This window comes from Cervus elaphus, chromosome 23 (assembly GCF_910594005.1).
Source record: "Cervus elaphus chromosome 23, mCerEla1.1, whole genome shotgun sequence".
NCBI classification, from domain to species: Eukaryota; Metazoa; Chordata; class Mammalia; order Artiodactyla; family Cervidae; genus Cervus; species Cervus elaphus.
The window spans coordinates 68,404,942-68,477,030 of NC_057837.1; the positions used below are offsets into that span (position 1 = coordinate 68,404,942).

General features: G+C 43.4%; 1 long non-coding RNA gene across 3 annotated transcripts; it reads left to right on the forward strand.

Annotated features, from left to right (window-relative positions):
- Positions 1-7,436: 7,436 nt before the first annotated feature.
- LOC122681685 lies at positions 7,437-36,429 on the forward strand. 3 transcript variants are annotated; one of them, XR_006337072.1, is made up of 3 exons: positions 7,437-7,600; positions 33,616-33,708; positions 36,395-36,429. It is a non-coding gene; the product is annotated as an uncharacterized LOC122681685 (long non-coding RNA). The 3 variants fall into 3 exon arrangements; XR_006337070.1 differs by lacking the exon at positions 36,395-36,429 and adding an exon at positions 36,195-36,325; XR_006337071.1 differs by lacking the exon at positions 36,395-36,429 and adding an exon at positions 34,085-34,496.
- Positions 36,430-72,089: the final 35,660 nt, after the last annotated feature.

The following is a 72,089-nucleotide window of genomic DNA, read 5'->3' on the forward strand; positions in this document are numbered from 1 at the left end:
TTTTTATTTCTATTTTGACATGGGATGGGGTGGAGCAGAATGTGGTTTACAGAACAGCTCAGTAATATTATTGATAACAATGACACATTTTCTTTTCTTTCTCTGTCATATAGGTCTCTTCTTTCTGTCAGTAAAATAGTTTATATAACCCTCTTTGAAGGCTTCCAATAGTCACACAGATGTGTTCGTTATATACAACATTCACTGCAGAAAAAAATAACTAGGTTAAAGTAGACATTTTCCAGTTATAGGGAGAGGTAGAATTACTGACTTTTTTAGGGTGAAAGCAATAAAGTGTGAGCCCCATTGGCGTAGTCTTGGTGAGCCCTCCAGACCAGAAATTCAGACACGCAACTGGTATTATGTCTACCAAGTGGGTAGAGTGGCAAGGAGGAGTAATATGAATGAAGCCTAGGAAAAAGAAGATGGAACAGGAAAAAAAACAATGGCCAGAATTATTCTCCAGACTGGATAAAGTTACCCCTTAAGTTCAATGAACAACTTTCTAACATTTTTTTTGAATGTTGACACCAGGGAAAAAGTAGAAGAAGAGATCCTTGATAATAAATAGAAGCAATAAGTTCACCTGGAAAGTAAAGGTGATTGACTGTACATTGGTTCAATGTTATCTGATTTATACATCAATTGTTTATGAGTTTGATTTTTGTGAGTTGGTTCCTAGAGTTTGGGCATCAAATCCAGGGCATCAAATCAATCCAGTTATATTTCAGGACATGCAAAATTGAGAGATTGGAGATTGTCACTTCTTTGTCCTGGCCCAATGGACTCCCTCTTTGAGAGAATTTGAATGTTGAGTCAAGTGTGTGTTTGTGTGTGTGTGTGTTAAGTTGCTTCAGTTATGTCTGACTCTTTACCACTCTATGGACTGTAACCCAGCAGGCTCCTCTGCCCATGGGATTCTCTAGGCAAGAATACTGGAGTTGGTTCCCATGTCCTCCTCCAAGGGATCTTCCCGAACCAGGGGTCAAATCCGCATCTCTTAACATCTCCTGCATTGGCAAGGGGTTTCTTTACCACTAGCAGCACCTGGGAAGCCCTGAGTCAAGTATAAAGAAATCATAAATGATCAGGACTGTATCTCCAGAGATACTTTTTGAGATTTTCCATGCATTCCTACTGCTGAGACTCCTTCAAGCACTCCTGCTTTCTGTCCTTCTCAAGGTTGGGAAATGCAGCTTTTCCTTACTTCTCTTAGCTATCCACTATATACTTCCAAAAAAAAAGCACTGTTTAAAAACTTCGCTTTCATTAGCCTGATGTGAATTCTCTTTCTTGCAACCTGGGAACCATAAGTCATTCAGGAACCATGAGGGCTTTTCCACTGGGGTACAAATCAAGGTACATGAAAGCCACAACTTCTTTAACTGGATTTCAGGACCCAGGGGCAGGATAACTAACCTTTTATTAGGGAAGCTGTGAACCCTGCCTCCTCCTTTCCAGGCAGAGACAAACAGTTCTCCACCCAGGCCTGACTGAGCAATGCGATGGTCTGAGCCCACAGGCGTTCGCACAGGAAGAAGCTGCTGGAACTTGCTCAGGAGGCCCTGGCCAGCCCCACATGCTAGCGGGCCCAGGAGGAGGGCTCCTGTCTCACCCTGGGCGGTCGGGTGGAAAGAAAGCATGTCTACCGCCCGGTTCTGGCAGCCAAAGCAGCACCAGCACCAGAGAAGGTTCGGACTCCAGACCCCCCAAAACCAGGAAATTCCACTGGAGCTAAAATTGTAGCTGGCTCCCCAGCCGCGCTCTCAGCTCGCACGCGCTGCAGCCTCGGCACAGCCAGTATCTGCACCACACCACGTTACCCACGTGGGGTGAATTATGGAAGCTAGGAACTGCTGGGGCCAAGGTCTGCTGTCCCTCTCCCACCCTCTGAAACCCTGGGGCAAGAGGGCCCTTCACCCTCCATAGGCTTGAATACTTGGAACATGCTGGCTGTTCATTTTAACGACGGCATCAGAGACAGAAAACAAACATGCATGGGCCAGGCACTTGACTAGAGAGTTAATGAAAATTATCTATCCATTCTTTCTGACAACATTTTGTTCGGAGTAATATTATCTCCATTTTACCAAAATTGCCTGGGTTACAAATGTTGCCTCGGTTTGCATGATGTCTATGGGCCAGGTTTGGAATATGAGCTCAGCTCTTTTAGGTCTGAAGCCCAGAGAACTGATTCTTTCTAACTGATGAACTTCAGAGTGTCTGCACTGATGCTCAAGTGCCTTTTTAAAATTAGAAAACCAGACCCGGCTGCAAGACTTCTCTCTATTGGAAGAGCCAAGAAATGCTGTCCTTTAGGCCAGGAGATTTTCCTCTGCCCATCCTGGCAAGGTCATTGTCATGATCAGCTCAAAACGGATATGACTTGGAGGAAAGAGCCGGGACTAGGAATCCAAAGGCACTGTTGGCCTGACATGGGTTCTGACCCTTGCCTCCTTTGTGTCTTCAACCCATTCATTTCTAAGACAGGGTGTAACAGTGTCTAGCTGCACTTGCCGTGTGCTGTGTGCATGAGGCAGTGATCGATCAAAAGGCACGGGAGGAAGCCATCTGCCCCGGTGGAGATAAGTTTTTATTACTAACATTGTTTATAGACTTGAAAAGGAAGGTGCTTTGATTAGTTTTATGATTTCTTTTAAGTTGTTGCTCAGTCGTGTCTGACTCTTTGCCATCCCATACAACTCCATGGACTGTAGCCCGCCAGGCTCCTCTGTCCATGGAATTCTCCAGGCAAGAATATTGGAGTGGGTAGCCACTTCCTTCTCCAGGGGATCTTTCCAACCCAGGGGCTGAACCCAACTCTGCTGCATTGCAAGCAGATTCTTTACCTTCTGAGCTACCAGGGAAGCCTTATAGACAATGTAACCCTTACAACCTTTAGAGAGAATGGGGTGGTGAGATGGGAGGCCCTCCCAAGTCTAATTCTGTAGGGGAATTCTAATGCTCCTAGATCAAGGAATCTACAAGGAAAATTCAAAGACTTACAGACCATGAAATCAAATTCATCACTGATAAATCTAGAAATTAAAGCTCCTGAAAGAGAAATGACTTGCCCAAGATCACGTAGTAAATTAGCAGCAGAGTAAAGGTTAATCTTCTCTTCAGCTTTACAAATGTGAAGGTAATATTTTTTTTTCCTTTTTCTTCTTTACAGATGTAAAGTAATATTATCCCAGTATCTTATGGCCAGAAAAGGACCCCCTAAGATTTCCAAGGGACCCAGTCCCTTCCTCTTCTGATTCTGACCCTTGGGCTGAGTTTCCTTGGACGGAGGGAGAGCAGGACTTAAAGCCCAAATACTTGGGTTCAAGTCTTTGCGTGCTGATGACCTCACTGTGGAGGGATGAGACATGAATAGCTTAATCCGTGCTATCAGGTAGAAATAACTGCCCCAGACACCAGCATGAGCAGTGTCCCGAAGGGCACCTGATGAGCTGTCAAATCAGCAGAACGAGAATGTAATGCTTCAGGGAGACAGAGGAGAGCAACTCTTTGTCTCTTCCATGAACCCCTCCCAGCTCACCTGATGTCCCTCTGGCTTTAAAGCCCTTCATCAGTTACTTAAACAGATGTGTTGCTTGGTAATGATTTGTTTAGGAAACACGATATTCCAGGAAAAACATAAGAGATTTGGAGACAATAGACCTGTTTACAGCTCTTCTCTGTGCTGAGTTTCATGTCTGACTCTCTGCGGCCCCGTGCACTGTAGCCCGCCAGGTTCTTCCATCCATGGGATTCTCCAGGCAAGAATACTGGAGTGGGTTGCCAGGCCCTCCTCCAGGGGATCTTCCCAACCCAGGTCTCCTGCATTGCAGACGGATTCTTTACCAGCCGAGCTACCAGGGAAGCCCACAGCTCATCTCTGCCATTTGCTAACTGAGTGATTTTGAACAGGTTCCTTTATCTTTGAAACTGTGCTTTCTCTTCCACAAAAAGGAAACAATACCCCATACTTCTCATGACTGGTGGAGGGTTAAATGGGAAGCTAGATAGAAAGCGTCTACCACTCTGCTTGGCTCCTGGTGAATGCAAAGTAGTTCCTTTTTCATCAATTGGACAGCTAACTCCTTGAGGCTAAGTTCAGGCCTTATGATTTAACATCACTCATGACTTTTTCATAGTGCTACCCAAAATCGTTGTTGATTTGAGCTGTCTCAAGAGTGGTCAATAGAGAGAGGGGAGAGTCCATGAACAACAGACGAAAGTTGGATTTCCACTGTTTTCTTTGGATAGCCATCATAATCTGATTTGAGTTTCTTAACAGTGCATCACGGCTCTGGGTCACTGTATGATTCCATCAGTGGCTTGATGAAGAGTCAGGCCGACAACCAAAGAAGAAAAATTACTTCCCCCAAATCCTAGAACCCAGATGGTTTTACTGGTGATCGCTGTAAAATTTCCATATGGCAATCTCTACAGCATATTCATTTCCCCAGGACATAAAAACTGATTAAAAAACTACAAATTCAATAAAGTAAATGAAGCCTTCATGCCAAAACCTGACTAAAAGAAAAGTACTACTTATTATTACAGCCAATGAGAGTGCTACACCAAAATTTGTCCCAAGTACTGAATGGTCTACGAAAAAGTAGTATTATTATTTACAGGCATACTTCAGAAACATCGCAGGTTTGGTTCCAGACCACTGTAATAAAACAAATATTTCAATAATGCCAGTCACGTGAATTTTTTTGATTTCCCAGTGCATATAAAGGTTATGGTCACACTATACTGCAGTCTATTACATGTGCAGTTGCATTATGTCTAAAAACAACAATCTACATACCTTAATTAAAAAAAAAAAAACTTTATTGCTAAAGATTGCTAGCCATCATCTGAAACTTCATTGAGTTGTATTCTCTTGCTGCCAAGGGTCTTACCTCGATGTTGATGACAGTTGACTGACCAAGGTTGCAGTATGACTGTGACAATTTCCTAAAATAAGACAGCAATGAAGTTTACAGTGTCAGTTCAGTTCAGTCGCTCAGTCGTGTCCAACTCTATGACGTCAACTCTTACTTTTGCAAACGATATCACTGTAGCATGAAATGGTGTTTGAGAGAATTTTACCCACAGTAGAGCTTCTTGCAAAATTGGAGTCAATCCTCTCAAACCCTGCTGCTGCTTTATCAACTAAGTTTATGTAATACTCCAAATACCTTGTTGTCATTTCAGCCATCTTCATAGCATCTTTCCCAGGAGTAGATTCCAGGAGTTGAGTCCAAACAAGAGACAAAAACCATGTAATGAGTTGACCAGGAAAAGTTTAATTCAAAGAATTATTAACCATTGCTCTTCAGTTGCTCAGCCGCGTCTGACTCTTTGCGACCCCATGGACTGCAGCACGCCAGGCTTTCCCATCCTTCACCATCTCCCGGAGCCTGCTCAAACTCATGTCCATTGATTTGGTGATGCCATCCAACCATCTCGTCCTCTGTCATCCCCTTCTCCCCCTGCCTTGAATCTTTCCCAGCTTCAGGGTCTTTTCCAATGAGTCAGCTCTTCACATCAGGTGGCCAGAGTATTGAAGCTTCAGCCTCAGCATCAGTCCCTCCAATGAATATTTGGGATTGATTTCCTTTAGGAAGGACTGGTTTGATCTTCTTGTAGCCCAAGGGACTCTTAAGAGTCTTCTCCAATACCACAGTTCAAAAGCATCAGTTCTTCAGTGCTCAGCTTTATTTATGGTTCAACTCTTATGTCCAAACATGACTACTGGAAAAACCACAGCTTTGACTAGATGGACCTTTGTTGGCAAAGTAATATCTCTTTGTTATTAACTATATCTCCCCAAGTAATATCTCCATGTTATTAACTGCAGCATGGAGTAAAGAGGATTCCAAGAACAATAGAAATAGCAGAGTAGGAAGCAGCACAAGCCCTAGGGCTGAGGCAGAAAACCCAAGGAAGGAAGGAATCTAGGAGACAGCTCAGAGCAGAGATCCAGATTGGGTTCACAATGGTGCTGCTTCAGCCCACCGGGTGGTGGAGAAGCTCCCCAAAATGTGCACATCTTGGGTGCTGGGGTAAACAGCCCGTGGTAAAATGCCATGCCCCTGGTGATGAGTGTCACTAGGTGTCCCCTGGCCTTCCACTACAGAAACAAAGACTCAATAACAGAACCAAGATGGAACCGTCCCTTTCTAGTCCAGTGTCTCTCCAGCGCCCTCTACTGACACCTCTCACCAGCAAGCTGGCTGACAAAGGGATGGGATTCTGATGTCACAAGCAGGGCAATGAAGGACAAAAGTTGATAACTAGCACATACACCAAAATACATGAAATAGAAGAAAACAAATTAAGATCACCAATAACCCCAACAACCAAAATAAATCTTCTCTTGATATTTCAATAAATATTCCTCCAAAACTTTCATTTATTTGGAAGGGAAAGTGTGTTTTCATATTTCTTTTTTAAGTCACCAAGATTGTATTTTATATATAACTTACCATATTACTTTTTTCACTTAACACCATAAGTAATGCTTAACATCATTAAAAATCCCTTTAACATCATTTTATTGGGTACATAATATTCCACAATGGAATACTTAATTTAAGTAGCCTTCTAAATCAATGAGAAAAACACAACACATTAATAGATAAAAAGGCAAAGACATAAAAAAAAAAAGACTAATCACTGAATGTGAACTACGACCATTAAACAAAGATGAAGAAATGTTAAACTTCATGAATAATCGGGGCTTCCCTAACAGCTCAGTTGGTAAAGAATCCGCCTGCAATGCAGGAGATCTGGTTTGATCCCTGGGTTGGGAAGATACCCTGGAGAAGGGAAAGGCTACCCACACCAGTATTCTGGCCAGGAGAAATCCAAGTACTGTATAGTCCATGGGTCGCAAAGAGTTAGACACAACTGAGTGACTTTCACTTCACTTCATGAATAATCAAAGAAAATGATTCCTATAATGACAAATACAGCAAAGTTGGGCATACATTTGTAGTCATGCTAAATTTTCTTGCTAGAATCATCTGAGCTATTACTCAAATCAGTTTCAGACAATGAAAAATTCTTCAAATTCAAAACTTGTTTTTCTTTAAGTGACAATGGCTGTAAGTCATGATTTTTCAAATGTGTGTCTGTTGTCTGACAATGCCATTGCCAAGTTCAAAACAGGCACCCGGCCTGATGGGAACCATAACACAACCTTCATCTCTCCTGGGGCTGTCTCCAGCAAAATGATTTGGATTTGTTTTGAAATGGCCTTCCCCAGAGAAGGACTTCCAAAAAGCATCTTAGAGACTCAACCTTTGGCTTTGCTTGGCACAATGCCCGCAGTGGTCAGACCCTGGGAAACATTGAGGATCCCAGCAGGGGAGGGGAGACTCGGGGAGGGGGCCCGGCTCCAGGCCCATGATTAGATTCCTAATTTGTTTCTGCTCTGGCCTCAGTGCTGATCAAGACCAGTCCTGCTGCCTCTTCTGAGGACAATGAAGGAGTTATGAGATTCATTTATGGAGCTACACTCCCCTTTCAAAGCTCATCTACAGTGTGGAATAATGGAAAGAAGCCTGGATTCAGAGAACACCGGCTCCTTCACTCAATTGCTGTATGATCATGGGTAAGTTTCACAAGTCTGTGAGTGTTGAGCTTCCCGCCTAGTAAACTGGGTCTACACTTGCTCTGTCTATGATCCTGGATTGTTGGGAGAAACAGAAGTTATTTATTTAAAGTATTCTTTTTTCTTCTTTTTAAAGATGGTTTTATTACTTATTTATTTGGCCATGCTGTGCAGTATGTGGTATCTTAGTTCCCCAACCAGGGATCAAATGCTTGCCTGCCGCAATGAAAGTGCAGAGTCTTAACCACTGGACCACCAGGGAAGTCCCAAAATACAAGTAATTTAGAGGCAGTGTGAAAGATGATTTAGACATTGAGAAAAACCAGACATTTAGGATTCAAACCTTGTTTCTACAGCTGTGCATCCTTGAGGAAGTTTACTCAACCTCTCTGTGCTCAGCTTCACCATTTGTAAAAAGAAAGTTATTTCTAACAGAATTATTATGAAAATTAAATTCTATAAGACATGCAAGCACATAACAAGGCCTGGAACTAGTCTTGTTAGGACTAGTACTCCCTGTTAAGAAAGTCCTGCTATTCAAACTTTCTTTCCTATATTCTCTTCTTAATCCCATCCTGATCCTCCTCTCTTTCCAGTTTTACCAAGCATTATCTTGTATTTTATATTTTTAGTACATTTGATACCATATGACACAATAAATGGCATTCCCTAGCATAAGGTTCCCCAAGTAATGCTAGAAGTAGAGAGCTTGGCTGCCAATGCAGGAGATGTAAGAGACACGGGTTTGATCCCTGGGTCAGGAAGACCCCCCTGGAGGACGGCATGCAACCCACTCCAGTATTGAATGTGCAACCTTGCTTTAGTCTTAGTAAGTTGCTAAAGCAATCTCTACCAGATATTAACTTCAAATCCCTCCTGAGACCAGGAGAAGAAGGTACTGCATGTAACAGAGCATGAGACTGTATGTGGACAGAGGAGCTAAAGAGCTACTGCAATGAAGTGAAAAAGATGGAAAAAATAATAATAAGTGATGAGAGTAACCAAAACTTTCATACACTACAATTACTGAAAGTAACAACTGATAAAACCACTTTGCAAAACTTTTTGGCTATATCCACTAAACTTAACATCTTCAGGTGCTGTGACCCAACAATTCCATTCCCAGATATATGCCCAACATCTATATGTATATGGGTGCACCCAAAATCATGTACAAGACTGTATAGCAGCATTATTCATCATCACCCTAAATAGGAAGCGACTTAAATGAGTAATACATTGTGTATGAGCATCCCAGGTAGCTCAGCAGTAAAAAATCTGCCTGCAGTGCAGGAGACCCAGGTTCGATCCCTGGGTCGGGAAGATCCCCTGAAGGAGGGCATGGCAAACCACTCCAGTATTCTTGCCTGGAGAATCCCATGGAGAGAGGAGCCTGGTAGGCTACAGTGCATAGGGTCTCAAAGAGTCAGACACGACTGAAGTGGCTCAACATGCATGCACGCTATGGACCCATCCATTCATTCAGTTTTTGTTGGGCTTCCCAGGTGGCACAATGGTACAGAATCTACCTGCTAATGCAGGAGATGCAAGAGAAGGGGGTTCGATCCCTGGGTCGGGAAAATCCCCTGGATTAGGAAATGGCAACCTGCTCCAGTATTCTTGCCTGGGAAATTTCATGGACAGAGGAGCCTGGCAGGCTACAGTCCATGGAGTCACAAAGAATCAGAAACAGCTGAGCACACACAAGACAAGAGATGCATCAACACTCTATAAGTGTTAAAGACACCAAAAGCTATAGTCCATGGAGGAGAGGGATACTAAACAATCAACCCCTCAAACTGAACACTTTCACTGTGGAAAAACAATTAATCAAAACAAAACAAGGTGGTAAGATACATCATAAGTGGACATTAGTGAGGGATTTTTTAGAGGGGCTACTTTCAACAGTATAATCATCAAGTTTCCCTGTCTTGGGCTCTTAGGATTAAGTTCTCCTGCACAATTAGTGGTGTTAAAACTCAAGATGCTAGTGTATCCCAAAGCGACAGTCTGCTTTTCACCAATAGGAAGATAGGATTTTGACAACAGTCCCCGAAAGAGGACATCAAGTATAACAATGGGGTGTGATCACCACGTCATAGCCCACATGGACTATACAGTCCATGGAATTCTCTAGGCCAGAATACTGGAGTGGGTAGCATTTCCCTTTACCAGGGGATCTTCCCAAGCCAGGGATCGAACCCAGGTCTCCTGCATTGCAGGTGGATTCTTTACCAGCTGAGCCACAAGGAAAGCTCCACAGTGCCCTACTAGTATCAGTTCAGTTCAGTTCAGTCACTCAGTCGTGTCCAACTCTTTGCGACCCCATGAATCTCAGCACACCAGGCCTCTCTGTCCATCACCGACTCCCGGAGTTTACTCAAACCCATGTCCATCGAGTCGGTGATCCCATCCAACCATCTCATCCTCTGGTATAGAACTCTAATAATCCAGGGTCCATAGTGAAGCGCTGGACTCTGAGAAGTGTCTTTTGCACACTTCTCAATGGCTATTCTCTCTGCCACTGCTTGGGCTGTATTCCAGGAGCCTCAGCTGTGTGCCTCTGAAGCAGACGATGGTCTAAGGATTTTCTGGTAGCATATTTAACATACCCTTCGTTTCAAAATTTTTTTTTCCCTGAAATGTTTTTCTCTCCAACTCCCTGGCAATTCTGAGCATAATTGGTGTTGCTTTATTACCAGGGCTCTTTCAACACACTTTACTTTTGAAAGACTTCTTGAAATTTATTTTTAATATCTGAATCATTTTAGATTTTACACTTAGTCCAAACATCCCACTAACTCTCATACAAGTGAGAGAGCTCATTGGAAGAAAAGGTGCACATTTTTTGTAAGACAGACCAACATTAAAATTGAAGGGTTTAGTTTTTAATGATATCACTGGAGCCTCTAAAAATAAATGTGCTATATGAATGTAAAATTCTAATCACAATTTTTCGTGGCAGAATATGCAGCAAAGACAACGTGAAAATATCTCAGCTTTTCAGGGGTTATTGCCAGATTTGATTTGGTTTCAATAGCATTGGTTCTACCAGTCTGTCCCCACACCCTCAAAGCCTACATGTTTCAAGGTCCCAACTTAGATATTAGCTCTTGTATGAAGACCCTTAGGTGGGAATGCTTTCTGCTAATCAAACTTCTGTACCTGTTATTTATACCTGTCTCACATATGACTCTAAGATGGCGTGTTTATAGCTCCAACTGGTCTGTTAATGTCTCAGAAAAAAAAAAAAAAAAGGGAGGAGGACCATATCTGAGTTAGCCTTTTATCTTCCCCAACACAGCATCCTTACTACCACCATCAACATCATCACCATCATTTTTATCACCATGGCTACCATCATCATCCCAGGTAACACCCAATAAGCAATTACCTTCTGTCAAGCAGGGGGCTCACTGTTTTGAAAGCCTGGTCAGGGAAGAAGATCCTACATGCCTCAACTAAGATTTCACACGCCACAACTACAAGAAAGAAAAAAAAAGGCACTGCAATGAAGATGGAAGATCCCATGCAATGCAACTAAAGCTGGCGCAGCCAAATAAACAAATAAAAATAAATATTAAACAAAAATAAAAAGATCTTATTTCATTCTCCCCAAAGTCCCACGAGAAAGGTTTATTATCCCTCACTCTTTCCAGATAAGGACATGAGCCCATGGATAAACTAAGTGGCTTCTAATTCCTTACTACTAGAATTAAAACCCCAGGGCATCTGACTCTACACAGGGTCATATCTCCACTGCCACCCTGCCTCTCATCTCACACTTATCTTGGGTAGATGTTCAAAAACATGTGTTGAAGAATTTGACTCCAGGGCACGGCAGTGGCTGTGAATTGGTTTGGACAGAAAAAAATTGGAAAGTGAATTCCAAGCTCACAAGTGTTTTGGGGTAAGTTTAAGAGGAAGCCTGAGGGTCTACATTCCAAGACCACCAGTGACCCCCTTCACAGTGGTGTATCCCAGGGATCTGTGGTAGATTCCGTAAGCACTCCAGTTTTCCCAGGATCGTGATAGCCTCTGACCAAGCAGTCACATAACCACCGTCTCCTGTAGTGTCCATCCAACTGCTCCTCAGATTCCCCAAGAGGCACGTGGTGAGGACAGGTGGGCTCTCAGGATGGAATGGATACGTACTTAAGCAGTTGGCAGCGGTGGGCTTTTTCCATTCCCTTTATTAACTCCCGTGGACTTCCATTATAAAAATGAAGATGCATTCCCATGGGATAAAACACTTGGCCTTACCACCAGACAGAAATGACCTGTACAAAGCAAACAAATCCTTTCCAATCAGCTGTTTGAAGGAAAAATGGTAATGGATGCGAGGACCTGAAGGAATGAGGAGGCTTATCTTCGGAAAGAGATGCTGAACTACGGAAAACATTAAGCGGGAGAAAGAAAGCCTTTTATAAAAAGTGAAAGTGGAGGAAGCGGTCCCGGTGTGGGAGTTGAAGCTAAAGTGAACTTGCATCTCTTCATTTCCTTTTTTTACCCACTTACTCCCTGTTCAACAGAAAGTACTGATTTGTGCCGAATGAACTCTCCACGACACTGGGGAGAAAAGGACAAACTAGGGATACTCAGAAGTAATACGCAGAGGACTGGCGCTCGGGTGGACCTGGAGGTGTCGGTAGTTAGGATACAGGCGTCAACTTTTGCAAGGCAGCAGAGCAAAGACTCTGGATTGGGGCTGTGTGGGCAGGAATCATGTGCTACTCCCGACTTGGAGACACTTCCCGTATCACAAGGCCCCTTCCACCCAGCAGCATCTCATTTCCTTCCTCACCATTGTCAGGTATTACCTTGAGCCAGGCTTTTAACCTCCCTCAACTTCAGCATCTCCAACTATAAAGTGGGGAAGTGGTAGCCTCCCACACTTTTTATAAGATTGCTATAAGAATTAAATGAACTAATATCTGTAAATCATTTGGGAATGGAACATGAATACAGTTCTGACATTTATTTGTTAGCAGTTTATTCATCTGCCAAATGGGTGAATTACACATCTAAGGATTACACATATATAATTATGTATATTATTTAAATTGCGTGTGTGCGTGTTTGTTGCTCAGTCTTGTCCAACTCTTTGTGACCCCGTGGACTGTAGCCTGCCAGGCCCCTCTGTCCATGAGACTCTCCAGACAAGAATACTGGAGTGGGTTGCCATTCCCTTCTCCAAAGGATCTTTCTGACCCAGAGATTGAACCCGGGTCTCCTGCACTGCAGGCAGATTCTTTACCATCTGAGCCACTAAAGCCTCATTTAAATCACACATATATTCATGTGTATGTATCTGTATCACATATATACATGGCATACATATACACACAGACATATCTAGATACACAGGTGTGTATATGTATGTGCATATACATATCTAAATATGTATGTGCATATTTCTATTATATACTGATATGTGCATAACATAAATATATGAAATGCTAAACAGAGCCCAACACCCAGAGAGTACTCATGAAGCTTTCAGTTATGCACTAAGCCAATTTTTATCTGCCTAATTTGTATAATTTTGTTATTTGATTATTATTTAATGGAGAATGAGGCAGAGATAATGAATTCTTTATATATTAAAAGGGGAAAAAAATGATTTGCTGAGTCCTTTTCATGTGCCAGGCACTGAGATTCCGCAGTGAAGAGACAAATGTGGTTAATATTCTCAGGTGTGCTTATTTTTTCAGCCAGCCCATCCAGTAGGGGTGCCCAATCAGATACAGAAGATTAGAGGACAGTTTGGTGGGGGAAGTTTACGTGGTCAGTCAGGAGCCCTAGAGGGTAACAGAAGAGGTTCCTTGACAGGAAGTTACTTGGATTTGGAAGTGGGAGCAGAAAGGGGGTATATTATGGATCTGGGGGTTCTCAGGAGTTGATTTGGGGGGGAGTGAGATCATTCACTGAGCAAACAGAGGGAGAAGCAATGGAAGGTGAGGAATGGGACTCTTGATAACTCCACACTTTTTTAGATTCAAAGAGGGGGGAAAAAATTAAATGATGGAGACTGAGAAAAACATCAGAAAAGTGAGAGATCCATGATTCTGCAAGGAATAGAGAGAAATTGGAGAAGGATGGGAGAAAATGCTTTAACAAGGGAACAGCAGACACCTATCAGCAGCTGAGACAGTCATACAGGTTTGGTTGCATGCATGTTGTAAGAGCATTTTTTTTTAACTTATTCATTTTTTATTTTTTTATTTTTCCATTTATTTTTATTAGTTGGAGGCTAATTACAATATTGTAGTGGTTTGAGAGCATTTTTAAAAGCTCCACTTGGAGACACTTCCTGTATCACAAGACTCCTTCCATCCAGCGGCGTCTCATTTCCTCAAAGCTGCTCACATTCTGCTCAGAACAAATCTTGACGGTTCACTAAGGGCTCTCTCCCATCTTGCCTGGGCCTCTCCACCGAGAATCAGGCAGATCATTATCACCCTTTACAGATGAAGAGGAAACCAGTTCAGAGAGGCTAAGTTGTGCGGCAGGTCTTGAGGATTTATTGACATCCTGCAACATACTCGGCGTTCTCTCACCCTGGCCTTGGCCTTCACCTGACCCTGGCCTTGGGAACTGTGTCTTCTGAGATCTGTCTGCAGAAATTATGCTCAGCGGGGTCTTTGAGGGGCATTCTGGGGTGGCATGATCCAAGACATATGGAGAACTGACTTGGTTAAATCCTTTGGAAAGTGAATAAAGAAATGAAGAAATGCAAAAGGGACTCGGGTGCTTACAGTGACAGAGGGTGAAAGGCAGAGACACACATCCCTACGTGTCGTTGTGTCCCACCCTGCCCAGCAACCCCCAACAGACAAAGCAACCAGGCTGAGTCTCCAGGGGGATGGCCCCGGGCAGCTGCCTGCACCTGCTCCCTTGCCTGGGACTCGTATTTCCTCCCTCCGGTGGTGCAGGGCTCCTGCTGCCTCTCTTAAGTTCACATATTACTGCTGCTGACTTAGGACTCAGATCTGGTTCTTAGTCAGCTTGGGTTCGCTTTCTCCTGGAGTTCAGTCAGACCTTCTTATTTCCCAAGTCAGTAGCTTCCCTAAAGCATAGAGACACAGAATGTCGTAACTCCGACGCCAAAACAGCAGGAGCTGCCAGGAAGGGGAGGAAGGGATGGAATGATGCTGATGGGTGAGCCGAACAAGGCACGTATACGAGCTGGAGCCTTGGTGAGGAGAGAACTGTGGTTGTCAGGCACAAAAGCTGCTGCATTGGGTGTCCAGCAGAGACTTTGTGTTTCAAGGCCAGCTCGTATGCAAAGGAAGTGAAACTTGGAGCAACCAGACCAGGCCGGGTAGAAGGAGCTGGGTCCAGCCCCTTCCCAGACAGAGAAGATCAAGAGGTGGCCGGGGCAGGCTCTAACCAGACATTGATGCCCCTGTGAATGAATGGAGCCCATCAGAAAGCCAAGGGATGATGAGACTGGCAGACCCCATGGGAATGATCCCAAGAACCCGGCAGCAGCTTCCTTCCACATTCCACAACCCAGTGAGCAAGATCGCTCAGGTCAGGACGAATGGATCTGACCTTGTAGCTCATATCAGCCGGGACTCAACAGGTTGAAGTGAGGAGCAAGGAGGCAGGGCCCCAGAGAGGGGCAGGGGAGGGAGTCACTCAGGGCCCCAGGCAGATCCCAGCATCCTGCTGCTGGATGCTCTGTAAAGCAATCACCAGGTCCCGCTGCGTCTCCGTGTTCACACGTGTCACACTCTCCCCGTCCTTGTTCACAGAATCTTTAAATGACTATAGCTGACGTTGGCTGACTGTGACTTTAAATGTTTAAATTATGCTAGATAATTGTGTTATTTCCCCCAGAAAGTTTCAAGTTTTAGTTCACTTGCTTCATTCTCTTTAAAAATATTTTAATATATATATATAAATATATACACAGCATATATATATTGAAGTACAATAAATGAATAGAAAGAATAGTATATTAATACATACCTAAGTATATAGCTCGCTACATTTTCATAAGCCGAATACATTCATATAACTAGGACTCAGAAACAGGACATACCAACACCCTGAAAAACCCCATAACACAACTCTAAATACACATGTGCACACACATATTTATACATATAATCCACTCTGCCAATTCCAAGAAATTCCTTTCTGATTTAGATTGAAAGCAAATAAGGAAATTGTCTCCACGGTGTGGGATTTCACCCTCCCCCATGCCTCCCAAACAGATTTATCCTACGAAGGGAATTGTGCCCATCTCCAAACTTGCCCAGCAAAGCTCCTGGAGGTTTGCTTTGACACAAAACGGACCCACAGCCTTCCCGGTAACCGTTCTGCTTTGTGGTCACTGGGAAGTTGGCCCTGAACCTGGCTGAATGGCCTAAGTCCTTCTAATGAATTGTCATCACAGCATCCTTCTCAGCATTGAGGCAGCAGCCAGCACGGAACAAATTCTGCAGCTGACACTTAACTTCTTTTCATGCGGGTTCCCATGGAGTCCTGGGAGCCATTTCCTTTTACAGGACGTGGGCACCTTGGAATTACTAAGGAATCTGCTTTTAGGGTATTTTTGAGCCCAGAGCCTTAGCGGAGGATCGGGAATGGTGGGTGGAGTCCAAGTGTTCCTCTAAAACTGTATGCAAGATTTCCAGTATTTTTCTGGGGCGATTCTCAAAGTTACATAAATATTTCCACATCAGGGCCTTCCCCCTTAAAGGTTAAGAACCTCTTTGTTTGACTACGAGTTATTTGAGGGCAGGGACATTGATCTTCAACTTGCATCCGCACTGAGATGTTTTTCCTACCTTCCCAGGCCTATGTGATGGAAAAAACTGGGAATTTGAATTCAAACCACCACCCTCCCTGCCATGTGACTGACTTTTTCAAACTCTCTGAGCCTTGGTTTTATCAGCAGAGCGGATATGGTTAGTGTTAGTCACTCAGTCATGTCCTACTCTTTGCAACCCCATGGACTGTAACCCGCCAGGCTCCTCCGTCCAGAGAATTCTCCAGGCAAGAATATTGGAGTGGGTAGCCATTCTCTTCTCCAGGGGATCTTCCCAAACTAGGGATCAAACCCAAGTCTTCCACACTGCAGGCAGATTCTTTACCATCTGAGCCACCAGGGAAACCCAGATATGATAACGACCACTGCAAAAAATAGATAGGCACACAAAAAACATATATGTATGTGTGTATGTCTGTCTGTTTGCTTGATTCGTTGAAGGATTTCTGCAAAATCCAGCTATAGCTCTGCCTGTCTCTGCTGCATCCAAGCAAGCCAAGATGAGGAGGAAGCTTGGGCTCAAGCTGACTTGAATAGTTTAGACACACAAAAAGTATAAAGTTGAGGCTTTGTCACCATATGGTAAGTTCACCCAGATGGCCTATGAACTGGGTATCCTTACAGATCTCAGGTGATGAATAAATCTCTCCACCTCCAGGCAAGAAAGTTTTCTCCCACTATGGATGGTCCATAGCCCTTGAATTAAAGGGCCCCTTGTGAGTGGCCCTGCTTAATTCAGGTTGTGGTCTGCAGTCTATCAAGTTCATGGTTTCCTGCCTTTAAACAGTTCAAGGGTTTTGAGAGCATGAATTTTATCTGAATCTACCACTGACCTAGCACAATGCCAGGCGCTCAGCAAGTACTCAACTAATGCCAGAGGAATCTGAAGTTCTTAATGACAAAGTCCGTGGCTAAGTTTAGCCTGAAATTATAAGTAAAATGGTGTATGGAAAAGCCTGTATAGTTCCCTCTGGCCCCCAGAACAGAAAATGAACAGATGGTGTTCATCAGATTATCAAATGATGGGAATGATAATGGTGATCTCTGAAGGAGATCACCTCTTAGTCACCTCCCGATGCTCCGTTTTTTAAATAATTTTTATTGGGGTATATTTGTTTTACAATTGTGTTAGTTTCCGTGTTCTGTTAGTTTCTGTTGTACAGCAAAGTGAATCAGCTATACATATACTTACATCCCCTCTTTTTGGATTTCCTCCCCATTCAGGTCACTACGGACCTGTGTGTAGAGCTCCCTACACTATACAGTAGGTTCTTATTAGCTCTCTATATTCATAGTATCAAAAATGGTGTGTATATGTTAATCCCAATCTCCCAGTTCATCCCACCACCACCCCTTTCCTCTTTGGTATCCATACATTTGTTCTCTATTCTCTGTCTCTATCTCTGTTTTGCAAATAATTTCACCTACACCATTTTTCTAGATTCCACACATAAGTGATATTACATCGTATCTGTTTTTCTCTTTCTGACTTACTTCACTCTGTACGATGGTCTCCAGGCCCACTGACTCCATTACTCTTGATTCCTAAACTCTGCTTTTGCACTTTGAGATGCTCTCTGGATTTCCTTCCAGAGCCATGTAGGTTATTCAGTTTCGATCACACAACGGCTGGGCTGGTTTCCCCAAACCCTGGCAAAGTTTCCACTGCCCACAAGATGGCGTTGAGGGGTGAACCAAACACCCCTGGGTCTGGACGGCCTAAGTGCAGAGTGCCACTGTAGCTAAAATGTCTTGTCCCTCTCTAGCAGGATCTGCTTACTGGTTGGGAGCAAAGGACAAGGGACCTAGTTAGACAAATCTATTACCTGGCATGTGCCATGTTCTACGTTAAGTGCTTTGCATCAGAGCAACGTCTCAGAAATTCCCTAGAGTTCCCTGACAGATGTTGCAGGTGCCTAGTCTTTGTATGCTAAGCTAAACTGGGTTGGTTTAACCCCAAACCCTTAGAAATCATATCTTCTTTACTTGAGCTTCCATTATAGATTGATAAATATGGATGCTCATTCTGCTGAAGAATGGAGGCATGATATTCCTTACAATCCCTTGAATTTCAGCCTTCTCTGGATACACCAGAATAGATTTCACATGTGGAAAATAGAGAGGGTGCCACTGAGAGTATAGATTCTGGAGAGGAAAGAAACAGGGTCTTCTGGAAAGACACATGGACCATGAGGACCCCGATCTACAGCTCCAGGTCCGCTCCCAGAACCCTGGACAAATCACAAGAAGCCTCAATGTTCTGGCTGGGCAATTGCTGTGTTTACCCTGAGTAGCTTACATTTTTTAAATGATCAACTATGCTAAGGATTGCAAATCACTATGTGGAAAAAAAGGCACTATGGCAACTCTGAAAGTCTATACACATGAAGAGAGCACGTATTACCTTTCAGTACATGAGTCTGAGCAAGCTCCAGGAGATAGTGATGGACAGGGAAGCCTGGCACACTGCAGTTCATGGGGCCACAGAGAGTCAGACACGACTGAGTGACTCAACAGCAACAACAGTGGTAGAGGACACCAAATATGGTCACGCATTAAGATTCTAGAGTCAGGTCTCGGCCTGAACCTCAGCTGTAGCTTTTATTAACAGTGAGACCTTAGATAAACCATATCATTCTATGAGCCTCAGTCACTACATCTGTAAAACGGGATGATAGGGCAAACTTCCTGGAAGTACCATGAGAACTGAGATAAAGGTAAAGTATTCAGAATGATGCTTTAGTTGGCACTCCAAATGATGCTACTAATAATATCAGTATTGTGGACAACTTTTATTTCATGCATATTGTGAGCTATGGTGTGCCATATATGGCTTGTATTGACTCCCATAAGCCAATTGTGCACATCCCTTTCTAATTTCGTGTTCCGTGACATATTGGTAGCTTGAAATCGGCCATGAGGAAGTTATTTACACCACAGACTTTGGCAGATTCCACAAATCAGAGTTGCTGGTTTGTTTTTATTTCCAGAAAGTTAGTTTACTATCATCCCACTGGTTCTGAATTTTGAAGGTGTTTTAGTTCAGGTCCTCTAGAAATAGTTCCTGAGATAGACATTCATATGCAAATAAGTTATTAAGGGTGTGCTCCCAAGTAAAATCTGTAAAGGGGTGAGAGAAGCTGGGCATAGGAAAGAAACCAGACTAAGAGGTAGTTTCAGCTGAAAGCTTGTCTCAGCCTGATCCCATAGACAGCTCTGCAGGCTGAAAGGCACCTCAGAGTTCCCATCCTAAGGCTAAGGGGCCAGAATTTTCCGCTCTCATATTAACTGGCCATTGGCTACTAACCACCTTCTGGATAGGGTGTAGCTTTCCAGACTTTTCTGGGTGAGACAGCTCCTGGTCTTGGAGTAATTATCTGGAGAAGTGTCTAGCTGTGAGTCACTGACATCCCCTATTGCTGACAGACGGATGGCCCAGCTCAGTGAAAAAAGGACCTGAACAGGACACCAACAATATCCACCAAAATAAAGAAAACAGTGCATGTTCTAGACATTTGAATTGGGATAGGTTTGGGAAACCTCTCCTACATGTGTAATGCAATGCAGAAAGGTTGTTTATTCAATCAATAAACATTTACTTCTTATGGACTACGTTCCTGGTACCGGGATAGAAGCTGAAGATTGAGGGATGATACACTCAGATGTGGGATCCCTGCACTGAAGGAGTTTACATTCCAGCCCTGGAGACAGACACGAACCTAATCCTGGGCATAAATAAACATACATTTACAACTGTGATGACGGTTACTGTGAAAGGGGATAAGAAAGTAGTACAGTCTACCCTCTGTATCTGTGGGTTACACATCCCCAGACTTAGCCAAGTGGGGATCAAACAATTTTTGAAAGAAAAAAAAAAATTCCAGAGGTTTCCAAAAAGCAAAACTTGGATATGCTCTGTTGCCAGCCACTATTTACATAGCATTTAGATTGTATGTGAAGTCTAAGCTAGAGATGATTTAAAGTGTACTAAAGTTTGTATATGGGTGAAACGCAGATTTTATGCCATTTTGTATCAAGGATTTAAATATCCCTGAATTGTGGAATCCACAGAGTCCTGGAACCAATCCCTTGTGGACACCTAGGATTGACTGTCCACTTGGATGTAGAGAGAGGGGTTTCATAGACAGGAAGATCCCCAAGGACCTCCCCCAAAAAGGGAGATTTGAGCAGAGATCTGAAGAACTTGAAGCTCTCTGCCTAAGTGTGTGCTCAGTTGTGTCCAGCTCTTAGTGACCCCATGGACTGTAGCCCGCCAGGCTCCTCTGTCCATGGGGATTCTCTAGGCAAGAATACTGGAGTGGGTAGCCATTTCCTTCTCCAGGGGATCTTCCTGACCCAGGGATTGAACCCATGTCTCCTGTTTCTCCTGCATTGGCAGGTGGGTTCTTTACCACTGAACCACCTGAAAAGGCCCATTGGAGCTCTCTAGGTGTGCGGATGGGGTGGATCTAGAAGAGGAAATCAGTCCTGAATATTCATTGGAAGGACTGATGCTGAAGCTGAAACTCCAATACTTCTGCCACCTGATGCGCAGAACTGACTCATTGGAAAGAACCCTGATGCTGGGAAAGATGGAAGGTAGGAGAAGGGGACGACAGAGGATGAGATGATTGGATGGCATCACCAACTTGATGGACATGGGTTTTGAGTAAGCTCCAGGAGTTGGTGATGGACAGGGATGCCTGGTGTGCTGCAGTCCATGGGGCCACGAAGAATCGGACACAACTGAACTAAACCGGGAAGGGGAAGGCACTGATATCAGGCAGGGAAGTGAATCTTCCCAGCAGTCTGGCTCCAGGGTGAGCTTGCATATGGAGATTAGTCTCTGAGACCCTAGGAGCGGGATGGCTCCCTGAGGCCAGGGGGAGGGGTAAATGAGGAAGCAAAGAAGAGTTACCTCTGCTCAGAGAGCAGCACCCAGAGGGCAGACCAGCTCTTCTCTCTTCCCACTGAGATTCTAGCAATCTCTATTTTGAAAACAAGACTATTTTAATGCTCTCGATATTTTTTATGATTGGTTACTTTCTGTTTCTTTTTGATGTTTAAAAAAGTGCCTTTTGAAAATTCCTACCCGATTTAGCTGTGCCAAGGAAGTCGGGGTGGGGGGGTGGGGGGTGGTGAATAGTCTCCTTACTAAAACCTCACTAAAAAAAAGGGGGGGGAGGAGTGATATGGATATGCAAGATGTCTATAAATGTGTGTGATCGTGTGAGCACATGTGCATGTCTGCTTGTGTGACCAGGGCTGAGGTGGAGAGTGGAGGTGGGGGAGGGGAGGGGATGACGGGCAAGACCTGGAGGGAGGAGGGGAAGTGGTTCACTGCTGCTGCTTGGCCAGTTATTAAAGAGAAACAACATTCCCAGCAGGAGGCAGAAGGGCCATAAAACCAGTGGCTCCACAATTTATGATGCTAACTGAGATTCCATAGTTGGAAGCGAGACTATCCCCCGAGCATCAAGGTCAACAAGCCAGCAATGCCCAGGCTCCCAAAGAGCTCCCCAGTGCCCCTCTATTAATCAACCCATTGCCGAAAATGCACCAATGAGCTCTTCTCTGGAAACATCATTAATAAGCAGGGACAGGCCAAATTGCTAAGAATTCCAGGATAAGGGCAAGAAGGCAAGGAAAAAAAATATTTATATACACATATGTGCGTGTTTGCATACAGGGCGTAGCCTATTATGCATACTGGGTCATCTATTACCGAGGTCATATACAAGCGTGTCTATTCATTTTCCATATATTTTATATTCTAGGGGAAATTTTCAAGCTTTAGAACCCTGCCAGATGGAATTAGAGCAATTGTTCTTCTGTGGAGACTTTGGGAAATTAATGAGGTCCTCACGCAGAGCCATGAGAAAACAGAAATTTTTTTCTTTAAGTGCCCAGTTTCCAAAAATACAGCAGCCACGATCCCAGAGAGAGCGATCAGTTTAGTGGCTAATCTTGAGGCCCATCAGTGGCCCCGGCGTATCTTCTGGGTTTATTGCAATTCTGAATAGAGCTTTAATCAGCTTAGCCCAGCCTGGTTGCTGGGGCCGCGAGTGGAGGGTTGCGGGGGCTTCAGGCAAAGGGCATTTTCCTACAAATCCTCTGGACACCATCTTCTCCGCTCGGAAAGAAATGGATCATTCTTTCTCCAGCTCCATCCGGGAGCCCAGAGCTTAACTTTCTTTTGTCTTTCAGGAAGAAAGCAGGGAGGAGACCTTTGCAATTCGAATCCCAACGAGCATGCATTCTCTCTGTGTTTCGGGCTTCCATCTTGGGTGGGGGTTTGGACCCCAAGTTGGAAATCCCAGCCCCGAAAATGTGTTTCTGTTTTAATGTTCTATCGTCAAAACTTTCCCTGGATGCTCTGTTCCCGTCAGAGACCACCCGGAAAATGAGAACTCTGTGCCACTTTTGTCACCCTCCAAGCCCCGCGGGACACATCTTTGGCCAGCAGGGTGACCTCCCATTCTGATGCCTTCCCGCACAGATCAGATCGCTAGTGGCAGGGAAAGGAGAGCTCAGCTCTGGGCCCCCGCCTCCATCCGATGAGCCATCTGGGCCCAAGCTAAACCAAAAAGCTGGCTTGCTTCCTCCCTCTGCTCCAGTCTGCCTCCAGTTTGGAACAGGAGGGGCTTTTTGTCAGCAATCAGCCCCAAAGGGTGTTTTCCTATTGCCTAACAGACCTCAGGAGCAGAAATGCTGTCTGTCTGCCCAGTTCCTCTGTCCCCTGCAGCTCTGTCTTCTGTTTGGGGCTCTCTCAGAGGGAACCCAGGGAATTTATAATATGTTGTGTTTGGTCTGAACAACAACAAATGACCCCAGGAAGATTCTAAAGGGCTCTTATTAACAAAGTAGGGCAGGACATAAATGTATTTTTTTACACTGATGTGTATCGAGATGGCTTATAGAGGACTTTTTAAACCGTCCTTTATTGAGCATGTACTATATACCAGCACTATACATTAAGTATTTATATCCATGATACAATATGCTTTGATGAAATGAAAACTTTAAGGGACATTTTCAGAACCAGTGAGTATAAGAGCTGGGGGTTTTAACTTAGGTCTGTTGGATTCATAGGAGGTTCTGTGTCACCATTAGTCTCAGTCTACATGTCATCAAATATCAGAACTTCCAATAAACAAGGTTAAACTCATTAAACTGACATTTTTGCAAGTGGACCACCGAACTTGTCAGTTGGTAAGTAGCAGAAAAGAGAAAAGATTTTTTAAGTCAGGGCTCTTTGTTCTGTATCTCTGAATGATGAAAAAGATGGGATAGGAAAGTTCTCCTTAGCTCCAGTCTCAGCAGAAAGTACTTACCTTCCTCATTAGTAGTAGTGCATGCCTGCTCAGTCGTGCCTGACTCTTTGCGACCCCATGGACTTTGCCCACCATGGGATTTCCCAGGCAAGAATACTGGAGTGGGTTGCCATTTCCTACTTCAACCTTCCTCATTGAGCAAATGCAAAAGGCACTTACTGAACGACCAGGAATGGGATTCAGGCATCCCATCATCCCAAATGTGCCCTGGGCAGGAGTGACCTGCGCTAGGAGGATGGCATTTGGAGGACCAAAGGCAGACTGTAACCAAGAACCACGTTCAGCACTCACGCCAAGGTCAAGTACCCCGCTCGTTGTGGGAGTCTAAGAGGTCCCAGTTCTCTGCACATACGGAAAAGGTGAGGGCAGCTTCCTGGGCTGACATCCCTAGGTGTGGCTCTTGATTCGCAGAGGTCTCGGAGAGGAAGAGATTCAGGCTGTGGGACCAAGGAGGGTGGGGCAGACGGTGGATACTGGGGATGTTTCTTTTTTGATCTTATTAGACTGGGGAAAGACCCACAGTGCTTCTAATGGCTGCTGAGATAAGAGGTCTGTTAGCTGAATGGATGCACTTTGTTTTTAATTAAAAACACAGACACCCAGACCTTAACAAGATGAACTAAAGGTGAGGAACTCACAACCAACTTTCAAGGCAGCTTTAGGAAAACTGAATTTGAGTCTGCCCTTAACAGTTTCATGACCTCGAACGAGCTCTATTATTATGCTGTGCTTTGGTTTCACCATTCATGTGGCCAGCAGTTAATAGTTCTTGTTGATCTAAATTGTTACATATATGGGCTTTTCCAACTCAGCTCTGAGTATGGACTTCAGCTACCATAGGACCGTCATTATTCATATTGAGCCTCAGAAAGAGGGCAAGGAAAATTAATCCTCACTGAGAATTTACTCTGTACCAGGTACCATATCAGATACTTTGCAAGCACTAATCCAGTTTGATCCTCACCCTGCATATCTTCAGCTCTATGTATAAATAAGTTTCAGAGAAACTTTGAATGTTATCTGATCTCAGACAGCGCTGAAGTGAAGCCTATCTGATGCTATGCTCAAGCTCTCTCAGACTCTTGGCATCACACTTGGACATTTTTACACTCACATCAGAAACAAGAGATGACTTCTCTTATACTTCATGGTGTGTGTGTGTGAGTGCTCAGTCATGTCTGACCCTTTGTGACCCCATGAACTGTAGCCACCAGCCTCCTCTGTCCATGGGATTTCCCAGGCAAGAATACTGGAGTGGGCTGCCATTTCCTTCTCCAGGGGCTTTTCCCAACCCAGGGATCAAACCCACGTGCCCTATGTCTCCTGCACTGCAGGCAAATTCTTTACCACTGAGCCGTTCCCTCTGCATTACTTTTATTTGCAAATGGACCCTGCTTGCTCAACTGGGCCAGTTATTTTCAAAGTAATGTCTTCATGTCCAGTTGTTCATCCATCTCCACTCATCCAAGTCTAAAGGTCTATAGGGGACACTTCTTCAATCTCACTTGAATCTAAATGCCCCGAATCCAACTTGTCCTTGGGGGTCTAGCTAAGTCCAGGGAGTAGAGGAGGTATGAGAGATGTTGACTGGGTGCAAAAGATGAACGGGTCTCACCTCATATTCCCAATCCACTTCCACCACGACTTCCAAATTTTTGGTCCACAGGTTGATTTCCCACCACTAGTGCCATGGAAGTCCTCTCTTAGCCAGGGCCTGGGGCTCCGAAGCTGCCCAGATGGTCCTAGGGTCATCAGTGGGGGTAGCTTAGCAGGCTTGACAATTCAGAGGTGTAGCAGATTCAGGAAGGGGAAAGTAACTCAGTGATTGTGTATTAAAAGTCAAGTGAGCCAAGTAGTCATTGATCAACGAAAAAATGGATTACTCAGACTTTGAAGACAAAGTAAGTCACTACAGGAGAAGAGACTAAAAAAACAAAACCTCTAAGCAGAGGTTTACAACCTTTTTTGGCACCAGGGACTGGTTTCGTGGAAGACAATTTTTCCATGGACCAGAGTGTGAGAGGTGGGGGGGTGGGGGGTGGGGTGGGGATTGTTCAAGTGCATTACTTTATTGTGTACTTTATATTATTATTGAATCATCACCACCTTAGAGTGCCAGGTATTAGATCCTGGAGGCTGGGGACTCCTGCGCTGTGGACAAGTGGAGCCCTTCAGCTTCACACTTTTACCTATAATTTTTCTTATTTACTCCTTTTACTGTCCCCACTCAAACCTATTTCCATGTGATGGAGCATCAGAGTTTCAGGTCCTGGGTCTATTGTTGTCGCTGTTCAGTCACTAAGTTATGGTCAACTCTTTGTGACCCCGTGGCCTATAGCCCATCAATCTCCTCTGTCCACGGGGTTTTCCAGGCCAGAATACTGGCGTGAGTTGCCATTTCCTTCTCCAGAGGATCTTCCAGACCCAGAATCTAACCCATGTCTCCTGCATGGGCCAGTGGATTCTTTACCATTCAGCCACTAGGGAAGGCCCCTCTGTGTCTGTCACTTCACTGTTTACAGAGAGACAACATCTAACTCAAGGAAGTCTTGAGTTTTTAGCATTTGAATTCTTTTTTTCCTGCATGACCAAAGGCTCCTGCTCTGCTTGGCTCTATCTGGTTCTGTCTGGCTGTACTCTGTCCTCTGAAATAACTTCCCTGCTTCAGTTTTCCTTCTCCTTTCCGAAGTCAGTCCCTTCCTGCTTCTCCTCTGGTTTTTCTAGTGAAGCCCATGATGCCGATTCCAGCTGTTTATAATCACCTCCCTCAGGCTTCTTGGGGTGAATGACTCAGCACTGTGCCTTATTTTCTTCGTGTGTGTGTGTGTTTGCAAGAAACCAGATATTTGTTTAACATAGTCCCTGCAATATCATAATCACCAGATATTCATGCATGCTTCCCTTGAGCAAGTTGCTCCTACAGGTCTCAAGTCACTGAGTAAAGAAGGTAGATTTTGAAATTAGAAGTAACTGGACTTGAATTCCACCTCTAACTGAACGTCCTGGTTATTTAGCCTCTCCAAACCTCAGTTTTTCATCTGTAAATAGGGCTCATGGCATATATTTCTCAGAGTTGTTACAAAGATAAAATGAAAATATGAATGAAAAAGGCCTATTGCAGTGCTTACCCACTGGCTTTTTTTTTTCTAACTCAAAGTATATTATTTCTTTTTTGTCTCAGATATCCAGTCAGCAATTAAATCGAATGAATTCTTCCTTCCAAATGTCTTGCAAATGATCTCATTTCTACTACTCCTTTTTTAATCAAGGTCATAGAGCTTAGTTCTAAACTATTAAAATACTCTTCTGAGTGATTTTTTTTCAGCTTCTCATCTTCACCTTTCTGTATTAGATTAATTTCTCTAAATTATGCATTCTATTCCTGCTCTAGGATCAGCACCCAACCCTTCAAGGTCACTCTTAGCTGCAGGTCTGAGTTTTATCCCTGTGGATTCAGCTCTCCCCACCCAGTTCTCTGAGTTAGCATCTATCAAAGCATGGTACCCGGGTTGCCTCTGCGCCAAGCATGCCTAAGGCACGCTGTCAGAGACACCCGCCCACCTCAAGAAATTTACCCTGGTATCTAGACTTCCCATAATCTTGGCCCATTTTGCTCTCCTTACTTCCCATTTTATCTAGTCTTGTCTTTGCATTCTAGAGTGTCTTCCATCTTAAAACACTGAAATAGGACTTCCCTGGTGGTCCAGTGGTTAAGAATCCTCCTTGCAATGAGCGAGACATGGATTCAACCCCTGTCGGGGAACTAGAATTCCACATGCCATGGAGCAGCTAAGCACATGCACTGCAACTTCTGGGCCTTCATGCCACAACTAGAGAGTCTGTGCACTACAACAAAAGATCCTGCTTGCTTCCAACGAAGACCCAATGCAGCCAAATCTAAAAAAAAATTAAAATAAAGGATATTATCTTTAAAGGAAAAGAATAGGCACTGAAATGTCACCAGATAAAGAATTTGATCATTTGATCCATGGAGACTAAGGTTTGAATCTCAATTCTAAGGAGTAACGTCTACAAAGTCACTTATCTCCCAGTCATCAATATAAAATGAGGATGATGACACCCATCTGAGATAATACTGGGGGGACTACATAAGGGCACAGGGTCAAACTACCAGTGGCCATGGAAAACAGTCAACAAATACCCATCTTTCTTTCTTTCTACTTTCGTGTTGCCCTTTGTCCATCAGAGAAGGGGTAGCATCCTCACAGTTCTCCACACTGTGTGCCACCTCTTTGCTTCACCAACTCCCTTTTTCTCATGTTCTTCTTTTTTCCTACTAACTGTTTATGTTAAACCAATCCACTCTGTGGGTTTCCCTCATAGCTCAGCTGGTCAAGAAGCTGCCTGCAATGCAGGAGACCCTGGTTGGATTCCTGGGTCTGGAAGATCCCCTGGAGAAGGGATAGGCTACCCACGCCAGTATTCTTGGGCTTCCCTGGTGGCTCAACTGGTAAAGAATCCACCTACAATGCAGGAGACCTGGGTTCAATCCCTGGATTGGGAAGATCCCCTGGAGAAGGGAAAGGCTACCCACTCCAGTATTCTGGCCTGGAGAATTCCATGGACTGGAGCATCCATAGGGGGTCGCAAAGAGTTGGACACAACTAAGCAACTTTCACTTTCAATCCACTCTTTAATGACAATGGGAAAAAGAAAACTCAGAGTAAACATTTTTATATTTTTGGACACCAAGTAGCATATAACCAAAATGTACAATGAAACAACTATAGAAATAGCAAGGAGATATCAATGGAAACACTTTCAGAGGATCAGGAAACATAGCCTCATCTTCCTCAGCCCAATATGCCTTTGCAGGAAATATGCATAGTCTTCAATTAGAAAATACTGGTTTTGTAAAATATCCATGGGCCACCAAATAGCATCCATTAGCCAAGACAGAAATTCTTCATAAGGAACAAACTCAAAAATCAAGCAGCAACAAAAAACTGTGGGCATTATTCAGATCCCAGCTCATGTTCTTCCTCTTTTCAAGGACTTTCTAAAAGCCTTCTCCCAGGGCTGCGTGCAATGTGGACACGACAGCTTTTCTGAAACCCAGTTGGCCTTGCCTCTCATTGGGAGGGTTGCCATGCTCCCTAAATGCACCCCCTCTCTCGTGTCCCATCTTAAAAAATTGCAGGAAGTTTGTTTCATTCATTCATGAATCCACTTGCCCATGTGGTCATTCATTCCTTGACGCATTCATTTAAGATATTCACCTAATGAAGATAAACAACCACCCAATGGCATCCCTGGCAATTAATGCTTACTCCAGAAATCATCCTGGATCCAACACATGGATGGTTTGCAAATTAGCAACTCAGTGGTGTAAGCATCTCATATTGGGCAGGGTGTTCTACAGATTTTAGATTGTTAAGACAAGCAAATTAGGACACATGCTTCATGAAGGAGTGGAGAATGGGGTTAGCATCACATCTCTGATTTTGAAATGTGAAGGACAACTTCACTTCTGTCCTCTTCTCTGGAGCCCTAGGGCTCCAAGTCTTCCATGTAGCCTCTCATCACTCCCTGAATGAGCATGAGAAGACCTGGTGGCCATGGGTTCTTGCCTGATCTTTCCATGATCACATCTCACTCCTCCTTACCTGCCTGCCTTCTCTCCATTGGCTGCCCTTGCCTCCCCAGCCAGGATCAGCCTCACCTGGAAGGACCTCAACATTTGGGATGAGGTCTTTCAGAATCCTGTGTCTGGTCCTCCTAGCTTTTCCCAGGTGGTATATCTGATGCTCACCACCTGCAAATGCAGCCTTGTTTCCCCTTGGTCAGTTCCAAACAAGGCAGACTCAGCCTCACTAGGGAGTGGGCTCTCCAATGAATTTTGCATTCTGACACCCAACTTTTGCTGCTGGGTTCCATGTTATCCATTTGGTACATAATTAGCCATCACCTACTAAGTTGGTATCAAGGATCTTAAATTCAGAGATGAATAAGACACAACATATGCCCTTTAAATAACTATTAGAACTGGTGGTCCAGTGGATAAGAATATGACTGTTAATGCAGAGAACATGGGTTCAATCTCTGGTCCAGGAAGATTCCACATGCCACAGAGTAACTAAGCCCTGAAGCCACAATTACCGAGTCCATGCACTGCAAGGAAGAGTAGTTCCCACTCACTGCAACTAGAGAAAGCCCTGGGCACAGCAACCAAGATTCAGCACAGCTAAAAATAATTAATTAAATTTTACAAAAAGTAACTATTAAATTAGTGGGAAAGATCACAATACAACTAGATTACAATATACACAGTATATACAATTGTGTACAATATACACAACACAACTATAAATAATAAGCACAATACAACTTGATTAGCTGTATTGCTTATATAACTCAGACAATGAGACATACAAGTTCTTGGGCTTCTTTTGCCAGTTAGTAGCTGCATCTTCTCCTAATCCTCACTCATTCTTTCACTTGACAAGTGTTTCTTGAGGACTGAATATATTCTAGGCCCTAGGGAAGTAAAGCTGTGACCAATCTAGACAGCATATTAAAAAGCAGAGACATTAGTTTGCTGACAAATGTCCATCTAGTCAAAGCTATGGTTTTTCCAGTATTCATGTATGGATGTGAGAGTTGGACCATAAAGAAAGCTGAGCACCAAAGAATTGATGCTTTTGAACTGCGGTGTTGGAAAAGACTCTTGAGAGTCCCTTGGACTGCAAGGAGATCAAACCAGTCAGTCTTAAAGGAAATCAGTCCTGAATATTCATTGGAAGGACTGATGCTGAAGCTGAAACTCCAATACTTTGGCCACCTGATGCAAACAACTAACTCAGCGGAAGAGACCCTGATGCTGGGAACGATTGAGGGCAGGAGGAGAAGGGGATGACAGAGGATGAGATGGTTGGATGGCATCACTAATGTGATGGACAAGAGTTTGAGCAAGCTCCTGGAGTTGGTGATGGACAGGGAAGCCTGGTGCTGCAGTCCATGGGGTCACAATTTGCTGGGCACAACTGAGTGACTGAACTGAACTGAGAGATGCACTAATGAAATCACAGACATATTTTTCACGCTTACAGAGTTTATAGTCTAGAGAGAGATGGCGATTAAAAAAGATGCTAGTTGCTCAGTCGTGTCTGACTCTTTGCAACATCATGGACTGTAGCCCACCAGGCTCCTCCATCCAAAGGATTTCCCAGGCAAGAACACTGGATTGCGTTACCATTCTCTTCTCCAGGGGATCTTCCCAACCCAGGAATTGAACCCAGGTCTCCTGCTTTGCAGGTGGATTCTTTGCCATCTGAGCCAGCAGGGAAGCCCCGTATAATTACAACTTGTGATGAATTTCAATATATACTTATTGAGGGCCTGTAGGGTCTCTGGCACTGTTCTAAACACTGTGGACATGGGGACAAAATGACATCCATTTCCAAACTTCCTAAACCATCTACAGAGCAGTTAAGAAACAAGATAAAAAGGGAACACATGTCCTCAGCTCAGTGCTCAGTGAAGACACAGAGGAGTGGAATGGGGTGAGTGGGAGGGAGGCTAAGAGAGAGGGGACATATGTAATCATATAGCTGATTCAGTTTGTTGTACAACAGAAACTAACATAACATTGTTAAAGCAATTATATGCCAATTAAAAATAAACAAATAAAAGGGAACCTGCGTCATAATTTAGGGGTCAGTGCTAAGGAGAAGGGCTTCCCAGGTAGCTCAGTGGTAAGAATCCACCTGCCAATGCAGGAGACACAGGTTCAGTCTCTGGGTCAGGAAGATCCCCTTGAGAAGGAAATGGCAAGCCACTCCAGTATTCTTGCCTGGAAAATCCCAGGGACAGAGGAACCTGGCAGTCTACAGTCCATGGGGTCTTGAAGAGTCAAACATGACTAGGCAACTAAGCATACATGCACAGTAAGGAGTAAAAGTGTAAAACAGAAAAAGGGGGCAATAGAATATTGGGAATATTGGGGAAGATGGAACTAAATTGTTAAATGAGCAGAAAATGCCTCCCTGAAAGTGATTTTTGAAAAAAAAGACTTTGAAGCAGTGAGGGCACAAGGCCTATGGATATTTGAGAGAAGAGCGTTCCTAGAAGAGGAAATGGCAAGTGGGAAAGGCTTGACGTGAGTGTATCTGAGTAAAAAAAATACAGCACAGCAATAAAGAAGCACAGAGGACATCTCCAGTGGTCTAGTGGCTGAGCCTCTGCGCTCCCAATGCAGGGGGCCCGGGTTGGATCCCTGGTCAGGGAACTAGAGCCCATATTACACAAAAAGACCGGGTTCATCCAGATAAGTTTTGAAAAATAAACTAAATAGAATTCGTTCAAAAAATTTTTAAAGCACGGGGACGTCCATTTGATGTCATCAACAAAGGCCTCTATGGGGAGATGGTCTTTAAGCTGAGATGGGAGACCAAGGCAGTGCTTCTCTCTGTTACATGACTGTGTTCCTTTTAGAATTCTGTTTCTGATTCTAACTGCTTCCTGTGCTTAGGACTCCTTCCTGAGAAGCAGACCCCACCAATGGTGCCCGATGTCTCCCAGGTCTCTCCTCCCTGGAGCTCCTAACCAGGGTCCTGCTCCAAACAAGGATGCCACTCCAACATAATCATGCCCACAGATTTCTGATCTCTTTGCTCACATGTCCACTTTTTGCTCACAAGCCCACAGTGCCCCACTGTAGAAATGAGACCACCCTGGGAACCTGAAAGAATTTCCCACATCCATGTGGACAACTAGGACCCCACTCTCCATCAACAGTCAGCTTTCCAGCTGGGCAGGTTCCCTCCATTCTAGTCCAGCACCAATTCCTCTTCCAGACGCCTCAGGCTTCTGAGGTCCCGGCATGCCTGGCAGCCAGTCCTGGCCAAGTTATGACACATTCACACTGCACTGAAAAAGGCAGCAATATAGCTTCTGGAGACTTGATGATTTATGGGGCTTCAGTCTACTTGGAAAGCCTACAGAGAAAAATGACAAAGGAACATGAGTTATGATGAGTTATATTCAGTTCTCTTTTGCCATTTACTAGCTATACGTCTCTAGAAAAGTTGACTTCACTGAGCCTCGGTTTTCTCATTTGTAAACTGGGCATTCTTTCCCTACTTCATAGCTCTTGAAGGACTCAATAAAAATAAATTAACTGAAGTATCTGACACCTAATAACTGTTCCAATGAATGCTTGTTGACTATGAAACTTCAATCCCCTCTTTGGTTTATGCCAGGAGTCAGCAATCTATGGTCTATAGGTCAAGTCTGGCCCATGGCTGGTTTTCATAAATAAAGCTTTATTAGAATAGCGCTACAATGTTAATTTGCATAGTCTATGGAAGGCTTTTGTGCTACAAAGCACATGCCCACAAAGTCTAAAACATTTATTACCTGGTCCTTTATACAACAGATGGATAAATCTCTGGTTTATACCGTCCTGGGACGTCTAGCATTATGGTAAGCACAGGCTCTGGAGTCAGGCTGCCTGGGTTTAAACGCTGATTTTATCACATACTAGCTTTGGAAATCTGAGCAAATTATTTAACTTACCTAGACCTTAATTTCCACATCTGTATTAATAAAATGGGGATACTCATTTATCACATTTGGTTGATGCAAGGATTAAATAAGCCAATCTAATACAGAGAATAGCACACCTGCCATGCAAACAGTGAGAGTTAATCCACATAACAGTTATACTGTCAGTGTTATGTAATACTACGGATGGTATCCCCGGACTATCTCCATCAACTGGAGCTAGGAATAGTTTTCAGAATCAAGGATCCTGCTTAATGTGCTTATTAGGCATATAAACATCCCTCGGGGTGGCTCATATATGGCCCAGAACTCCAGGATCTGATCCCAGTCTTTCTAATTCTCCCCATGGATGCTTGCCATCTTCTCTCTCCTAGAACCTGGTTGAAATCTGGTATGAAGATTCAGGCCTCCAGATGAGGACCTCCTTGCCTTGCTTCAAGTCCAATGAGGGCATACAGTCCCTGCCGGTGAGTGTCCCAGGTGCACTTACTAAGTCACCCTGAGATGAAGGGCCTCCTTACTGGCAAAATGCCCTGGGCTTAGCAGAGACTCTTTGTGACCCCAGGGACTGTATCCCACCAGGCTCCTCTGGCCATGGAATTCTCCAGGCAAGAATACTGGAGTGGGTTGCCATTCCCTTCTCTAGGGAATCTTTCTGACCTGGGGATCAAACCTGGGTCTCCTGCATTGCAAGCAGATTCTTTACCATCTGAGCTACCAGGGAAGCCCTAAATCAACCTAATCTAACCAAAACTATTGTTTGCCCTTTTTGGAAAAGCATTGTATAAAAAGTCTAAGTCATAAATTCAGTCATGTGGATTTACATGCTGCTTCTATTGACAGGATAACAAGCTTGTGTTAGCAGATGAGTCTGCTAACTCTGAGTCCCAGATCTCCTGAGACTTAACACTGCCCACATCAACGGGACAGATGTGTACACTTTTGAGCAGCTATCAAATTCCTGGAGATGACTTCCCATGTGAATTAAAAGCAGTTTGATTAACAGTCAAGCCACCTGTGGGGAGTGTAGCAGAAAGTGCCGCCACCCCACCCTAAATGGGTAAAGACATTGATGCTGCAAATCGGGGGCGCCCGCACACACCCCAGGTGTGGCAATATTAGGAGGCAACAGTCCTGTCCAATGATCCACGTGACTGTTGAGTTGGTTTGTCTGAACCAAGAAAGTGTCTTTAGCAAGTATGGACACCTCCTTGAAAAATAAAGATCTCAGCCACAAAAGCTGAGAACAATCTTGCCCCAGTGTGAGATCACTTTCTAACTTAAATAACCCCAGCCTGGCCTTGGTGAACTCTCCAAACAGTTGATGAAGGCATTTGCTAAGGAAAAAAATTCAATTTCTCTTACTGACACTTTCTTTCTCTGGATTTAATACCACCCCAGATGCAGAATTTAGGATGAGGGCAAGAGAGTTCCAGTGAAGGGCTTCCCTAGTTCTAGAGCAGAGCTCTCCAGAAATCTGTGTTGACTTTCTGATTGACTAAGCTTCCCTTTGGGCAAACAAACCAAAGTCATTTATTCGTTACCTGATGCTATTCTATGAAGTGTTATTCCAAACCCATTCCTCCAATATCTTCTTTGCTAACAAGTCTTAAATACATCTAAATATAATACGCTGGCAGATTTCTTTCTGATGTCATCTAACTAGACTTTTCCATTCTAATTTAGACAGCGATGAGATCAAGGTTTTCATTGCAGCCTGTCTGTCCCTCCGTCAGTCAGACTGGTAGCACATTTACACCGTACCAGCCAACCCACCACAAAGCCTGCCATGCCCTGAGGCAGCATTCAATGTGCCCCAGAACTTGATTGGGAGGCTCAGGGGGAGCTTGATGGAAGAGGGAATTACTCTTGCCAAATTTTGCAGAATTTTTGAAAAGACATCAGATTTCCCACAAACATGGGAGTCCTCAGAGTTGGAAATGAGATGCAGAGTATCTCCTTACACAGATGCACACATGCACCATCCCCATGCTGCCTCCAGGAGCTGGGAAAAGGCAGAACGGGCTGCAGAGCGGGTCCATCTAAGGACCACAGTTCAAGGCTGGCTCTCGACTCCTCTCACTCCCACAGGCTCCACAAACACAGATTGCAGAAAAGTGAGGGTAGAACATACAATCCAGAAGCCAAGTTCTTTCCCATGTCCTTCTTGATATTCAACCACTTGGCACTTGAGAGATGCTTCTCATTAGGGCTGAAGCAGAAGCTGAAGGTAAGATCTAGATGGCTGAGTGATGGAAATAGTCTTCTCCATGGCAGGAAGATGGTCCGAGCCAACTTCCAAGGTTCAGCAGGAGATACCTTGGAGAGATGCTGGGGGAGGCCACCCTTGAAAGCTTTGGAAGGTCTATGAGGCTCAGGTCCAGTGCTGGCCTGTCTGCAAACCATGCTCCTGGCCCTTCTTCCTCTTCTGAGGCTGAGATGAAACTTCCCAGCAGCATGTCTATGAGAGGCTGAAATCCCTCCAGTGGCTGCCACATTGGGGTGACTCCACTCGTGACTGAGCATGCTGCCCTGAGGAATGACATCACTGGGTAAATTTAGCCCCGCAATGAGTCTGTCCCAGGTATAAACATTTCCCAAATGCCTCTGGTGAGCTCAGAGCAGTGCCGCGTGGCTTCCAAGGGAACCACCTGTTATTTCTTTATCTCATTTGATCTTCCCTTCAGCCTCTTTTAGACATGCTGCTAGGAAGAAGTTTCATCTTAGACCCAGAGCTAGGTCCCAGTGATACGGTGGTTAACAAAAACTGGAAAAAATGGCGTGTGTTCAGTCGCTCAGTCTTGTCCAACTCTTTGGACTGTAGCTCGCCAGGCTCCTCTGTCCATGGGATTTTTCAGGCAAGAATACTGCATATAGGTTGCCACTTCCTCCTCCAGGTGATCTTCCTGACCCAGAGATCGAACCCAAGTCTCCTGTGTCTCCTGTATTGCAGGTAGATTCTTCACCACTGAGGCATCTTTACCCATTCTGAGGAAGCCCAGAAAAATGATATAGATGATCTTATTTGCAAAACAGAAATAAAGACTCAGATGTAGAAAACAAATGCATGGATACCAAGGCGGGAGTAAGGTTGGGATGAATTGGGAGATTGGAACTGACATATATACACTATTGATACTATGTGTAAAATAGGAAAGATGCTGAAGCAGAAACTCCAACACTTTGGCCACCTGATGCGAAGAGCTGACTCATTTGAAAAGACCCTGATGCTGGGAAAGAACGAGGGCAGGAGGAGAAGGGGACAACAGAGGATGAGATGATTGGATGGCATCATTGACTCAATGGACATGAGTTTTGAGCAAACTCTGGGAGATGGTGAAGGACAGGGAAGCCTGACGGGCTGCAGTCCATGGGGTCCCAAAGAGTTGGACACAACTGAGCAACTGAACAACAACAACCGTAAAATTGGTAACTAATGAGGCCCTACTGTAAGCACAGGGAATGCTACTCAATGTTCCACGGTGACCTCAATGGGAAGGAAATCCAAAAAAGATGTATGTGAACATAAAACTGATTCCCTTTTCTCTACAGCAAAAACTAACACAACATTGTAAAGCAGCTATACTCCAATAAAAATTAATTAAAAAAAAAACAAGGCACATAACTCAGAATCCAATAAAAGGCCTGCATTTGTCAGATCATCACATCCACAACTGAGCTTTTCTAAAGTGAGTGACTGATGTATTTGACCAGAGAGGGATGCTAGGCAAGATCTAGAAAGCAGAGCATGTTGGTTAAGCTTGGAGACATCGGCATGGGGTCAGAGCTCAGCTCTGCCCGTTTTGCTCTGGGAGAGACTTTGGCCAAACGATTTGGTCTTTCTGGTGCCTCATCTGTGAAACAAGGCTAATAATAGTACCTACGTCATGCAGTCTTTAAAGGATTAAGTGAGATCATATTTGTGAGATACCTGGACGGGTGCAAGGGGAGGATGGAGTGAAGGGACACTCGCTACAGAGCCGTGGGGGGTGAGGGGGCATCATTCTCACCTAGCTGATCGGAGAGTGGAGTCCAGGGAGGTGACCTGACTTCCCCCAAGGTCACATGCTCTGTCTCGGGGGCGGCTACCTGCGCTCCCCACCAAACCCGGCCCTCTGCTCCATCGCCCCACCCGCGCGCTTGGTGGAGAGATACACGTCAGGGAGGCCCAGCCCCGGGCACGGCTCGCCGTCACCTCCACAGAAGCAGCCTCCCTATCATAACACATCTCTGTTTAAGAAACATAAACCACCCTTTGGCAGCTTCTCAAGTAAATGTCAGCATCAATAAAGAGCTCCCGCCCCTCACCCCTACTTTGCAGCCTGGACTGCAAGACCCAGCCTTATGGGGAAACACATGGGAGCTTACCCAACAGGTTTCCCCAACAGCCACGCCAAAACTGGCAGGCCCTGAGGAGCCCAGACTGGGGGGGTGGCCCTCTCCTGGCTGCCCGTGCCCCCTCTGACCCAGCACGGGCAGCCTCTCTCTGCTCATGTCGGAACCTGCTGCCTGGGAGGAGCTGATGCCAGTCATCCCGCTGGTGTAGTTGCGGGCCACCTTGGGCTCCCGTCCGGCCCTGCCCAGGCCCTGCCTCCTTCCTGCTGGCATCTCTCCAGCCATGGCAGAGAGCCCAGCTTGGGAAAGTGCTGGGCTGGCCCAGTGGTGAGTGTCCCAGCCGAGTAACCCAGCCCCAGCTTGACAAATAATATCTGCAGCTTGTCTGGCCCGGCAGTGAGAGTCCGGCCAAAGGGCCAAGTTCCAAGCTAGGTCTTCAAAGGACAGAAAAGACTCTGGAAACTACGTGACAACAGGCCACAGATCTCCACGGAGTTACCCTAAGAAGAAATCACACCCGGTTCCCAAACGGTGAGTGCAAATGGCTCCTCAGAAAACCATTTGCTGTCCCTGCCCTTCCATTTCTAATTAACAAGCTCCTTGCAGGCCTGGACTATCTTGAGGCCAGATCATGTTCACATTCTCTTAAGATGGAAACTAAGGCCCTGCTGAGAAATACTCAAGGGCTCCTGAGGACAGCCAAGGTGGTGGGGAAGCAGGTGCTGGGCCCAGAATTGGCAGAACAAGCTGGGAACTCTGGAGGGCAATCAGATTTAGCACCAGAAGACATAATAATATAAGAGCAATAATAATAGTTGATATTTTATGCTAAACATTTTACACACGGGACTCATCAAAACCTTACAACCACTCAGGAAAGTTAATCTTGATAATTTCCACTTTATAGACAGGGAAGCCTGAATCTGATAGAGAAGTGACTTGCCCCAGTCCATTCAAGTGAAAATGGTAGGAATTTCTCTGGCAGTCCACTGCTTAAGACTTCACCTTCCAGCACAAGGGGGTATGGGTTCAATCACTGGTTGAGGGGCTAAGATCCCACATTTCTCACAGCCAAAAAAACCAAAATTAAAGCTGAAGCAGCATTGCAACAAATTCAATAAAGCCTTTAATAGTGGTCCACACTAAAAAAATCTGAAAATAAAAAAAAATTGATAATGGCAGCCCTCATGCAAACCCAATATGCCAAACTCCAGGGCAGACCCTGAATGGATAGTGGGAGCAGGAATCCTCCTTGTGGACCCTAGGGTCATGGGTCTACAAAGGGGTAGTTCTTATTACACTAGTGAGGAGGACAGGAGTCGGGACATGGTGGATTGTACATTTGAGATGCAACAGTCAGCTAGACTGCAAACTCTGTGAAGGCAGGAAGCAATTGGAAGCAATTATGTCTTGTCCCTGCTGTATTCATAGCATCTAGTCTTCCACCTCATACATAATTTGCTCAGAAAATTTCTGTTGAAGGATGAATATGCAAGGATGCACAGATCAACATGTCAAGGGTTACATGTACAATGCGTGTGACCATGGATGGTGCATGACTAAACAAATCTGAGGCCTTGTATGAAATAGGCTGGTAAGTAATCATTAAAAAGATGGGGGCAACTGTATGATGTAATCATACAGAAAGGTCAGCAGAGTGTATCAATAGGAAGACTGTACAACAGTGTGCTCTTACCGTCACAGTCTTGAAAAGCCATTTGAGATGAAAATTTCAACACAGATATAACACAAATGAACTTATAAATGAAACATAAACTGACTTGCAGACGTAAAGAACAGACTTTTGGTTACCAAAGGGGGGGGAGTTAAGGGAGGGCTGGATTGGGAGTTTGTTATCAGCAGATGCAAACTATTATGTATAGAATGGATAAATAATGAAGTCCTGCTGTATAGCCCAGGAACTATATTCCATCTCCTGAGATAAACCATAATGGAAAAGAACATTAAAAAAATGTATATAGGGAATTCCCTGGTGGTCCAGTGGTTAGTTCTCTGTACTTTCCACATATATATGTATATACATATTCTTATTTGTATACATATATATATATATATATATATATATATATATACACACATACACACACACATATAACTGAATCACTTTCTGATGCAGCAGAAATTAACACAACATTCTAAATCAACTATACTTCATAAATGGTAAATAAATAGCAAAATTTCAACAAGGAAGGACAAGTAGAGAAGGAAATATGGTTATTGGTGTGAGGATATTTTCACTTTTTATCCTGTGCATTTAGCATTGCTTAATTTGTTTTGACAAAGAGCCTGGGACACTTGGCTTATGTAAACGTGCAACCAAAATTATTCTTACATCTTAGGTAAGTGAATAGAAGACTGTGGGCTTCCCCAGTGGCTCAGATAGTAAAGAATCTGCCTGCAACGCAGGAGACATAGGTTCAATCCCTGAGTCAGGAAGATCTCCTGGAAAAGGGAATGCCTACCCATTCCAGTGTTCTTGCCTGGAGAATTCCATGAACAGAGGAGTCTGGCAGGCTGCAGTCCATGGGGTTGCAAAGAGTCGGACATGAATGAGCGACTAACACATTCATACATTCAAACACTTTAAACACCATGAATAAAGTAGGCCCCACAAATGTTCAATCCCTTTCCTCCCTTGCTCCTAAAGAACATTTATCACAGCCCGGTATCACTGTGACCAGAATGAGACAGGCAAAGATTTGCAAAGTTCTGCTTCAGTTGATTTTGTCCCTCAGTGTGTGTGGCCCTGAAAAATCCGACAGCACCCAGCCTTCCAGAGTTTTCTGGCTTGGTCTTAAAAGGACACATGGGCTGAAAGCACAGCCACTGGTTTGCCCCAAAGCAGAAACAGAAACTTGGATGCTTTGGCCAAATGTGAAGTCAAAGGTTTGGGTGGGCTCCTGGGCCATTTGTCTTAGAATTCTCTGAGGTTTTGGCCTGGCCTTGATGTAAAAGAATATTCATTGTTCAAAAAATCCTTACCAAAAATTATAACTTCAATTTGAGAAGCTGAAGGTCAAAGAGACAAGAAAAAAGGGTAATTACTTAACAATGCAGTAGTGATTTCCTGAGTTTCAGGCCAGAGGGCTGAGTTAACAGTCTCTCGGAAGAGCTGAGCTCTCCTACAGCTAGCCTGGCCTCCATTGACTGCATTTGTGTATCTAATTAGCAGGCAATTGCAGGACTTTCTTGCCTCTGCCGTGTAGATCAAACCATCTCCATGCAGTCCCTGAATAGGTACGGTGGTTACAGAAATGGGAACATAGGAAACATACATTGAGGAGGTACCCAATATGTTTCTGGAACTACTCTAGATACTTAATGGAGAAGATTTCTTAAAATTTTCAAAGCATCTTGTGAAGTAGGTTAGATTTCCCCCACTTACAAATGACTCAGAAAGGTTAAACACATGTTCCACAGGATTTAATGGCAAGACCAGAAAGGAAATTTTGGTTTGTCTTTCTCCAAAGCCCATCCCCACCCAACACAACACACCCAACATTACACACACACACACACACACCTCTTCTCACTTTAACTACTTACCCAACCAGAACAGGTGATCATGGGTGATATTTTACATCCAATGTTTTATACCCTCTGAGGAAAAAAAGACAAAAAAAAAAACAAACACATTGTCATCCATCACATTGCATATGAAAGTCTAATAACTTTCATACTGTTTTTGGAGTCCCTTACATGTGTACATGCTAAGTTGCTTTAGTCAAGTCCAACTCTTTGTGACCCTATGGACTATAGCCTGCAGGTTTATCTGTCCATGGGATTCTCCAGGCAAAAATACTGGAGTGGGTTGCCATGCTCTCCTCCAGGGGATCTTCCCAATCCAGGGATTGAATTCACATCTCTTATGTCTCCCACATTGGCAGGCAGGTCCTTCACCACTAGTGCCGCCTGGGAAGCCCTTGGACTCACTTCGGTGTTCATAATCCTGATCTCCTTATACCAATAGTCAGGCACTGTTCAACATTTGGTGTAACGGCATTGGCAGGGAGCAAGTCCTCCAAAACTTGACAGCCTGGTAGGTGACTGTGGCAAACAATAGCAGTCACCATTCTTGCTTCTCCTTTTTTTTAAGTTTACTTGTTTGACTGCATCAGGTCTTCGTTGTGGCATGCAGGCTTCTCTCTAGTTGTGATACATGGGCCCCAGAGTTCACAGGCTCCATAGTTGCAATGCTCAAACTTACTTGCCTAAGGTGTGTGGGATTTTAGTCCCCCAGTCAGGGATCCAGCTCTTATCCCCTGCATTGGAAGATGGGTTCTTCACCACTGCATCACCAGGGAAGCCCCACTTTTCCTTCTTAGGGACTGTGAGGCGGGGCGGGGGACAGGGCTCAGTTGCTCAGTTGTGTCCGACTCTTTCTGACCCCATGAACTGTAGCCCACCAGGCTCCTCTTTCCATGGAATTTTTCAGGCAAGAATACTGGAGTAGGTTGCCATTTCCTGCTCTGGGGGATATTCCTGACCCAGGGAGAGAAACTACCTCTCTTGTGTCTCCTGCATTGGCAGGTGGGTTCTTTAGCACTAAGCCACCAGGGAAGACCCCACACTACACTCGATTTTAGCCAAAAGTTTCTTCTTAGGGACTATCAGAGCTTGAAAGTTCCCAAGACAGCATCAGTTCCAACACCTCAAACTACAAATAAAGAAACTATGCAGAGGAAGAAAGTTCTTTTTTTAACATCAAATGGCAAGTCAGTGGAAGATTTTGGAGTAATGTGTCCTCCATGGCTCACTGACTTTGAAGAGCTAATGTTTGCAAGCCAAACGTATGTGCATTTTAACAGCTTTGTTGAAATAAAAGTTATGTAACATTGAAGTCACTTGTTTTAAGTGTATGGTTCAATCACCTTTTGTACATTTACAAAGTCATACAACTATTGCCATCTGATTTTAGAACATTCTATCACCTCAAAATAGAAACTTTGAGCCTGCTTGCAGTCACTCTTCCTTCTTACCCAGCACCAGATAATCACTACTTTCTGTCTGTATGTGTGCCTTTTCTGGACATTTCATATATGTGAACTTATATTGGGTTGGCCAAAAAATTCATTCAGATTTTTCTGTAAGATCATATGGGAAAACCTGAATGAACTTTTTGGACAACCCAATATAATATGTGGTCTTGTGTGTCAGGCTTCCTTCACTTAGCATGACACTTAGAGGTTCATCCTCATTGTAAATATTCATGCTCCATTCATTTTTATTAGCAAATAGTATTCCATTATGTAAATGGCCATATATGATCATCTATTCACCAATTAATGTATATCTGGGTTATTTTCACTTTGGTCCTACTGTACTTTTACTCACATTTCAACCCCACATGACTGGTGGTGCACGTGACATATATTAAAGACCTTGAACTACATCTAGACTCAGTTGAAGAAATGCCCTTAATAATTAGTGATGTCTGCCCCTGGTCAGAGAGTAGAAAATTGAGGCATACATGCAAATCATGATTACATCATTTCCAAAGAGGTATTTTCTTGTCCTAAATGGGATAGTCACATTTCTCCCAAGAAATGAGTATAAAAGAGGCAAGACATTGCAACTAGGAAGAATCGCCTCATTTTTGGTGAAGAACATACCTTGTAGGGTACATTTTATTATTAAACAACCAGTGGTCTTTCGCATATTTTTCCAGAAAGGCAACGGAGCCACACTGTCACGACTTCGTCAGGCCAACTCCTTACCAGGCTCAGGGTTGGCATCATTTATGTGGCCAAGGATTGGTGAACGCAGCCACAGTTATGGCCCCAAGTGGCTGATGAGTTAGCATTCCTGGTGATTGTATCGACAGCCAAGATTTTTCTTTTTTTTTTTTTTGAGTAAAAGTCAGAAGGATAGTTCTTTATTTTCCTCTTGGGAATAGAGGAGTAGGCTTAACTCTTTCAAAACTCTGGGCTTGCTGTTGTCCTTGCATTGTTGACCATGAGAAAAGATGGGAATTTGAGTTGGCCTGATGGAAGAATGTAGAAATCGTGGTTTATATGAATAATCCCCAAGCAAAGAACCTGGTGTCACTTTAGGAGCATGTAAAGAAAACATTGTTGATGTCAGGGGGAAAAGGAGAGGGAAAAATCCAAGTATTCGAGAAGGGTGAAGAAGAGGATAAGGCAGAAATTTATAAATGAAGAGTAAAATAAACCTGGTGGTTTGTTAAACTGGTGGTTTGTTAGCCAAACCCAGACCACAACAATCTTTCTACTGTTCAAGACTGTTTTTCAAAAGGAAATGAATTTAACACTTAAAAATCAGGAAATTTGGTATAAATTTCTAAGTTTCCTACTTGTTAAGAAAGAAAAGAAAAAAAAAAAGAAAGAAAAGAAAAAGAAAAAAGGAAGGAAGAAAAAAGAAGAGAGAGAGGGGAAGAAAGAATGCAAGGAAGGAAGGAAGAAAGTCGGGTAAACATTTGCTATAGCAGAATAATGGCTGCTCCCTGAGTCTGGGGCATGGATGCTCCAGTTTGCCTTTTGATTATATTCAGCAATTTGATAGGTTTGTGAGGCCCTTTGCATCTGCAACACCTCATATAACTATGTTTACATAGGCTCAATCATCCCAGACATCCTGCTGGGCCCCTGTGTTACCACCTTTCTTTCAGAAAATGAAATTAAATTCATAGAGATTAAGCAACTTGCCCAAGCTCACCATCAGTAAGAGTGAAAGTTATTTCTCATCTCAACAGAGCTACTGCTTTTTCTAGTATATCACACCTTGGCAAGCAGAGAAAAGAACTGATTAAATATAAAGCAAAGAATGGAACAAAACTGAAGGAAAAAACTGGAGTAGAGGAAGAAGAGGGAGGTTTTTTTTTAAGAATGATTTAATGTATTAATTGAACATGAAGTAAGATCACGGACTTACCCAATGAGGGTCTAAACACAAGCCTAGTTGGACACATGTATTCTTTGCCCTCTTTTCTAGAAACAAGTCCAGGCCTCCCAAACAGAAAATACTTTTTTTTTTTTTTTCTTGACTCATAAAGGCAGCTCTGAAAAAGCATTTGGGATCTGGCTAAGGAATAAAATAACTTGTTCAAATTAGCAAACATTTTCCAAATATTTCTTAAAGAAAGAGTTTCCTACATATCATTCCCAAACCTCACGGCATTAGCAAAGTCTCCAGGTGGCTCCAGAAATTCAGCTTAGGCCACGGTTGCTAGCTGGTGGTATAACCCATCTCTGGGACCGATCCCAACACTGTCAGTTGTCAGAGATTATTGGGGCAGCTTAAGACCCTGTTGCCCACTTTGTTAGCCTCTGCCAGAGAACCTGAGATCTCCCCTGAGAATGACCACGTGTACAGAAATAGAGGAGAACAGAGAAAACAAGCATTTCTTTTTGCAACTTTGAGATCTATTTCTGGGGTTGAACAGAAGCCATTAAAACATTCCCATGACTCTGTGCCAAGCCCCCAAATTACTAATGACAGACATGCTGGCTCGAAGGGAGTCATTGCTGGCAAATAGCCCTTTGGTATCTTGTTAACTGTAATAACCCCGAGCCTTTCATTGAAAGATCTCAAAGCACAGGGCAAGACTTAATTGATGCCCCCCCCAACCCCCGGCCTTAACTCTGTCCCTGGGAAAGGTAATTATCACTCTAACCCTCAGACAGTTTACACAGGGGTTAAATGGGCGACAGAGGTTGAATGATTTATCCTCATTTCATACTCTAAGTTGAAAGGAAAAGTATAAACAATGTCATAACTTGGGGTGAACTCAGATACACAAGCTGGAACCAGGGAGAGAGTCAAAGCAGGCAAAATGAGAGCCTGGGGAGGCTGGCATGATTAGAGATACCTCTGACCAGTAGCCACCGGGCAAGCACCATGTTCAGAGGTGCTGACCCGAACTGGGTTTACCTTGAGGATGTTAACCCCAGCTGCCCAGTCTAGGTTAGAAGGAGACATGTCAGAGCCAGAGTCTTGGAAGGGTTGTTGTTCCATTGCTCAATCATGTGCAAGTCTTTGTGACCCCATGGATGGCAGAACTCAGAATTCCCTCTCCTTTACTACCTCCTCAAGTTTACGCAAACTCATGCCCATTGAGTCGGTGATGCGATCTAACCATCCCATCCTCTGTCATCCCCTTCTCCTTTCGCCCTCAATCTTTCACAGCATCAGGATTTCTTCCAATGAGTTGGCTCTTCGCATCAAGTGGCCAAAGTACTGGAGCTTCAGCTTCAGCATCAGTCCTTCCAATGAATATTCAGGGTTGATTTCCTTTAGGACTGACTAGCTTGATCTCCTTGCAGTCCAAGGGACTCTCAAGAGTCTTCTCCAGTACCACAGTTTGAAAGAATCAATTCTTTGGTGCTCAGCTTTCTTTAGCCTGGAAGGGGGACACCCTCAATATTGTGTATGCAGTTTCCAAAATGAAAGTTCATGCTCTGTTGCTTGGAGAAAAATAAGGGTCTTCTCTCCCTGTCAGAGAAGTGGGACAAGAGCTAGAAGTAGATTTGGTCCCCAAATAAATGAGGGCTTCATCCTAGTGGAGGACTTGAATTCCAGGCATGGAATCTGAGGTAGTCACCTGAATCTAGAACCTAAGCCACTATGGAGATGACATCATCACTGACATCACAAACCTCTTCTTTCTTCTGTAAATCCTCATCTCAGTAAGTAGGACCTTGCCTCCCTCATGTGTCACAACCAAGGTGCAAGGGTACATCTTCTCCACCGCTTTTTATATATGATCCCCACCTTCTGATAATACAATATATGTTTCAAATCAGTATTCTTAGCACCATTCCCACATGCTTTGACTTATTTAAGATCCCATCAAATTTCCTCTGGATTATTTTAGCAATCTCCTATTTCTGTTGCTTTTACAACCTTCTCAAAGTTACACAATTCTTTATGATACTATCCATGGAATATTCCTGAAACACAAATATAGTCATGGCACTTATAAATTGCCCTTAAACCCTTCAACTTCCCTTCTACTGGGAAAAGTGCAAAATAAAACTGCCAATCTAGAATTCTATACTTACAAAATTGTATTTTAAAAATAAAGATGAAATAATGTTTCAGATAAATAGATAGCTGAAGCAGTTTATCACCATCAGAACTTCCATACAAGAAATACTGAAAATTTTTCAAATAAAAAGAAAATGTTACCAGATGAAAACTTGAATCTATACAGGAGGAATGAAAAGCATTAGAAATGGTATACATGTGAGCAAACATAAAACACCTCTTTTTCTCATTTTTTGTTTCCTTAAAAGACATATTTTTAAAGTGAAAATACTACTACTTACAACAGATGCATAAATGAATGAAAGCAAAAATGGGAGAGGATAAATGGAATTGTGCGGTTGTACAATTCTTACATTATTTAATAAATGGCATATGATATTATTTAAAGATAGAATAAGATACACTAAAGAAGTGTATTGTATTCCCTAGAGCAGTTAGTAATAATAAAAGCAAGAAATAGCTAATAAGCTAACAGTGGAAATAATAGGACACTAATAATTAACACAGAAAACATTAAGGCAGGAGGCAAAAAAATAGAAAGGAAAAAAAAAGAGCATATAGGACAGATAGAAAAAAGAACATTATAGATCTAAACCTACCATAGCAGGAATGATATTGAAGTTTGCTCATCTTGACACTCCAAGAGAAGACATAGTGGGAGGAGGTAAAAAAACAATACCCAAATACATGACAATAGAAAGAAGCCCATTTTAAACATAAAGTCATAGGTAAGGAAATGAAAAATTATGTACCATGTAAATGCTAAGCAATAAATTAAAATATCTATATTTATATTATACAATTTAGATTACAGGACAAGCAATATTATCAGAGATTAAATTTGGCATTCCATAATGAAAAACTTTTACATATAGCCAGAAAACATAGCACTTCCTGAAAGTATATGCAACTTTAAATCTTTCGGGAAAGTCTCCCAAAATATGTGCAAAACCTCTAAAACTAAGACCACAGTACAGTGCTCAGAGATATTACAGAGAGAGCTATACCATGTTTGTGAATTAGAAGATTCAATATTGGTATAATAATTCTCCCAAGATCAATCTATAGATTCAACACCATCTCAGTCAAAACTCCCAGAGACCATTTGTGTAGAAATTGACAACGGTTTACTTTTTGTGTTTGTCAGTAAGACTCCAATAAGTATACAGCAATCAGTAATTTTGATTTTTTTTAAATACAATGACAACAATAAAAGTAAACTCATCAGAAAGTTAAAATAATTTCTGTGTAAAGCAAAGAAGGAGGTCAGAAATAACATTGTGAATTTAAGTATTTTGCACAAGACGAACTAAACTTTAAAATGAAAGTGGCAAATACTTTGGATTAGCAATTAGGATTTGAGTGGACATAGGGCTAAAGACCTCAGCTAGCTTCACTAATAATAAAATTAAGTTACATTTTTGCACATCTGAGTACTTTGCCTATGAAAATTCAGATCTTACTCCTTGTTAACAAGATACCTATGCTTCACACTTGAGGCATGAGGATCACTATGTTCTTGGAAGACCTGGTCCCCAGGAAGATTACTTGTGTGGCACAGTGAAGAACTGGCACTTGGGCCCAGGATTAAATTCTAATATAGAATATCACAGTGTTTGAAAGGGCCTAAAAACATATTCCTCTGAACTATAAAAAATTTCTGATGAAGAGCATTTTGGCTTCTAGTAGAACAGGAGTTCACTGCTTTGAATGGGAACTCATTCCACTATCATCATGCTTTCTTAAGATGCCCCCTGAACTTGTGGTGTTGAGGAATAAACACATAAATCCAAACTTGGTCTGTCCCAGGCCAAACACAGGGACTTTCACCTTCCTCAGTCTTGACACTACTTATAGTTGATTTTGCCTGGATTTTACCAGCAATTTTAAAAGTTGAGTTGCCATGTATGAAATTAGATATTTTTTCCATCAAGAAAGATAAAAGACCACACTTACCTAAAAGCAGAAGTTTATATTTCTACTCATAAATTTTCAAGGCATTCACTTATATCTGTTTTTCTTAACTGACAAGGTCTTGTTTTAATGTGAATTCCATAACACATCTTAGCAATACTTTATTTGACTGCTTTATTGAACACTTAGTGATATTGAATTTGTACCTTTGAAGGAACATTGGCAAAAAGCATGAAAACTTTGCTGACAGCAAAAGGAACACTTTGAGGAGGCTAGAGAACAATAAACAACCATACAAGAAGTATTCTTAGGATGCTGACATAAGAAGGCTTAGGATGTACGTGAGCAAACAGTCAAGGATTCCTGGAGGAAAAAGCACCACAAGAGACTACTTCAGCAGCTGCATCAATCAGAACTTGAATAGTACTTTCTTATCCTCAATCTTGAGGACCAAACTACAGCTTCCAAGCTAGCTCTACAGCAGTCTTAGAAGAAAGATGCTAGGAAAATGATGCTCTTTGGCAACTGACTTGGTGCTGATGGAGCTACTTTCAAGATGTCTCACTCATATCACTGGCAAGTTGATGATGAATGTTGGCCCAGAAACTCAACCCAGTCTGTGGGTCAGCAGGCTTTTGTTCCTCTCTGTGAGAACCTCTCCTCAGATGCTTGAGCTTCCTACCAATGTGGTGGCTGAGTTCCAAGAGTGAGAATCCCTCAAAGAGCAAAGTGAATGGCATGGCATTCTTATAATCTAGCCTCAAAAGCCACATTGCATCACTTCTACTGTATACCATGTATTGAAGCGGTCACAGAGATCCAGGCAGACTCAAGAGGATTCAATATAGACACCACCTCTTGATGGGGTAGAATTCCAGGGTGTCAGATGAGCCTGAGATATGGGAGATATAGTGGCAACCATCTTTGGAAGACATAAAATGCCACATGAAATGACTTTAGGGACTATTCTCCACCTTTCCACCCCTGTATACCCACTTTAGTGTGATCATTTTACACATAGAAAACTAGATTTTTATTTTCTTTTTGTAGCTTGCTATTTTCTTACTCACTTATTGGATGTGTATTTGCTTATAGTCAAAAGTTTTACAATCATTAATTCTCATCTTGGGTGGCAGAAGACAAGTAATAGCAAGAATATACGGATCCCCTTGCCCCTGACAGACATTACCAAATCTGAACAAATCCAGTTATTACCTCTAAATTATTCTCAACACTGCTTTTCATGAAATCACTACCAATAGTTCATGGTGATGATGTGGGAAAAATTGCTTTTGCCATCTCAGTATAGTTTCTGTATCTGGCTGAACCAAGATGTTAGAAGCTGGAGAAAAAGAATCTGGATGCTAGGGGTGGTAGAAGCTCAAAGAAATACATGAAAACAAGATAAATCACTGTACCACAAAGATATAGGATTGGTCTGGTCAAAAATTTCATTTGGGTTTTCCAGTTACATTGCATGGGAAAACCCAAACAAAACTTTTGGCCAGACTAGTATCTGCTGAGACAACAGCCATTCTGGAATATAGCAGGTTCAATTTAGGTTTAAAATGAGGTTGAGGATGTCTATGAAGACACATCTGGGAAATCTATTTGGAGCATAATTTAGGGGCTTAAGAGTTGTACTATACTGGTACCAAGTTCAGGGTAAGACTGTGACCACAATTCTGCTCAAATGGGCAAAATGTTCCCTGCTCAATGGTCAGGGGATGTATAGGTACCAAGCAGTGGTTTGGGACTAGTCTTTGAGATGAAGATCACAGATAAGACTCCCTGCAGGAATTCCCTAATAGGAAAGAAGAAGCTGAAGCATGCGCATTCTCCAGACAGAACAGGTTCCCTCATAGTTTGAATACCAGGCTGACATGATGAAATCAGAATTCAACAGGAGAAGACTGATCTCATCTGGTATTTGGTTGCACTAGCCATCAACAAAATTTGAGTCAAGTAAATTTAGCATTGCCATGCCATGCTGTGCTCAGTCGTGTCCAACTCTTTCTGGCCCCATGGGCTGTAGCCCTCCAGGCTCCTCTGTCCATAGAATTTTCCAGGCAAAAATACTGGAATGGGTTGCCATTTCCACTCCAGGGGAACTTCCCGATCCCCTGGGGTGATCTTCCCATGGATCAAGCAGGCATCCCCTGCATCTCTTGCATTAGCAGGTGGATTCTTTATCACTGAGCTTCTGGGAAGCCTAAATTTAGCATCAAGACCATGAAAATATTCTAAATAGCTGAAAGTAAACTAAACAAAAAATATACAGGATTTTCATGAAGGAAAGTTGCATACCATTGTCATCCCTCCCCCAAACACAATTAAGATGCAAAAGAATATGCTTGGCATGGAGCATTTTGCACAAAAGTTTTAAATATACAAAACAATGCTATATATGATTATGAGTAAATGTGTATTGTGAAAATAAAGGTTAATACATGCATAGACAGACTATACTCCAGTTGCATAATTGTGGAGGGTGGAGGGGAATTTAGGTAGAGGAATATGCCTGTTTCTGTAACATTTTAGATCTCCATCTTAAAATATCTAATGCATACACAAAATACAACCTGTCAAGTTTTGATTGATACTTTTATTTTCTGTATGCTTGAATATTTATCAGGTAAATAGAAATCAATAAAGAGATGGAAATTAAGATGAAGAAATGAAGATGATGATGGAGGATGAGAAGAAGGAGAGGAGGGGCATGAAGGAGAAGTGCAGATTTTTAAGAGAAAATAAAGAAATAAGGAAAAGGCAACCCACTCCAATGTTCTTGCCTGGAACATCCCATGGACAAAAGAGCCTGGCGGACTACAGTCCTTGGGGTCACAGAAGAGTTGGACATAACTTAGCAACTAAACAACAATGAAGAATGAAGAAGAACAAGAAGGTAAAGGAGAAAGAAGAGAAAGAAGAAAGGAAACTCTCAAATCTTAGTGAAAGACAAAAATTTTAAGTCTGTGTGTATCTCTGCTGAAAACTTGACAGCCTGTTTCTGATTCAGCTAGACAAAAGAAATGCATGAAAGTGACTCAAAATGTAAAAACAAAATAAAATGAAAAAGGCGAAATCTGCCCTACCAGATGTCAAAACATACTAAAAAGCTACAGTAATTCAAATGCAGAATAAAAAATACAAGTATTAAATAATTCAAAGTGTGGGGTAGGATTATTAAATAAACATGGCATGGATGATGGGTTAAATATTCTGGGGTTTAGAGAAAGACAAATACCCCCCACCATCACTTACCTCATATAATTGACCTAATTTGATTTAAACTGATTAAAATTTCAAAGAGTAAAGATGAAATGTTAAAAGAATTGACAAAAACATAGTCTTTGTGTCATCTTATGAGAGAATCCATAAAGAATATGCATGTGAGGTTTTAAAACATTTGCTTTACTCTTCCTTACAGACAAATTTTCTAGTTACCATGAGTTGTTTTACTTATTTTAATTAGATTCTAAGTTATTAAATTATGATATATTCATTAAAAGGTCAAGAAATACATGAAAGAATAAAATACAACCTCTAAATTCTCTCCCTTACCCCATGCCCCTGTCCTATTCTCCAGATGTTCACCACAACATCTTATGTGTGCCTTTAGGCACAAATCTATATAAATACACAAATGTCATGTATGTATAGCAGCATCATACATATGTGTGTTTTATATTTATAGTATGTATGCATATATAGTATTTTAATCTAACTACACACAAAATGTGGTACAATTGTGTATGTATATATGTGTGTGTGTATGCCATGTATATATGTACATATATACGTATGTATTCTTTTTTTTCATCATTGTATCTAAGACGTAAAGGGAGGAGAATTGCTATCTACTGACACCTGCAGATGGTTGGGTGCATTTTGGTTCACCTGCATCAGTTATGTCCGGCTAGAATAATGCCATGTTACCAACATCCACAATACCTTGGTGGCATTCAATAAAAGAATTTTTTGCTTATGCTTCTGGGTAAATTGGGAAGTAATCTAGAGACTCTACTGATTTTTGACTGGGGTCACTCACATCTAACTTACCTACGATGATCTTAGCTGTAGCAAATGGAGGGCTCTGCTCTGTTCCATGAATCTCATACCCTCCAACAGGCTGGCCCAGGCATGTAAGATTATGGCAAGCTGCAAGAAAGCACCTGAAAACAGGCAATGCCTCTTGGGCTGAAAGTGAAAACTAGCACATCATCATTCCATCTCATTCTGTTGGCCAAAGTAAATGGCACCGCCAAACCCAGAGTCAGGGTTGAGTGGATGGGCACTTTGAAATTATAAGGCAAGGAGTGCAGATACCGATAGAGATGAAGAACTGGCTTGTTTGCTGCAACCTATCACGCTGCCATGAACTTCCTGGGTGCCAGGGCAGTTTCAGTTTGGAATACTGTGATTGATTCATTCATGGGGTTCCCAGCCAGTGGTTAATGTAGGCACAAACACAGATACGGGTCTCTCCCACTTTTCAAAAGTTCACTTTATGAAAAACCTACATTAGAACCTGTTTTCACTAACCGAAAGAAATCCCAAGAGAATTTTCACTTTTACCAAAAAAAAAAAGGGGGGGGGGCATAAAGCAAAAATAGCATTCAGCGTTGGTTTTGCAGTAAGTCTTTTAGAGACAGCATGCACTCCAAGCAGAGAGAGAGGCACCACCAAGGCACCTTCCCCAAGAATGACACTCAGCATCTCAGTGTCAAGCTGCCATAGCATCTCTGTTTTATCTGGATTTATTTTGTGCATCTGTTAGCAAGATGTGTCCTAAGATAATTGCTTCTTCACTTAATGTCGTTTCAGCTTACGAAAGGTCTCACAGGTACCCTCTACTCTCAGCAAGGAAACCTGTACTTCTCAGAGGAAGTAAAATAGAAGTAAGAAAGTTGGTATTGAGGACTTAGAGTTGGGTGTGATCCTAACTAGGGATGAGGTCTGCGGTTGAAGTGACAAGAATCCTTCTTAGAGTATTTTGCCTTTGATTTGAACACTAAAAAGGAGGGTGGACTTTCTGATATTAATTACTCACAAATGGAGACGGGAAAAGGATATTTTTGACAGATGGAAGATACTGAGTTGGGGACATTGAGAACATGATCATATCTGCTGATCTTGAAGAGCATGGAACTCGAATGAAAGCTGAGATTGGAGAGGGGATTTAGGGGAATTCTTAGGGGATTTAGATGTGGGATGTGGATTCTGGGTATTGATTTGCAGGTGACAGGAGCCTATGGCTATTTTGAGCAAGAAGATGATGCTTCTGAGGGAGTGATGGACAGACTGAAGAGAGTAAATCAGGGAAGCAGAGACGTGAGTCAGACACGTGGGGTCCAGTGGCTAAGGTGCCACACTCCCAGTGCAGGAGGCCCAGGTTTGATCCCTGGTCAGGGAGCTAGATCCCACATGCTGCAACTAAGAGTTCACATGCCACAACTGGAAAAAAAAAAAAAAACAGATCCTGTGTGCCTGTGTGCCACAGCTAAGACCTGGTGCAGCCAAGTCAATAAATATTTTTATAAAAAGAGATACTGAAGGCTAGAACTAGGACATTTTCAGTGGGATTAGAGAGATGGAAGAGCAGCACCAGAGAGATTACGGGGTCAATATCACTAGGGTTAGGGAGGGATGCGTTAAGAGTTTGGGGTTAACATATACACATTATTGTATTCATATAAAATAGATAATCAACAAGAACTTACTATATTGCACAGGGAACTCTACTCAATATTCTGTAATAATCTACATGGGAAAAGAATATATATATATATATATATATATATATATTCTTTTTCACAAAACTGAATCACTTTGCTCTATGCCTGAAACTAATAGAACATTTTAAAACAGCTCTATGCCAGTATAAAATGAATTTTTTTAAAATTTTGAAATACATCCTAAGGATTAGAAAGCTGAATGTGCCTGGGATTCCCAAGGAATGTGGTCAGAAAGGACAAACTTTATAAGAAAACGTGCTTCACTCTTTTTACTGCCTGCTGGCCCAGATGGTAAAGAATCTGCCTGCAGTGCAGGGGACTCAGGTTTGATCCCTGGTTTGGTAAGATCTGCTGGAGAAGGGAATGGCAACCCACTCCAGTATCCCTGCCTGGAGAATTCCATGGACAGAGGAGCCTGGCAGGCTATAGTCCGTGGGGTCACAAAGAACTGGACACGACTTAGCGACTAACCCACAAATGGGATTAAAGCATTTACAAAATATTTCTAGTAGCATTTCTAACATCTCATGTGGTTTTCTCCCACAGTCACCTTACCTCCAAACCTAGAGGAAACTAAGAGACATTTGTAGAAGGAGCTGGAGGAAGTTGCCTGCAATCACCTCCAGCTTAGAGATATGGACTTTGTGCTGGAAAGACACAGGAGTGACTGGGGAAGCATTTAAGTAAGACATTCCTTGATCCTGCTGGAAAAGGAAGGCCTGACAATGAAATCCACACAGATGCTGTCATTGAAAGGGTCCCCATTTCCTGAGAGTCTTCAGTCAGATTAGGTTCCCATTTGCCGCTCCCTACTCTCTATATTTTTGCCTAGATTCTTCAGCGGTGACATAGGTCATAGCTGAAGGGATAGATATCACCATAATTTGATATTGGCAAAAAAATAAAAATAAAAATATTTTCTACCATAGTGATTAGTAAGAATGAACTTTAAAATCAGCCTGCCCATGGGTGCACACATGGGAGGTACTCAGAATAGTGTAGCACAGAGAAAGCACCCCGTGTGTGCTGGCTATTAATATTTTTATTTAGATTAAAATGGAAATGCCACATTTCTGCTCTGAAGGGGTCTGTCCAGCTTCTCCAGCTCTCCAGCCAAGATAGCCTCATATTTGCCCTGAGAAAGCAAGTGAGCCTAGAATTACTCTTGTCTTAAACCCGTGTTTTAAGAGTTGTGTCTAACTCTTTGTCTTAAAACCAGGTCTCTCTGTGGTCACCCAGGGATGCTGTGTTGTCTGGGTGAATGGATTTCTACTCGGGCCTGCCTTGCACTCAGTCATCTTGTTTAGAACAAATGCCCCGTCCTGACCTCCAGTCCACTTGGCTTGGGCCCTGACACCTGTCCGGCCTCTCCCCACACATCGATGCCATTCCCCAAGTCAGGCAGCCTGCCCAGAGCCTGACCTGGCTTGACTGCCACTCCAGGGAGACTCCCTTCTGTCCTCTCGGGCCCCCAGACCAGACATTTTTAGACCTTCTTTCCGGACTGGCTCACGTCCTGGTCACCACGCCCATTTCTCATCACTCAGTACAAGCCCTGCCCCGACCTGGGTCCATCCTTCCCCAACCAGCCTGAGCTTCTGCATTCCTGACATGTCTCCATTCAAGGCATGATATTGGGGTTCTTTGCATTCCAAGTTCCCTTCTTTATAGATGAGGATCTGTGGCTTAGGGAGGGGAAGAGCATTCCCCCATGTCACACCCAGAGGGTGTGACAGATGTAGGAAAAAACCCCAGCCTCTAAGAAACATTTGTCTTGGAATATTGTTACGATTCCAAAGAGCTAGGGCTTATGTTTCCTCGTCTTGTCCTCACACAACCTCTGAGAGAATTTCTTTCCAAGACCACACTTTGCAGGTAATTCCTTCCCACTGTGTAGTCGAGGTCCTCAGACGTGAGTATCCTTTTCACCCCTGGTGTTCAGGAGTTGTCAGAGCATCAGGGTCTGTGATGGTGGCTGAAACAGAAAAGGAGAACAATTGCTGGAATCCTTGAAGCAGAAAAAAAGCATCAAAGGCTTCCCTTGGTTTTCTGTGAGCTGGTAAAATCAGATAGAGGGCCAAGGCATCTGCAGAATTGTTTCCATTCTCCACAGTGTGTTGGCCCTTTGTCAGAGCCCATTAATTGATACACTGAGATACTTGAACATCCACAGGAGTGCTCATGATCTCTTCCAGAAAGGCCTGGAGACATGCCAGGCAAACGTGCAGAAAGGCCTGATTTATAAGGATTGTCGCCCCCTGGGGCTTGGGAGTCCTTCCATATTTGACTGCGCTGCCATTGTGTTTCCCATCCTGGGCATTTCCATACCTGGTGATCTTCTGAATTCGGTCAAAATAAAGCACCAGAGGAAACAGTCCTGGACTTGAAATATTTCTGAGTCCCATATCCTTCATCTATTGGCATGTGGTTTATTCTCCATCTATTTTGCACAGCTCCTGGGAGCTGCAGTGTCCTGTTCTGAAAATTAAGAAAGAGAGAAAGGAAGAAAGGAAGAGGGAGGGAGAAAGAAAGGAACAGGAGGAAACAATTCTGTCTTGCTCTCCACACAGACTTCCACTCTCCCTCTAGACCAATTTTGCAATGGCTTTAAATGCTGCGAAACTGTTCAACAAAAATACTCAACTTCTTCTCTTACTATGCAGCACAGACCCTCTAAGGAGAGAAGAAAATAGAGGATGTCAAAGGCAGATGGGTAGCAGGAATACAGTCTCAAATGTTCGGCTTCCTCATCTGCAACATGGAACCAAGCGTAGTGTCATTTTGTAAGGATGCTCTAAGATTCAGAGGATAATGATGGGCTATGGTGACCCTTTTAAAATGAGTCATGGTTTGAAAACACAGACTCTATAACATCCCTTGTTGCTCCTGTTGATCTTGGGAGCCATTATGGTCTCTCTACAGTGCCCCTGAAATGGCGAGGTGAGGTCCTCCCCTGAATTCAGCAGTGTTTTGGATACAAGTTTCTAAGGCTCCAAGGAGTTTTTTCTAAAGGCCTTAGGTCAACTGAAGGGAATGAACAGGCAAGAAATAACCAGAAATATTCACTTACAAGATGGAGGAGGTTTCCCACAGCCAAATGAAGGCCCGAGAGCAGACCTGCCTCTACTTCAGTTCAGTTCAGTTCAGTTCCATTCAGTTCAGTTGCTCAGTCGTGTCCGACTCTTTGTGACCCCATGAATCGCAGCACGCCAGGCCTCCCTGTCCATCACAAACTCCAGGAGTTTACTTAAACTCATGCCCATCGAGTCGGTGATGCCATCCAGCCATCTCATCCTCTGTTGTCCCCTTCTCCTCCTGCCCTCAATCCCTCCCAGCATCAGGGTCTTTTCCAATGAGTCAACTCTTCGCTTGAGGTGGCCAAAGCATTGGAGTTTCAGCTTCAGCATCAGTCCTTCCAATGAACACCCAGGACTGATCTCCTTTAGGATGGACTGGTTGGATCTCCTTGCAGTCCAAGGGACTCTCAAGAGTCTTCTCCAACACCACAGTTCAAAAGCATCAATTTCTCGGCGTTCGGCTTTCTTCACAGTCCAACTCTGACATCCCTACTTGACCACTGGAAAAACCATAGCCTTGGCCAGACGGACCTTTGTTGGCAAAGTAATGTCTCTGCTTTTTAATATGCTATCTAGGTTGGTCATAACTTTCCTTCCAAGGAGTAAGTGTCTTTTAATTTCATGGCTGCAGTCACCATCTGCAGTGATTTTGGAGCCCAAAAAAATAAAGTCTGACACTGTTTCCACTGTCTCCCCATCTATTTCCCATGAGGTGATGGGACCAGATGCCATGATCTTAGTTTTTTGAATGTTGAGCTTTAAGCCAACTTTTTCACTCTCCTCTTTCACTTTCATCAAAAGGCTTTTTATTTCTCATCAAACCTCACCATCAAGGAAGTGATGCTGAACCCATAAAACTCTGGACCACCCTAAAGACATCAAGCCTCCTCAAAGGCTGAAACTAAAGTGCAGAGACTGGGAGGTCCCTTCCATGCCTGCTAAGATGGAATGTTCCAGCTTAGCATGGCCTGGTCCCCAGATGATTAACACCGGGTGTGCCTTCTTCCTTCAGGGGACATGAGGCCCACCCACAGGGACATAGATTTACAGAATAGGCCTGAAGGGATGACTGTCAACAGCAACAGCACAGAACATAGACATACACAGTGAGAAGCAGGAGAAAAGTGGGTTCTCCAAAGAAGTCCTATACTGATGCAAGGGTTTAGGATCAACTCGGTATTCTTTTTCAATTTTCCCTGCAAGAAACAAAAGTGGAAGAAACTATCTCCCTAGAGAGAAATGCTACTCTCAACAAAATACGTAAATTATTAGAGGTTAGAACCAAAAAGCTAGCCAAAAAAGGAGATCAGCCCTCCAATACAGGACTTTCTTATTATTCTTGTTGTTAAGTCACTCAGTCGTGTCTGATTCTTTGTGACCCCATGGACTGTAGCCTGCCAGGCTTCTCTGTCTGTGGGATTTCTCAGGCAAGAATACTGGAGTGAGTTGCCATTTCCTTCTCCAGGGGATCTTCCTGACCCAGGGATCACACCCAGGTCTCTTACATTGGTAGGCAGATTCTATCACTGAGCTACCAGGGAAGGCCTATATAAGACTAAGTCACTCTTGCTCCTGGGAAGAGGACTACTTGACAGCAAAAAAGGGGAGACTTTGAGAAGACAGAGGCCCTGCAGAAGGACTGTTCCAGAATGTGTGAGAAATCTTTGGTCTAACTTCACTTCCCTGTTCCTCAGCCAGGCTGTGTCGGGGTCTATGCATATATGTATGTATTAATATATGTATGTCTGTCTTTACAGCTCAGACAGGATAAAGGGAAAAAAGCGTTCCTGCCACAGGACTTTACCTGCAACCCCGCATAACATTCATAGTAATGACCCCGTCACTCATCAGAGATGCTCCCCAGGCCGGGCCTCGACGGCCTGGCAGCTCTCTGATCACACAGCTAGCTCTGGCTGTAATTGCAAACACCCTGCCCCCGGGACGTGTCCGCTGACGTGAAGGCACTTGGGCTTTGCAGGTGTCTGTAAATGTAAGTTCAAGGGGACTTTTTAACATCAGAAGTAAAAATATGAGAGTCAAGAGACAGGTCCCCTGCGCCCTGTTGAAGATCACAGTCGAGATAAGTAGTGGGAGGCAATTGCTCTGAAGGTGGGAAAAATAATTTGAAGGCAGCAGAACAGACACAAGGTAATTACCGCTCAGACACAGCACAGACGAAGAAGCCCTTGCTTCTAGAGAAACAGGATGCAAGCTGATTGAGAGGGGAGGAGAGGCCTGGCTCGCCTGAGTGGGGTTAATAGTCACTGCTTATGCCCTGATCGGAAGGCGGGCAGAGAGAGAAAATGCCCCCCAGATGCCCTTTCACAATTACAAATTTGTGAGCCAGGCTAGTTATGGACTCTTCTCGTTTCCTCAGCTTTTCTGTCCTGTTTTAGAGGAATCGTGTGTGTGTGTGTGTGTGTGTGTGTACGTGTGTGTCTGTGTTTTGAGATGATGGGGAAAAGGACATGAAGATTTGGGGGAAAGAGGAACAAAAAAGAGACACTGAAGCAAAAATACAAACACACAACAAATGTATGGACACCAAGGGAGGAAGGGGGGATGGGATGAATTGGGAAATGGGGATTGACATATCTACAGTATTGATACTTTGTATAAAATAGTGAACTCATGAGAACCTACTATACAGCACAGGGAACTCTACTCCATGCTCTGCAGTAACCTAAATGGGGAGGAAATCCAAAAATTCAAACAGAGGGATTGTACGTATACATGTGGCTGGTTCACTTTGCTGTGCAGCAGAAACTAACATGACACTGCAAAGAAATTATAAACCAAGAAAATGTTTTAAAAAGAAAACACTATCTACCATCTTATTCTAACTATATGACCCTCTATAGAAGAGGCAAAACTATGGAGATGGGAAAAGATCAGGTTGCCAGGGATTTGGGGAGAGGGAAGGAAGAATGAGTAGGTGGATTTTAGGAGATTTTAGGGCAATAAAACTCTTCTGTTTGATCATGTATTGGTAGATACATGCCACTATGGAATTATCAAAAGTCATGGAATATACAACATGAAGAGTGAGCCCTAATGTCAACTATAGGCTTCAGTTCATGATAATACTAAGGTATTAATTTTGACTCATCAGTTGTAACAAATGCAGCCAATATACCACACTAGTGCAAAAAATTAATAAGGGAAAATGTGCATGACAGAGAGGAAGGGTTATATGATAACTCTCTGAACTTTCTACTCAACTTTTTTTTGCCTTGTTTTGTTTTTGTGTTTTAAAGATGAGGAACTTTTAAAAACATTTATTTATTTGTCCTCACTGGCCATGTGGGATCTAGTTCTCTGACCAGGGATCGAACCCTAGCCCCCTCCACTGGAAGTGCAGCATCTTAGCTACTGGACCACCAGGGAAGTCCCTGCTCAACTTTTCTGTAAACTAAAAACTATGCTAAAAACCAAAGTCTAGTAATTAGAGAGAGAGACAGAGATGCAGGTGGGAATGTGGGATTAAACATTTAAACAGCCTCTCCCCATCCAGGCAAAATGTTGGCAGGCCTGTAACTAGAACAAAGTGGGATATTTGGGTCTAATAAATGCCCTCCAAGCAAAAAATTAGAAGTGTCTGAAATGCAACTGGTTTGTAATCTGATTTCACTAGAATCTAGAAAATAACTAAGCCCCCCTCCCCCACTCGAGCAAAGGAAAAGAGAGAGGGAACATCACAGGGAACACGATGTCCGTGCTTCCTGAATGTCTCCCGTGAAGAGCTGGTTGAATGTACTCACTGTCTGTTCATTTCATCCTCATACATTACCAACCACTACTTTTGTAAAACAAAATAAAAATCAGTTACTAGAAAAGAATGATCATGAACCTGGATACCAAGTTCTTACTGAAGTTTATGATGCTTATACTCAGCTTTTGTGCTTCTCTTACAGAGGGTTGATAACAAAAGTTCACAGACAAGCACCAGTCACAGGAAAATCACACTTTGAGAAATGCTCAAAGGGAGGAGAATGAATCTACCAGAGAATCAGGCACTCTAGGAACCCAGGCAGTTAGCAAACGAAAGAAAACCCAGCCGAGAAACATGGGGAGTATTTACCAGCAAGGTTTCTTGAAGACCAAGAGCACCAACTCTTGCCTGTATGGTTACATTGTCCTTTAGCCTTCTCCCTTCCAGTACATTTCACTCAGAGTCACAGATACCATTCTCAAGGGCAAGCATGATCATGTCTCTTTCTTACCTGACCTCAGGTAGGTTTCTGATTGCTCAGGATGACCTGGGCACTGTTCAGCATTTCATTCATAACAAACTACCCCCTACTTGCCTCAGTCCTAGGGTGTAAGGCAGGACGGATGAGGTTTGATCGAAGTGTGTGCATATGTGCCTATTCACTCAGTTATGTTCAGCTCTTTGCAACCCTATGTGAACTATAGCCCTCAAGGCTCCTCTGTCCATGGAACTTCCCAGGTAAGAATACTGGAGTGGGTTGCCATTTCCTTCTCCAGCATATCTTCTGGACCAAGGGATCAAACCTATATCTCCTGTGTCTCCTGCATTGTCAAGGGGATTTTCTACCACTGAATCCCCTAGGAAATCCTTGATCCAAGTAACCACATCCAAAAGTTGGTACCCTAACCCACTAATATATGTTACCAGGTGAGGGTAAGTTTGATTTAAAAGCATAGAGTCAAGGGTAATTACTTAACTAACTCTGATGATGGGGGGAGGGTGATGAGAAGGATATGGGAACATTCATCAAAGGAATTTCCTTTGAGATAAATGAAGGCATCCCAAGCAGAAGGCCAGCACCAATAAAAGCATCGAATCACGGGAAAATATGGAGTATCCATGGACCCTCAAGAAATTCCATGTATCTAACAGTCAGGGAAGAGTCCCACATCTTCTTCCAGGAAAAGGAATGGCAATAATTACTGGAGAAAAACTGAGGTTTACTTTCTCTAAGTATCTGGCAGGAAGATAAGCTATTTTTGCCTCACACTGAAATAGAAGACACTTAATTATAAGAACTTAGCAGAAACTAAGGGAAATCTACTGATGAAAGAGAATGCCTTGAGTTCCTTGAGCAAAATTTAACCTTTATATCAATCCAGTGGGACAGCCTCTTCTCCCCATTTTACAGATGAGCAGACTGGGGCTCAGAGAGAACAATTGATCTCAGCCAGTCACACCAGAGTGTCCAACACACCTGAGTTTCAAACCAAGGTCTACCTGCCACTGAAACCTGTGTATTTTGTACAAGGCAATTTTTATGCTCCTGAATGTGTAAGGAAGGCGTTATTGAGAGGCAAGAGGAGGGTAGAAGGCAAAGAGAATCACATTTTAATTCTGTGTTTGCAAATATATGTTAAAGTTGGACTATTTCATAAGAATGGGCCTTTGCTGAGTGTTTACTGTGTCAGACACTGTTAGGTGCTTTGTCTTTCATTTACTTAATTCCTGCGGTGATTCTGCAGGTAGATGTGGCGGTTGTGTTACAATAATATTCCCAATTATGCAGTTTCTACCACTGTCATGTGACTCATTGTGCTTCTTTGTAGACGGAATATATTTTCCTATCCTAATAACAGATTGAGTGATGTGACTGTCTTCAGGATTCCCCGGTGGCTCTTCAGTAAAGAATCTGCCTGCAAAGCAAGAGCCACAAGAGACACAGGTTTGATCCCTGGGTTGGAAAGATCCCTTGGAGAAGGAAATGGCAACCCCCTCCGGTATTCTTGCCTAGAGAACTCCATGAATAGAGGAGCCTGGCAGGTACAGTACATGGGGTCGCAAAGAGTCGGACATGACTGAAGCGACTTAGCAAGCACACACAACTGTCTTGGACCGACTGAATTAAAACAGATATGCTCTTTGCCCTGTGAAGCTCTCAGAACAAGTCTCTTGCTCTCTCCTTCTGCCCCAAGAATAGCTTACAGTCTGGGTCCTGGGATGAGAAAGCATACAGAACAGAGACATAGCAGGGGACCTACAATTTAGTGACAAATAAAAGCAGGGGACCTACAATTTAGTGACAAATAAAAGTCAATGAGATCTTGGTGATGCTTGTTAATTCAGCCAAGCTGACTAATACAATTGGTGTTTTATAAATGAGGAATTGAAGCTGGGAGACATGTTTCCTCAGGTCACATAACTTGTAGAGATAAAAACCAAAATTTAGACCCATTTCTATTGGATTTAAAAGTCTGCATCCTTTTCAGTAGAGTTCCAAAACCTTTCTGCAAAGTCCAGGGAGTCTAAAGTAACTCATATAAGGCTGCTTCCCAGGCAAAAAAAAAAAACAGAGCATTGTCTCTGGAGTCCTCATTCTTTCTATGGTTCCTATGGCTTCTCCATCCACCAAAGCCCTGCCAGAATCTCCGCACTCTTTGTGAATTGCTCCTTGGTTTAATCCCAGCCCAGTGTCCCTTCTTCCTTCTCTTCACTTCCTTAGCATTTACATTGAATGTCCCTTGGTCAGAAGCTTGGTAATAGATGCTTGTGCTTAGAAAACAGACACAAACCAATATGGTATTATACACAGAAGAACAACACAATAAACAACCTATTAATCAAGCATGAGAGGAATGAATATTTGAACTGTAAGGAGCAAATTTTAGGTTGAAACATCCACTTTGTTACTTCCGTGATTTACAAAGTGGGAATACAATCGCTGACCCTATCACCTCCTTCCTGACATTCTATAACAACCTCTTGAGTTTTCTCCCTGCTCCTATTTCTCCTCTACAGACACTTCTCCATGCTTCAGTTAGGGTGAGCTTCTAAGAATGGTCGTGACAATCCCTGGCTGAAAACATTTTGGTGGTTTCTTACAGCTCTCAGAAGTAAATGCTAAATGACCTGGCTCCTGCCAACCTCTCCTAATTTGTCTCATAGTTTTTTCTTCCTTGCTTATTATGTGCCAGACATAATGACATCCTTTTAGTCATCAAGAGGCCAACTTTTTTCCCCCAGCTTATAGTCTTTCCATGTGGGATTCTTTCTCTCTTGAAAATTCTTCCATCTCCTCTTTATAGTCTCTGCTGAAATGTCAAAAATGATGCTATATATAGGGGCTCTCAAATCCTTTTCTATATCTCTCTTCTGGGTCACCTAGGAAATGTACTTTCCAGCCTGCCTGTCATTAGATGTGATCATGTGACTAATTCTAGGTAAATGAAATGTAGGGTGACATTTATCTAGCAATTGGGCTCTACCATTGTCCAGCCTTCTTCTTTCCCTGCCTCAAATCTTGACCACATCTACTCAGTTAGTATTTCTGAAGTATCTAAATATGTGAGAGGCTACGTGAATAGAGCTCTTATGAAAATAAAATGAGTTAATCGATGAAAGCAGTTAGTACAGTGTTAGAGTGTAAGCACTCAACAAATAAACCTAATTATGAACAGGAAGATTGAGACTGAAGGCCTTGTCTTTCTTTTTTATTCTTTTGGCCATATGGTCTGTGGGATCTTAGTTCCCTGACCAGGGATGGAACCTGCACCCCCTGCCTTGGAACTGCAGAATCTTAACCACTGGACCACCAGGGAAGTCCCCTTTTCTTTCATTTTTGTATGGTGGAGAGGAAAGGAACAGAGATGAGGATAGGGTTTGGAACCAAAGGTCTATCAATGGCAGTCTTAGCCTTGGACATCAAAATCACACAGGTGGGTAGAAAGAAGTGGCCTGTGACAATAGACAGTAGACATGACGGTAGACTGAGAAAGGACTCCACTCCACAAGTCAAAATATTTCCTTATAATATCAACATGACACTGCAACTGCTAGTAAGGGTCTCAGATGCTTCTGCATTAGCACCACAAAAATTATTGCATGCACTTATTGGGCTTAGACTACATGCCAGGTTTTAGCTGTGTTTTGCAATTAAGTTATAAATAAATCTCCATCCCTCCCCTCAAGGATCCAAAGAGAGAGACAAACATGGAAACAAATAATTAAAAATAAAATATGACCATAGTAAGACAGAGGCTGGGCAAAAGAAGACTGGAGTAGAGGAAACAGAAGGAGCACCTCTGTCTATGGATTCACCAAGGCTAAAGAGACAACCTCTCTATTGGACCCAAAAAAGGAAAGTACAAATTTCCCAGGAAGACATAGTGAGAAGGGATTATAGGCAGCGGGAACAGCATTTCAAGGCACAGAGTCAGTAAGAGCCTCGAGAAAGAGGAAGGGCAAGTTCTGATGATTAAAGTATAAGGTGAGGATATCATATATGTCTTGGAATGTGTGGTCTTACCTTTTGCATTTGAAAGACACACAGGAAGGAGATACTATAAAAAAAATTTTAGAAACAGATCAAAATTAATCTACTGGTGAACAATAAAAGCCTTACTGATTGTGTTGGGATGGTTCATTTTCTTTTGTTTGTTCAATCTGAAAATAGAGATGATTTCTTAAATTTGATCTCATTGGGGTTCTTTTTAAAACATATTGTTCAAGCAGTGTTATACCAGAAAAACAGACATCTCAAAATTGGAAAAGAATGACCCAGAATACCTCTACCCTAATAACCACATGTGTTCATATTTTCATGTTCCTGCAAGGCTTCACTTTGACTGTCTATCCCTGTCTCAGGGGACTGAACAAATGGGAACAGGATTAGACCACATTTTAATCATGGCAGAACACTGCAGGGACCCCTGGAGGAGATACTTGGATTTTTTGTCCCTGGAGAACTTAGACTAGAGATTGATTATGTATAAACCTGCCTGAAAAAGGGCTACCATCATCCGCTCTTCAAGGTACAGATTCCTAGAATATGGAGAGTCAGCATAAGATTTTAAAATCTTGGATCCAGAGGCGTATGACCCTCTAAGAAAGATGGTCAGGGTCTGAGGCAGCGAAAGAAGAAGGCTGGAGAGTGGTCCAGCCCAGATGGCTAGATACATGTCACTATCACCTGAAATTTCATGTAGGGGGATGGGGGTCCATGGAGGGTCTTCAAGAATCCAACAGTCACCTGGAATTGTACACCAAAATTTTTTAGAAGTACATATGTGCTTTTTTCAGGAAGAAGGTCCTCTGCTTATCAGAGACTTGGTGTGTAAGTCTGAATTTTTGTTTGGTTGTTTTCTAGAAGTACTAAAAAATTACAAGCTCAGCAATAGGTTTCAACTAGTGACCCTTGACCTCTGGTGTATAAATACCGCAGCTCCCTGACTCCTCAGATGGGATGATTCTCTATGTGCTTGTATTACACAGAGCTCCAGACGTTCCCCCCAGGAGTCAGCTCCAATCCCCCACTACGATAACTCACTTGATATCACATTCTTCCTTACTGCCATCATTTCCTTGTCTCATTTCCCCTTTTCCTTATCTGTGTTGGACCTCCCAAATAATCTGCTTGTACTGGAATCTTGGCCTTGGGAGTCTGCTTCAGGGAGTACCCAACCCAAGACAAACCCTCAGCATGGTACCAGGTTCTTTGGAAACCCTCAGAGTTAAATGGCTCGGCTATCAGGGTTCCCAGAGAAGCCTGCACCTCCTCTCAGTGGGAAAGACCTCACTTCATGCCACCCAAACACTAACACCAATCATCAGAGTGAATAACCAGCCAGGGTCTGTCCACAAAGCCCAGTCCTGCCCACATGTATCATCAGCCAGGCTATCTCCATGTGTTGTGAGCTCAGCACCTCCAGAGGCAGACCACCATGGTGTTCCACCCTGGCACAACCCTCCACCCTCCAGGGAAAGCAACTGTGAATAAACCTGTCTCTTCAGGTAAGGCAAGACGCTTCCTTGCCCTGCCCTGGCAGCCAGAACATGTCTGGCCAGTTGTTGCTTCTTCGGTCCAGATGTCATTCAAAAGTGAAGCCAGGACTCTTTGTCCAAAACTTGGATTCAGAGCCCCAACTGGACACTCCCATGACTCTGTACATTTTCTTTTTAACCTCTTGCCCATTTTGGATCCTCAGAAGTCACCCCTTATAACTTTATCTCCCTTAAAGAGAAACAGGAGGGGTCATTACCAAAGACTCTTCAATTTTGCAGGAAGGTTGCAAATCCTGCAAACTCCCAGCCCACCCCAGCCATCCTGGATGTACAGTCTTTATTCCTTTGAGAAGCCCTGAGGCTGGATCTGGGCTGAGCACTTGCAGGCCCAGGCTCTGAAGAATCACATAAGTTCTTGGCAAACTTCAGCCTCGTGTCTTCTGGGTTCTCCCAGTGTTCGTGGAAATAAAGCCGCAAACTCTTTGAGTCAACTGTCTGGTTCCTGACCACCGTGGGTCTTTTCAACCAGAAGGGCAGGGACTTTTCCATAGTGTAAATGCAAAAACTTAGATCAAGAAAAACTCTTCGATTCCTCTATAGTCTGAAGGTATCATGGTTTTTATTTTGATTGTGAAAGCACTCCTGACAGCAAATACTTTTGAAACTTCCTTTTCACAACCTGATTCCAGATTGTCACCACTCTCACCTACTCCCTAAAAAAAATGCTCTTTGTCCATTTCTTGGTCTGTCCTACAGATCGATAAGTTACGCACATAAACTTAGCATCTGTTACATGTCCAGCAATGCTTGAAGTACCGTATGGCCACTAAGAGAGAAGGCTCTTGGGGTCAGATTACCTGTCTTCATATCTCTGGGCTGTCTCTTCCATACTGTGAAATCTTGGAGAGGGTTAGTTAACCTCGCTGGGATAGTTTTAAAACATGGTACCCAGTTCTTTGACTCTTCCCCCATTGAAAGTTGAAGACTGTGTCCCTTTCCTTCAAGTCTATATGGACTTGGGACTGCTTAGACCCACAGAGTTTAGTAGAGGTGACCAATATCATTGTTCCAAGGATAGATCATAAAAGTCCAGGCAACTTCTGCCTGGATTCTAGGAGCACTCATTGGAGTCCTGGGCCACCATATAAGAAGGCTGACTATCCTGAGACCACCGTGTTGGAGTGGCCATGGTAGATGCTACAGTCTACATTTCTAGCTGAGCCTAGTCTTTGACCAGCTCAACCAAGGCACCAGGTATGAAAGTGGAGAATCCATCTTAAAAATGGATTCCCCATCTCAACTATTCCAACTTCAGTTGTTTGGATTACTCCAACCACTCATGAAACCCCAGGAGAGGACCCAGACTTCACCAAACAGGGGAATACTGTCCTGCTCTGCCCGTTCCAAATTTCTGATCCATAGAATCTATGAGTCAACTAAAATGGATGTTGTTTTATGCTATTGTGTGACAGTTTGTTACACAGTGATAGCTAACCAGAACATCCCCTAATCCTCAGTTATCTCATCTGCAACATGGTGCCATTAAGGGTGCCTGCCTCGTAGCATTTCTATGAGAAGTCAATGATGGCTGTGCATCTGGTGAACCTCAGAGGCACTCAAATGATGGTAATTATTATTATCATCACATTCACTGTTTCATTTAATTGAAGAACATATGGGTTAAATATACTTAATGGGAATCCCCCCCCCCTTTTTTTTTGGTGTGTGTGCAAACAGCCTCTTCTAATTAGAGAAATAAGAGATATTCATGGGAAAGATGAACCCAACTTTCAGCTAAAAATAATTGGTTTGCAAGGCTGCAGAATGTTATTAGTCTTTAATAGATACTAACACAGATTTGGTAAATGTATTTTTTTTTCATGGTGGCGGGGAGGGGTGGTATCTACGTGTAGCTGTGACTTCACATTTGTTTGACATCCTCCCCAGGCTGAAGCTTACAAATTGATTGACATAGACATAACAAGAGGCCCGGGGATCGTGCAGATGTACACAGCCATATACTCACAGAAGGCATTGCAGCATGTGGGGGACCCAAAGCGGTAACTGACACTCCCATTAGCGGGCTTCATCGCTCCTTCCCGAGCCTAAACACTTTTATTTTCTCGTCCACAGATCGATACCGCTGGCAGGGAACTGTCTGTCTGCCATGTCAGAACAGTGAGACCCCAGCGGGTCAATGGGCCCCAGCCCCTCCTTAGGGTCCTCACGCCCAGCCAGGCTGGGCAGATGTCTGAGACCCAGGCTGGATCACACTTGAGCATCCAGCCGTCAGCGTAGAAAATCAGATCTGATCGGGCCTGCAGAAGATAAATGAGCTGGAGTCCCCCAGCCCCAGATTTGGTCATCTCTTTATGAGCTCTGAAGGGCCTATTAGCAGCTCTGATGAGGACTGGGGGAGATGAAGTCGGGCTCGAACAACGTTAGCGGGCAGAATCAAATCACTCCCAGTCTCCCTGGGGAGAAGGAGACCGGCGGGCTTTCAGACGCTGCCTCCTCTCCTCTCCATCGCCCAGGTTTATATGAACACTCAGTGGGGAGAAAAGAAAAAAAAAAAGAAAGCAGTAAGCACTTTTTTTTTTCCCCAGTAGAATCGCCTAAAAAATTCCTCATATATCTAATAGCTTCTCCCCCGGCAATTTGACGGCCTGCTTAGACAGGTGTGCTCTCATTTCTCTCTCTGAGTCTCTACTTAGGAGAGGCTGCCACCATTGAGAGAGGCCAGATGAACCAGCTCCCTTATCACCCTTTCTGAGCACCGCATCCCAATCAGTTCTCTAGAAACTGGAGATGCCTTCAGTGTGCTGAGGACATGTGGGGTGGGGGACACAGGACAGGGGTTGGAGGTCCAGCTCTTAGTTGCTGGGAGACCGTTGGCCAATAATCCTTTCCATCCACAGTTAACTCTTCTGTAAAATGGTACAGTTGTTTCCATGCCAGTGTGGCTACCGTGAGGATCAAATGAAGTCAGGAGTACATAGCTGACGAGACACTCATGGAAGGTCTCTCTTCCCCTCCTTCCCTTTCTCCCTCCACTCTTATGTAGTGGAATTCCCTGGGCCCAATCAAGGAGCATCTAGAGGACCCAAAGAGCTCCACCAAGGGGTTCACCAAGATGAAGACAAAGATCATTAAATCTAGGGCAAGATTTGGAGAAAAGGAAACTCTCCTAAGGAAAAGCACAGACCAATTAATGCATACATTGCCCCAACCCTACATTTCAGATCGTGTGATATGGACCAAAGAAGACTTTAGTACCAATCCTGACTTACCAGTGGCCTTTGTCTGGTCATTTACCCTCTCTGATCCTCCATTTCTATATTTGTAGAATTAGTACATTAATACTATTTGCAAAAAAATCATGTGAAATCCTTGAGTAGCTGACACCGTCAGGCTCCATAAATATCTGTTACCTTCTCGCTTCTTTTCTTGTTCCTGTCTATGGGATGTGAAATGTTTGCCCTCCTGCCTTGCCCCACACCCTTGCTCCTCACTGTGAGACTATCTCTTTACCTGACTTTATTCTTTACCCGCTCTGGGTCCACTTGGCTCTGGCAGGCTTCTTGCTCAGCAATCCCTCCAGCTCCCTGGTATTCAGACATACAATGGTCATAATCCTGCTCACCTTGTGAGTTGTGATTATTCCTCTATCTCACTCTCCTACTTGATTTCAAACTCCCTGAGGTTGGGAAGTGCCTTTCATTGATCCAGTAATCATTCATTGAGAGGTCTTAAGTATTTGCTTTTTAAATCCAGAGACCACTATGTGTTGAGCACTCTGCCAAAAAATCAGAGAGAGCAAGGACTTCCCTGGTGGACTGGTGGTTAAGACTCCAGTCGTTAAGCCTCCATTCATCCACAACAGGGGCTTCCCAGGTGGTGCTAGTGGTAAAGAACCTGACTGGCAATGCAGAAGATGTAATAGACACAGGTTTGATCCCTGGGTCTGGAAGATCCCCTGGAGGAGGGCATGGCAACCCACTCCAGTAGTCCTGCCTGGAAAATCCCATGGACAGAGGAGCCTGGTCACAAGGAGTTGGACATGACTGACGTGACTTGGCATGCACGCACATCCACTGCAGGGCTGTGGGTTCGATCCCTGTTCAGGGAACCAAGAATCTACATACTGAATGTCAAGGCCAAAATTATTTAAAAATAATAATAATAATAGGAGAGAGCAGGGAGTGAGACAGGACAGACAAGGAACTTGCCCTCTTAGGACTTAAGTTCAAAGGGTCGGGGGAGGTGAGGAAACAGAAACCAAGATGAAAGTTGTCAGTAAACAATAAGATAATTAACATCTGTAATATGTCCTCCAAAGATGGAGACCAAAGGACGGAAATGAGACAAACAGAAGGGAGTAGCTTTAGGTGGGAAAAGTTTGCAAGGAAGCTCTATTTAACCAGAATGTCACATGAGACACAAAGGTGACCTCGGAGGGAGCTCCTGTGATGAAAAAAGAATGAAGAAGCATCGCCTTGGTCAAAAGCCAAGAGGAGAGAATTTCTTCAGGGAGAGGGAATAGGAAATGCAAAGATCCTGAGGTTGGAAAGAACTTGACAGCTCTTGGAGTAAAAGGAAGTTATCGTACCCAGAGCACAATGAATGGCCGGGAGACTGTGTGTGGTAAACAGGAGGAAAGGAGGCAGGAAGCCAGTCCCAGGGCTCAGTAGGACAAAGTAAGGTATTGAGATTAAAGGTCAGCAAACCATGGCCCACAGGCCAAGGCTGGCCTGCCCTGCTGTCAGTTTCCATAAATCATGCTTTGTCAGAACACAGCCACACCTATTTGTATTTGCACAGATCTACACATGGTCCAGGGCTGCTCTCAGGCTACAACGGCAGGGCCAAGTATGGGCAACAGACACCTCATAGCCCACAGCCAGAAACATACACTCTCTGGCCCTTTACAGAAAAAGTTTGCCGACCCCTGGTTTAAAGGATGCAACAGACTTAGAGAACAACCGTATGGTTGCCGGGGGAAGGATAGTTAGGGAGTTGGGGATGGACAGGTACACACTGGTATA